The sequence below is a fragment of the Nuphar pumila genome, chromosome 3 (genome assembly GCF_984573655.1).
Source record: "Nuphar pumila chromosome 3, dmNupPumi1.hap1.1, whole genome shotgun sequence".
NCBI classification, from domain to species: Eukaryota; Viridiplantae; Streptophyta; class Magnoliopsida; order Nymphaeales; family Nymphaeaceae; genus Nuphar; species Nuphar pumila.
The window spans coordinates 8,645,521-8,717,609 of NC_143251.1; the positions used below are offsets into that span (position 1 = coordinate 8,645,521).

Genomic DNA, 72,089 nt, shown 5'->3' on the forward strand with positions numbered 1-72,089 from the left:
AGAATGCAACCACCAAATCGCGCAGAATGAAGAAGAAGACCCGAGTCGTATCATATTTCGACTCGGTTTCTAATTTTGGGGTGGGCGACCGCCCACCCATGCCCACCCCTGGCTCCGCCACTGATGCTGAGTTTGACTCATGATTTTTACCAAGTACCCGACTCGGCTCGTTTTTTTTGTCAGCCAATCAGACCCGAGTATTTTATACATGTTTTTGATAAAAAAAACATTGAAATTATGCAAGTCTGAGTTTGAGATTCCATTTTAGTGACCTGACAAAAACCCGAACCCAATCATTGATTATGTGGGTGGGTTCGAGTTGATCCTGACCCAACCTTGACCTGAGTCAACGGGTTGGGTTTGGTTCATACCTAAGTGAGATCAAACCCATATTTGATTTAAGATGATGGTATCGGGTCTGGACTCGGGTTCAATCAGACCTACCATAAAAGAAATCATACCCGGGTCCTATTTGGATTGCATGAACGAAACCTGGACCATACCTGATAAAATAATAAATTTTAATTTTTATTGTAAAGTTGTGGATCTTAGTGAGAACACGAGTCAAGCCCAGGTCTGGTATGAAATTTCATAAACCATATCCGTCTCCCTATATTAATCAGATCATTTGAATCTGACCCGGATTCTAATCGGACCTCCAGGTTTATTACTGGCCCTATAGGGTTTAGTACGGGTCGGGTTCGGTTCAAACCTGGCCCATTGATACCCCTAATTGCCTATAAGGGCTAAGCCCACCGTCGGATGTGTTCTACTTTGTGATGCGAGGGTCCCCTCATCCGGTTTTGGTCGAGTAGTGAGAATGCAGCCTCCCTATGAAGAATGCCGGGAAGACAAGCCTCACTTCTTCAAGATTATGATTGGGAGGAGGTTTTCTGCACGACTTGTAAGATGCTCTCTCTCTCAGTGTTGGCTTGCAATTTGTGCTATACTCATTTGCAGTTTCCGACGATACTGAGGCTTCAAGATGCTCTCTCTCTCTCTCATAGTGTTTCTTGCAAAATTGTGATATACCCACTTGCAGTTTCCAACGGTACTTAGGTTTTAAGATTCCTTCTCTCGCGCCTCTATTTTCCTTGCTTTAGAGTTTTATGCTTACCCATGCTGCATTTTTATTTGGATTTGTTGGGGTGAACTGATTAAGGGAGATTCTAATGGGCCTAGACATGATGTGTTTTTTGGTTTGTTATATGTAATCTTTAAATACATCTTTATATGGTCTTCCTGTTCCTCTTGGACTCGCATCTTCTGGTTGCTTTAAAATGAGCTACTCCAGTTGCTTTCCTGTACAATGGAAGACCCTTTTGGGACCAGAGTATCTCGTGTATTGAAGCTATTTATATTTTTGGTCACTAAATTGTGAGTTTTTTTATCTACTTGTTTTTTCATTCAGTGGTGCTGAAAATCCGGTTCCTGTGGTTGTTTTTGGTGCAATATGTATCTAAGCCCTTCAGATCTTTTAAGTCATCCTCTACTGTGAGACGATAAGTTATAGTTCTATTATGGATGTGGTAACCATGAGAATTGTCCTTAGTGCTGGCGTTGGCACAGAGGACAGTGACTTTTGTAAGAGCATGTGTGCCTATGCTATTAAAACTGGATTTGATTCAGAGATAAAGCCGTGGTCGCAGAACTTAAAGGTTGCAGATAAACTTGAAGAGCAATAGAAACTCTTTTTCTGATTCCTTTTTGAAATTATGACTTAACTTGTGACGTATGCCTATCACACCATCCAAACGATGTATAGGTCATACAGCTGGAATAAGTTATGACTGCATATCTTAAAACCAGAGTAAATTACTGTATAATAACTTATTTGGATATAACTTCTGACACCTTATCATGCTATCCAAACAGCCCCTAAGGGACTTGCAATCTATTTCATGATAGGCAATTGTGGGATACCCCTGGAAATCTTCTCCTATAATCCCGTCTAGAAATGTACTTGGTTGGTGTTGCTGTTTCTGATCTTAAAGCACTGGATTTGTCCATGGAAATGTGTCATATCCATTGCCAACAACAAGAAAATTAAAGTAGTTTCTGTAGGTACTGAATCCTAAACATTTTATACACACACATATGTTTATACATGCATGTATGTATGTGTATATATCTGTGTGTGCACGCGTGCTTTATTTAGAAAATTTTTATGGGCCCATGGAAGAAAAGTCTCACTCTAATTCAAAAATTTGGAATTTTCTTGGATGTGTGCGATGTTGAATTAATACTATTCTGATTTTCTGTCTGTTTCCCTCAATACAACCATGAAAGTTATTTTCAAAGTTCAGGCAAGCAATTGTTTTGAATAGTTGATCAGCTTATGGTATGTAAGAAAATCTTTTTGACCAAGTCACTGGCATACATTGTATTTGTCGATGTGAATGACTTCTGAATATTAAATTCTTGCTGTTAATATATTGGTGATTTGGATATTTTGCAGAGGATACCGCCTGCTTTTTTAAAACATATTGAAGACTCTTCTAGATATGCCATATTGAAGGGGCCCAGTAATAATATTTGGCGTGTAAAAGTAAAAAAAAAAAATCATGGCATGACATTTGGGAAGGGCTGGAAATGGTTTTGTATTGATCATTGTTTAGAACTTGGTGATTTTCTAGTTTTCAGATATGATGGTGACATGCAGTTTAGTGTTCGGGTATTTGATAGAACTGCATGCGAGAGAGAAGATGCCTTTCATGTTAAGATTCACAAAAGAAATGTTTCATGGGAAAAATGTCGGATTAAAGTTGAAAGTCAGGACAATATTCAAGCAGCATCTAAGGGCTTAACAAAACCTTGTAATGATGCCTTAAAACATAAGAAAAGGATATGTAGTCAATTCACTCAACAACAAACAGCTAAAGGTAAAATCACTTCTTTATGCTAGTTACTTTATTTTTTGTGAGGTGCTCTTATCAATAAAGTTACGCCAGTCGATCACTATTCTTTTTGTCATTAGTGTTTCTATTTTCAGTTAAAAGCTATTCTAAGAATGCATTTCATTGACAAACACATTTTCTCCTGTAGGTCCAAATGGTTATGTTGTGAAAGAAAGTGTTGTGCCACTTCAATGTCGACGTAATGTCGTATCACACAGAAGAGCTATCACAATTGAAGAAAGACGGAGGGCAATTGAAGCAGCAATGTCCTTTCGGTCCAAAAGGCCTTATTGTACTATAGTTATGAGGCCATCTTATGTGTATTTTACTTTTTACCTGGTAACATTTTTATTTAAAGTTTTATGTTTATTGCCACTGAAAGATCTTCTTTTGCACATGTTTTTTTAGGAACGAACTTTTATTGGCTGTTGTATTATATAATTTGAGATTCCATAATTTCAGATGCTTGGTTTGAGCTTGTGCTTTGAATGTTATAATATGTACATTTCCCTTAAATTGCTAAATTTTGCCACTACTAGTACTACAGGATAAGATAAATGTAACCTTTTTATGTATTATTATTATATATATATATGTATGTATGTGTATATATGTATATATATAATTACATATATAATATATTTATATATATTATATATATTTTAGTCAACTTAGGTTGACTTTATCTAGCCGTTGGTGGCTAGTCCAACAACTAGAAGGGATCTCCCCTATGTCACATGGGTGCGGGTGCGGGGGTGCGGCAGGGGCAAAAATGTAATATATATATATATATATATATATATATATATATATATATATATATATATATATATATATATATATATATATATATATATATATATATATATATATATAAGGGGGTCCGGGGTTCCCCCGACGCGGGTTTTTTCAAATTTCATTTTATATACAGCTGCACGATAGCGCACCCATCTCGTCAGGAGAACAGTGAATACTAATAGCCAGCAAGGCTACCACCATCATTATCATTTATTATGGAGAGAGAAAATCCTTTACGAGAAAGAAGGATCAGGATTGAAAAGGCTGGAGCAGCAGCAACTGTCAGCAGTTGTCAGTAGATTTTTTTTTAAAAAAAAATTCCGCAGCCCATTTCATAGGGCAATTTTTTTTTAAAAAAAAAATCAAAAAAAAAAAATGGACCTAAATGATCCTGGGTGCGGTCAACGCACCCAGGATCGGGTTGATCGCACCCGGTGCCACACCCGCACCCGCGTCTAGTCGCGTCGACGCGGGTGCGGCACCCTGCTAGCCGAATCCCTGTGATATAGGATCTCCCTTTATTCCCTCTTCTCTCCTTTTTTCTCTATAAATGTGTGGGTGTCTGCATGTGTGAGGGTTGAGAGAGTGATGGGTAGTTTTAGTGTTTTGTGTGATTTGAGTATATTGTAGTGAGGATTAAATGTAATTTTCTTTTGTATTTTTAATGCTCTTTATTAATGAAGTTATTCATTCACATTCCATATGTTTCATTTTAGTCCTTATGTTTTTGTCCAAATGTATTAAGTTCTTGGAGTTCATTATGGAGTGCACTGGGATCTGTGTCATTTCGTGACATGGTATCAGAGCAAGGCATCATGTCTTGGAAAAGATTCATATTAATAAATGCTATGTATTCAAGGATTTTGCATTCCGGTATGTATCTTTGTTTTTCTATTTTTATATGTATGGTAGGTGTTTTTAAAAGGGTTATATTAAATGTTTTCTTTTGAAATTAGAATATGTAGAAATTTTTGTCTTTTGATATATGAAATATATGTTTTGGTTTATGGATATGTATGTTGAAAACTTATATTTTGCGAAAATATGTGGTTTCTTAAAATCTTATGTGTTTCATGTTTTACAAAATATTAAATTTTATGCTATATCTTTTTTTTGTGTCTCTTAATGTATGTATATACATAGATTATGTTTGGCACTTTTAATATATTGTGATGTTTTCTTGGTGATTTAAATTTTGTAACCATGCATGATTTTACTCTTGATACCTTTCTGATTATTATTGAATGCCATAAACATGGTTTGTCATCATGTACTCGAATGCATATTTTAATAATATTAAATGTGTTTCTCTATTATGTGTTATATTTTTTCCTAGTGGATTCTTGTGTTTATGGTTATTCTTGAGCATTTTTAAATCTTGTATTTTTAAGATTCTTATATGCTTGTCGCTTAGCCCTTAGTGGATTTATGTGCTTTTGCCCATTAGTGGGTTGTTGATTTGTGTACTTGTACACTCATGTAACCCTTAGTAGTTTACTTCTTTTGCATTGATATTCTGTAACATGCTTCTTAGAGATTTTATATTTGTTGGAATTTCTTGTATAACATATGTGGGTTCATGATTGAAGATAGTTATGTATGTTATTGAATTTTTATATAGCTCCTTGTTAATCTCAACATGTTTGTCTTCGATTGTCTCATATTTGACTTATGATTTAGATTTAACTTCTTAGAAGTTATTCTTTAATAAAATCATATATTCTTGTCTCTTTATTGAGATTTATTAGATCTTTTGTATGCCTTAGTGCACTTGTTCCTTGATTGGTGGATTTATGATTTCTTTATCTTTTGAAGAATACTCAAATTTCATGATTCCATCTCTATGTAAATTGCTTATATTGGGCATGATTCTTGGCAGTTATTTGCTTGTTTGTAAAAATTGTCATGAGACATCTTGTGTTGAATATGATTACATTGCATATGATTTCATCAATTGACATATTGTTGTGCATATGATTGCACTATATTCATTCTAAGTTTTCATCCATCTTTATTGGATTTGATTTGAAACTTTGTTTTTTCAAATCGGTTCTTTTATATGAACTCACTTATTTTAAAATTGTTTTCCGTGAGTATTTATTGCCTTTTTATGGCTTTAACTCAGTTCATCACAGAATTTTATATGATGCATAATTTCTCTTGACCTTGTTATTGTTCGGACAGAGTTAGCCGTTGAGGTGATTTATGTGTGCACCTCGAGTCATCTTATCAATTTGTAATTATCAAAGTTTATGAGTGTCGTGTTGACACATGTCTTAGATCTAATTGATAGTTGATTGGTCTTTTGGACCGATGTTGCTTTTGTTGAACCAAAGATATTTGATGGGGGCGAGCTGTGTGCACCTCAGTTTTTTGTCAGTTTATATTGTCGGCTTACAGTTTGGCTCTAACTGACGGTTGTTTGATTTCTGGTTCTGTGAGTGTGTTGTATAACTCATTTGTGTATTTGGCTTATTTTGATGGATGCTGATAATTATGTTTATCCGTGATGACTATCTTTTTTGAAACCATGGTGTTTCGAAAGTTTGTAAAATTTAATATCTTTGTCTTAACAATATTAGTTTGATTTCATTACAAGCTCTCTTACCTCGTGTGTTTCCTCTTATTATGCCTCTTATTTAAGTGTCATTTTATGTAGACAAGAGATGTTATTTTTGTTGTGAGTTATGTGCACACTTTGGTTATTCACACTTTTTGTGTGTTTGTATTATGCTCTTGTTCTAGTAATTGATGTACTTGAATATTGAGTTTTGTCTTTTATTTAAGTGTCATTTTATATAGACAAGAGTTGTTGTTTTGTTAATGTGGTGAGTTATGTGCACCCATTGGATATTCACACTTTATGTGTTTTTTAGCCCATAAGTGGCATTATGACTGTGCTCTTGTTCTAGTAGCCCATACACTTGAATTTTGAGGTCTAGTGAGGTGATTGCTTGTGGTGGTCAAACTATTGTTGAGATTTGCAAATATCATTCATTGTGTTATGTGAGATTTTTAAATCTCTCCACAATTTTTAAATTTTTACTTCACATTTGTCTGTGTATGAGAAATGGTTATTGAAATATTTTCATGCATTTTGCATTGAATATGCTTTAATTGCATGATTAAGGATACTTTAAATTTGTTTTGTCATTGACTGCCTTGTGTGTTTTGCATATATATATATATATATATTGATATTTGCAAAATATCATTTCTTGATATTTGTGGGATTTTAAATCTCTTCATATTTCTTATAAGTTTTTCATTATTATCTCTTAAAGTTGGTCCATAAGTGACTTTTTCATTGATTCTAAACTATTGCATGGTTCATTCATATATGCATTAGTTGTCTGGTTGATATTGCTTCTAAAATTAATTGATCCATGTTTATTTGTATCTTCTTAAATCCTTATTGAATGACTTGAATCATTTCTTATATCTTCCGCTATGTAAAAATGATTTGTTCTTGAAAGAAAATCTATCTGTGAGTAATTTACTCTCCTTTGAGAAATTTTGTGATTTAAACTCTTTTGTGAGTTATAGTGATTAATGATTTTATCTTTACAATATTTTATTTATGCATCTATCTTTTCAATAATATGCAATTATGTTATCTTGAAAATTAAGAACTATGGTTATCTATTGAGGTAAGTCTCTCAATGACTTGTGTTTGAAAAATTAATAATAAATTCTTCTTACTTTAAATGATTTTGAAAAATATTAAAGTGTCTTATTAGATATTATATATATATATAGTTATTTCTAATTGGATTGCTCTTTTGCTCTATTTACAGGTTCTCAAAGTATTGACGTTATTGATGATTCTAGAGACCTTTGAAGCATATCCAGGAAGATCTAGAAGTCTCTTCAAGAATTTGTATTTTGGAAGAATATGATGATATCTTGTGTAATGGGATTCTTTTTGTATTTTCAAACTTACATTGAGTCATTGTAAGTTTGAAGGGGGATGTTAAGTTAAATATAACCTTTTTATGTATTATTATATATATACCTATGTGTATATATACGGATATATATTGTTACATATATAATATATATAAATATATATATATATATATATATATATATATCTTAGTCAACTAAGTTGACTTTATCTAGCCGTTGGACCCTCTTCAATGTCTAGAAGGGATCTCCCTTTATTCCCTCTTCTCTCCTCTTTTCTCTATAAATGTGTGGGTGTGTGCATGTGTGAGGGTTGAGAGAGTAATGGGTAGTTTTAATGTTTTGTGCGATTTGAGTATATTGTAGTGAGGATTAAATGTAATTTTTTTTGTATTTTTAATATTCTTTATTAATAAAGTTATTCATTGACATTCCATGTGTTTCATTTTAGTTCTTATGTTTTTGTCCAAATGTATTATGTTCTTGGAGTTCATTATGAAGTGCATTGGGATCTGTGCTATTTCGTGACACTACATTGTTGTTGCTCGTTTAGATTCAGATTACCATATGAGGTATATGATAACTGTAGATGCTCATCATCAATATAATAGATTCTAGTGCAATACTTGTATGTTAAAGATTGATCTTTACTTTGTATTCCATGAAATAAAACTTTGTCTGGATAGAGGGATGACCATGTAAAATTTGAACTTCACATTGTAGGGAAAAAGTGATTTACATGAATCCATTGTAAAACTAAAAAGGTAGTGGGTCTAGTAATGAGTTATTGAGATGGCAAAACTATTTCTTATAGTAGAGGTGTATTTTAGTAATGGAATTATAAAGAAAATGATGGAAATTGAGTTCTAATGAAAGGACTCGCCAAACAAGGAAAGATAAAAAGCGATGTGGCTCAATGAGAATTCTCAGCGTGGTACACAAACATTTAACACTACATAAATGCAATTCTTGATTTAAATAAATGATGAAATTGCTCTTATATTATGAACAAAAGGAAAAGAAACAAGTTGTAGATATAATATTGTGAAACCACACGAGGTTGAGAACATACCGAAGGGACCAGATACTTATGAAATATTAGCAAATTAACTGTACTTATGATTCAGTCCCTACTAGAAAAATGCAAACTCAAGAGGAAGTCCAAACACCTTTCACACATAGTGTCCATTTTTGTCCACCCCTCCATGTCCTACTATAGTTATTCTCAATGTAGAACTCATGAAAACAATGATATCTCATCTTCTCTGGTATCCTTGTGAGACACCAGGCTACAAGAACATTAGGTGTCAACATGTGACATTCAACAGAAAAGAAAAGGCTAATATAGAGGTCTATTTTTCTGAAAATCAGAAAGCACAATGAGTTTCAGATGTGAAAACTTATCAGGCAACAATTAAAAACTTCTGGGTGAAAGGAAAGTCATGTTCTATGAACACATCGCTTCTCTAAAATGTCTATCTCCTGTCTGCAGTTTCAACAAGTACAACCAAAAGGGTGGATGATGTGAACTTTATGATTCTATTGGACAAATTAAACAGGCTTGCTGAGACATCGATTCTTGATCTGTTGTACAGTTGTGGGCTGTGCTTGGCAGGCATTGTCAAGGAAATCAAGGTTGAGAGAATCTGCCAGGGAAACTTTTAAGCTTAATGCACTAAAAATGCATTCTCCATGTTTTTAAGTCTCTTTAGGCTCTAATTTGCCTTATTTTTTTATATATAGAGTGGTACCTTCACATAAATCAGCTAAGGGCCTCCACTTGTTTGAATTCTTTTAATGTTTCACTCATGAAGGATTGATATATACCAGGAATTTAATATGACAATTCTTGACATGATTCAAGATGTTTAATTAACTGATTATCCAAGTTGGAGATGTTTAATGTAGCAGCTTTTGATTATTGAGTGCTCTTTCAAGTTGTTACTCAAAATACTTTAACCCTTGTCGTTATCACCCACTGGATCTTGAATCATGGATTGGAACCAACAATGCTGTAATCCTGGATACATACTCTGATATGGTTGTCTTTTCCTCTCCGCACTTCCATAGCTCCATTGAGTTGTCAGTGGGTCCTCCAAAGGTCACTCTTAACATGACCTTACAAACTATGTCACATAGGTGCAGGTGCGGATGCAGGTATTGTTAATATATATATATATATATATATATATATATATATATATATATATATATATATATATATATATATTTGTGCATTTATACCAAAATACCCGATAGGGGTATTTTGGTCCTTTAACTATGTATTTTTTTAAATCTTTTAGGTTTTTCCATTTTCTTATTTTTGTTTTTTATTTTTTATTTTATTTTTTGTTTTTTATTCATGTAAGGGACCATTGGGGGCCCCACTCAAATAGACGTTGGGGCTCCCCAACTACTATTGTGGGAGCCCCAATGGCCCCCTCTTTAGTGTGTTCTCTTTGTGTATATAAAGGGGTCTCCCCCCTCTAGATTTGTATGAGTTCTTTCACATTCTCTCCTTGATAATATTCATTTTTTTGCCTTTTGGCATTCACCCCGTAGTGAGTTTGTGTATTTTGCACAGTAAGTGCTTGTGTTATTCGGTTCATTATTAAACTTTTTGTATTTTCGCATCTCTTTACATGGTATCAGAGCTCGAGCTCGGTTTGGTTCTTTGTATTCTTGAAAGTTTTTTAAGATCTTTGTAAGTTCTTTCTCATCCCTATTTTCTTCATCATCATGGAGCATGACTAAGGGTAGAGCTATCCTTCAAACTCAACGGTTCAAATTATTTGATGTGGGCGTCGACTATGGAGAATCATCTTCGTGGAAAGAAACTATGGGGCTTCGTGATGGGGACCACTCTTGAACCAACATTGAAGTTCACCAAGATCGAAGGTGGCCTTGAAAAGGCTCTTGATAGTAGGGGTGGCAATCGGGTCGGGTTGGCAGGTTGGCGTGTCGGGTCGACGGGTTGTCGGGTCAACATACCTCAACACGAACACGACCCGTTTAATAAACGGGTCGGATGTGGCAAACACGAACACGACCCATTTATTAAATGAGTAACCCGACATGCCACGGTTAACCCGTTTAATAAACGGGTCTGGTCGACACGACCCGATTACACCCCCATCTGTATTATGTTCTATCTTCTTTCAAGAAATGGTGCCTGTTAAAATGCTTTGGTAATGATGAAACATTGTAGGTCTTTTTCGTCACTGCAAAAGTTAGTAGCATTCAGATAAAAAAATAAAATAAATAGTGACCAAGATAGGTTGATGATGCAAGAGATGGTCACCATAAATGCTCAAAGCCGCTTGAGTTTATTATTTCTGCCAGAGACTGAAGGACAAGAAAGAATCAAAGATTCAGGCAATGCTGACATTGCAGTCAACCTCAATGACAAGAACAACCTCGTGCTTCAGTCTTTTGCCTCCAACTTTCCAATCTAAAAAGCCTATGTCTTCCTTGCATCAAACAATGGTATTACTATCACCAACAAAATTTAAATCCCAAACTATTCATCATCCATCCCCTGTCAAACGTTCTTTCAGTCAAAAGATGTTGATCCTAGGTGCCAAACTCAGAAGTCCGAACCTTCAAGACTCACTAAATTACACAAGTACCCTTAATGCAGAGAAAAAGAAAGAAAATGTGAAAACCCATTCAATGCACAAAATATCATAAGTTATGTCATTAAAAGCTGAGAGCCAAGAACTTATCCATTAAATAGACAAGACTAGATGGTGAGTTGCTCTGCTGCACCTTTAGAAGCAAAAACATTCTTTTCGGAAACCGCATCTGGGTAATCTTCCTTGCAACGTATATATAAACGGGTTGCGGGTTGACAGGTTGACCCGCCCGCCTAACCCGTTTATTAAACGGGTCAGCCGGGTTGGCGGGTTGGCATACCCCTAACACAAACCCGACCCGTTTAATAAATGGGTTAGGCGAGTCGACCCGTTTATGACACGAACCCGCCTAAGAAGCGGGTTCCGGGTCGGGTTGGCGGGTCGTGTCAAATTTTGCCACCCCTACTTGATAGTAATGATCATATTAAAGCTATTAATGAGCATCAAACAAAAGTAGAGGATTGGAAAAGTAACCACGCCAAAATTTTGGCGTGGTTCATGAACAATGTTGACATAAAGATTTGTGCCAACATTGCTAAGTTTAGAAGAGCCAATGAAGTTTGGTTCTTTCTTAAGGGTATGTATACCCCAAATGATCTAGCTGGACAATTTTTTTATCAAGAAAAGATTAGATCCACTAAACAAGGGGACACGAGTTTCCAGGATTATTTTAGTGCATTGTTTCTCCTTTGAGATGAACTTGCTCTTCTTGAGCCCAAGTGGGTGGCTCCGAAAGACATTGAAATGAGAAGATAACAAATTGAAAAAGAACATTTCTTTCAATTTCTTCGTGGTCTTAGACCGGAGTTTGAACAAGGGCATCCCTTCTTCGTAGAAGCAATGCCTTACCTATTGAAGATGCCCTTGCCGAATTATGCCAAGAGGAAACTCGTCTTGGTATGACTCATAAAAGTGATGAGATCTTGGCCGTTACTAGGCCGGGATCCAACGTTAAGCCTTATAGGCCTCCCAACTTTGCCAAAAATAATGGTTTTAGAAATGGTGTTACTTGTAATTATTGTAATGAATCGGGACATATTAAACCGGTTTGTCCTAAGCTTAAAGGAAAGGTGGTCGCGGTTGGTGAAAACGTTCCAAATAAAGAAGTGAACAACAATGGAGGAGACATTAAAGATACTCTAAATCAAATCTCGGAGGCACTTCAACATCTTCCTAAGTTTTCCTCTACTTTAGGTGCTGCCATCGCAACCTCCTCATCTCCTCCAGGTATGTGGATTTTGGACTCCGGTGCTTTCTTTCATATGACACCACATAAAAACATCTTTTCTAATGTCTACTCCACCCCTACAACATCTTACGTTTCAACAGCCGATGAAACTTCTTTAAAAATTAAAAACATTGGAACACATGATTTAAAACATTCTCAAGAATTTTTTGTTCCAAAAATCAATTTGAACTTATTTTCAGTTTCTCAAATTACCGATCATGGTTACAAAGTCTCTTTCTCACATGAAGATTGCACCATGCAAGATCTCCGGTTAGAGAAGCTGATTGGGCAAGGTCATAGGAAGGGCGATCTATATTTTATGGATTTTTGACTCTACCATCCAAGTTATTTTGTAATTTTGTAAATGTCAAAAGTATAGAAGTTTGGCACAAGAGACTTGGCCATCCGAATTTTTCAACGATGTCTCTTTTCTCCATTTTTGGGAAACTCTTGTAATGAAAAAGTTAGGACTTGCAAAGATTGCATCTTTGGTAAATTAAAAGCTATTCCATTTCCTCAACGAAGTTTTGTTTCTACAAGACCGTTTGAATTAGTTCATTCCGATGTTTGAGGACTCTCTCCTTGTAATGAAAAAGGGCGGAAGCACCAATAAAGCAAACCACTCTTGAAGAGCGATCTCAAGAGCCAAGAACACAAACACTAAAAGTGTATACAAAAACCCACTAAAGGGAAAAATGACTAAAAGTCATAAGTTGGATATTATTGAAGAAAGAAAGAAGAGGGTAAAAAACCCTTATCAATACAAGAGAAAGCCTCCTCTATTTATAGAGGAGGAAACCAAAGAGGAGGGACCACAAGGGGGCTCCCATCTAGTCGTTGGGAGCCCCAACGGTCATAAATATGATCGTTGGGGCCCCAACGACAAGATGAGTGGGGCCCCTTGTAGTCTTACAATATGCAAAACAAAAAAGAAAAAAAGAAAAAGAAAAAGTAAAAAAGGAGAGAAAAGAAAAAGGGGAAGGATTACACGGGGATTTACCAAAATACCCCTATTGGGTATTTGGAGAATAAGAAAACAAAAAAAAAGAAATATGTATATATATACTTATATATATAAGTATATGTATATATATATATATTTATATATACATAATTTAACACGCCCCCTCAAACTTTACGGGGAGAAGACCGAAAGTTTGCTAAGAAGAAACATAAATCGTGGAGTTGGGAGCGCTTTGGTGAAGAAGTCAGCCAATTGATATTCTGAAGTAACGAATGATATTGTGATAGTTCCTCTGAGATATTCGTCTCGAACATAATGGCAATCCATTTCGATATGCTTTGTCCGCTCGTGAAAAGTATGATTGCTTGCAATGTAGATCACATTTTTGTTATCACGGCAGAGCTTGGTGTGAGAGGAAATGAGGACGCCCATGTCACCAAGGAGACTTCTAAGCCATACGATTTCCATAGTTGTCATTGCCATGACCCAATATTCAGCTTCAGTGGATGATAGTGAGACCTTTTGCTGCTTCTTGCATCTCCACGAAATGAGAGATTCACCTAAAAAAATGCAAAGACCAGTAGTTAAGATACGATCATTAGGATTTTCTCTCCAGTCAGCATCAGTAAAAGCAGTTAATTCAAGAGATGAGGAAGAGGATAAGAAGTGCCCTTTGGAGATGATATTTTTGATGTATCGCACAATTCGCATCACGATCGCCATATGAACTAAAGTAGGTGCATGCTGAAACTGGCTTGCAACATGAACCACATGAGCTATATCTGGACGGGTGATGGATAAATAGGTGAGAGATCAAATTAATTGACGATAGGGGGTTGGATCCTCAAGTAGAACACCATCCTCAAGTCTCAGTTTTGCATTGATAACTTCAGGAGTCTCAACTTTCTTTTCATCAGATACTCCTGACTTGGTACAAATGTCTGCTGCTAATTTCATTTGAGATAGAATGTATCTTCGGGAGGAGTAAGCCGCTTCAATTCCTAAAAAATATCTCAAGAATCCAAGGTCAGACATATCAAAAGTTTCCTTTAACATAGACTTCACATCATTTACCCCCTTTTTGTCACTCCTAGTGATGATCATATCATCAAAATACAACAGTAGAATAACAATGAAATCACCTGTTTTCTTAACAAAAAGAGCAGTGTCAGTGTAACAAGAAGTAAATCCCAAATTGATTAATACATTACTAAACTTGTCATACCAAGCTTTAGGAGCTTGCTTAAGTCCATATAAGGCCTTTTTTAATTTTAAAATTTTACCATTTAAATTCATACCCGGAGGTGGTTCCATATAAACTTCTTCACTCAAACTTTCATTTAAAAAGACATTTTTAACATCAAGTTGAAAAATTGGCCATTTTTTAATAGCGACTATTGCAATAAGAGTTCGAACACTAGTCATTCGAGCAACTGGGGCAAAAGCTTCATCATAATCCACCCCATATTCTTGAGCATACCCTTTAGCTACTAATCTAGCCTTATATCTTTCTAAAGAGCCATCACTCTTAGTTTTTACTTTAAAAACCCATCTAGATCCAATGAGTTTCTTGCCATTGGGTGGATCAATGATTTCTCAAGTTTGTGCCCTTTTAAGTGCATTAAGTTCCAATTCCATTGCTTCATTCCAATGAGCATATTGTTTAGCATCATTATAATGAGACAATTTATGAAATGAGTGAAGGGCTAGCAGACATGCTCGAAAATTTGGAGAAAAAGAATCATAAGATACAATCTATTTGGTATTTTAGAAATACGATTTGATCTTCTTTGAGAGGATTCTTCAATCGACTCATTTTGAGAGAATTTTTCAAGGGCACAAGGAGGATTACTTTCATTCCTTCTAGAGTAGACTTGTGTTTGCATTAGTATATTTTCTTCTAAATTTTGGTCATCATTTGGAGGTTCAAAATGATCCTCTACGAGAGTTTCACTAGATTCAACATGATCATCTATGACCTTTTCTTGAGGTAACAAGTCAAATAAAAAGGAGTAATCAATATTTTCATTTGGTTTATGCGAAAAACCATTTTCTTCTTCTAAAAATGTGACATCTTTTGAGATATAAAGTTTGTTTTTTAATATGTCAAAACATCGATAGCCTTTTTGTTTTTCGCCATATCCTAAGAAAATACATTCAATTGCCTTGAAGAAAGTTTATCATTTTTGTGAGTTAGAACAAAGCATTTACATCCGAAAATTCTTAGTCTTTTATAATCAGGAGACATATTGTAAAGTTTTTCAAATGGAGAAAGATTTTTCAAAGAAGATGAAAGGGGTTCTATTGATAAGATATGTTGAGGTTAGAACCGCTTCGACCCAAAAGGATTTTGGAATGTTTTTTGAAATTAATAAAGTTCTTGTGGTTTTTATTATGTGTCTATGCTTTCTTTCTGCAAGACCATTTTGTTGCGGAGTGTTTGAACAAGAACGTTTGTGGCAAATACTATTTTCTTTCAAATAGATTTGAAATTCATTGGACATATATTCGCCTCTCGAATCGGATCTAATAATGGATAGATTTCCTAAAAATTGATTTTTAACCATTACATGGAATTCTTTAAAGAAGGAGAAAACTTCGGATTTGCGACTTAAGAAGTAAATCCATGTAAATCGAGTAAAGTCATCAATAAAGACCACATAGTACAAAAATCCTCCTTTGGATAAAATAAGAGAAGGTCCCCATACATCGGAATGAACAAGTTCAAAAGGCCGAGTGGTGACATAATTTCTTTGAGGAAATGGAATAGCTTTAGATTTTCCAAAAATGCAATCTTTACAAGTCATGTGTTTGTCTTTACAAGTATTGTTTAGAAAAGGAAAAAGATACATCTTTATAAAATTTGGATGACCAAGTCTCTCATGCCAAATTCCAATACTTTTGTCCTTTATAAGATTGCAAAATGACTTTGATGGAAGAGTCAAAAAGTCTATAAAATAAAGATCACCCCTTCTATGGCCTTGCTCAATCAGCTTCCCTGACTGGCTATGTCACAGGGATTCAGCTAGCAGGGTGCCGCACCCGCGTCGACGCGACTTGACGCGGGTGCAGCACCGGGTGCGGTCAACCCGATTCTGGGTGCGTTGACCGCACCCAGGATCATTTAGGTCCATTTTTTTTTTTGGATTTTTTTTTTAAAAAAAAATTTGCCCTATGAAATGGGCTGCGGAATTTTTTTTAAAAAAATTCTGCTGATAGCTGCTGCTGCTCCTGCCTTTTCAATCCTGATCCTTCTTTTTCGTAAAGGATTTTCTCTCTCCATAATAAATGATAATGATGGTGGTAGCCTTGCTGATCCTTCTTTTTCGTAAAGGATTTTCTCTCTCCATAATAAATGATAATGATGGTGGTAGCCTTGCTGATCCTTCTTTTTCGTAAAGGATTTTCTCTCTCCATAATAAATGATAATGATGGTGGTAGCCTTGCTGGCTATTAGTATTCACTGTTCTCCTGACGAGATGGATGCGCTATCGTGCAGTTGTATATAAAATGAAATTTGAAAAAACCCGCGTCGGGGGAACCCCCGGACCCCCTTATATATATTACATTTTTGCCCCTGCCACAACCCCGCACTCGGGTTTTTTGGAAGTGCCGAATCCCCGCACCCGCGCCTGCACCCGCACCCGCACCCGCACCCGCACCCGCACCCGCACCCGCACCCGCACCCGCACCCGCACCCATGTGACATAGCTGACTGGAGATCCTGCACGGTGCAATCTTTAGGTGAGAAAGAGACTTGGCATCCATAATCGGTGATTTGGCAAACGAAAAAAAAATTTAGATTAATTTTTGGAACGACTCTTACTTTAGGAACGAAAAAGTTTTGAGAAGTTTTAAAATCAAGTGTTCCAATACTTTCAATTTTTAAAGATGTCCCATCGATCGTTGAAACATAAGAAGATATGGGTTCGGAAGAAACATTAGAAAGAGAGTTTTTATAAGATGTCATATGAAAAGAAGCACCGGAGTCTAGTATCCACATACCTGGAGGTGATGAAGAATAGGCGATGGCGGCTCCTGTTGTTGAAGATGAAGAAATCTTGAGAAGATGTTGGAGAACTTCGGAGATATGATTAAGAGTTTCTTTGATATCTCCTTCTTTGACACTTTCTTCTTCCTTCTTTGGAGAATTTTCTCCAACCACGACCACTTTTCCCTTAAGCTTTGGGCAAACTGGCTTGATATGTCCTGGTTCATTACAATAGTGACGAATCACTCTCTTTCTATATCCATTATTTTTGTTAAAGTGAGGAGGTCTATATGCTTTTACATTTGATCCGGGCCTACTAACGGCCAAAACTTCATCACTCTTAATACTTATGCCAAGACGAGTTTCTTCTTGGCATACTTCGGCAAGAGCGTCTTCAATGGGTAAGGCTGATGCTCTAACTTGTTCAAATTCCGGCCGAAGACCATGGAGGAATTTGAAAAAATGGTCATTTTCAATTTGTTCTCTTCTCAACTCAATATCTTCCGGAGCCACCCATTTGGGCTCAAGAAAAACAAGCTCATCCAAAGAGGGGTTAAAGAACTAAAGTAATCACGGGCACTCGTATCCGCTTGTCTAGTAGAACAAATTTTTCTTGATAAAAAAATTGTCTAGCTAGATCTTTTTGGGTATACATACCCTTAAAAAAGAACCATGCCTCATTGGCTCTTCTAAATTTCGCAATGTTGGCACAATTTTTGAGGTCCACATTGTTCATAAACCATGCCAAAATTTTGGCATGGTTACTTTCCCAATTCTCAACTTTGGATTGATGGTCATTGATAGCTTTGATGCGCTCATCGCCATCTAAAGCTTTTTCAATCCTACTTTCAATTTTAGTGAGAATAAGAGAGGGTTCGGGAGTAGTTCCCATAACAAAACCCCAAAGTTTCTTACCTCTTATATGATTTTCCATAGCGGAGGCCCACATATGGTAATTGGATCCATTGAGCTTAAAAGAGAGCTCTACTTTAGATTCGCGCTCCATAGGTACCGAATAGTCTTCCTTTCTTCAAAAGCTTGAGAGGCACACGTCCCAAGACACCAAAAAGAAGAGAAGCTCGATCACCAACCTTGCTCTGATACCATGTAATGAAAAAGGGCGGAAGCACCAATAAAGCAAACCACTCTTGAAAAGTGATTTCAAGAGCCAAGAACACAAACACTAAAAGTGTATACAAAAACCCACTAAAGGGAAAAATGACTAAAAGTCATAAGTTGGATATTATTGAAGAAAGAAAGAAGAGGGTAAAAAACTCTTACCAATACAAGAGAAAGCCTCCTCTATTTATAGAGGAGAAAACAAAAAAGGAGGGACCACAAGGGGGCTCCCATCTAGTCGTTGGGAGCCCCAACGACAAGATGAGTGGGCCCCCTTGTAGTCTTACAATATGCAAAACAAAAAAGAAAAAAAGAAAAAGAAAAAGTAAAAAAGGAGAGAAAAGAAAAAGGGGAAGGATTACATGGGAATTTATCAAAATACCCCTATCAGGTATTTAGAGAATAAGAAAACAAAAAAAGGAAATATGTATATATATACTTATATATATACGTATGTATATATATAAGTATATGTATATATATATTTATATATACATAATTTAATACTCCTTTCATATCTAAGGAAGGTTTTTCATATTATGTAATTTTTGTGGATGATTACACTAGATATACATGGATCTACTTTCTAAACCGAAAATCCGAAGTGTTTTCCGTCTTTAAATAATTTCATGCAATAGTTAAGAATCAATCTTTAAGTAATCTATCTATTCTAAGATTTGATTCGGGAGGAGAATATATGTCAAATGAATTTCAAACTTATTTACGACAAAATGAGATTTGTCATCAAAGATCTTGTCCTAACACACCGTAACAAAATGGTCTTGCAAAAAAAAAAGATAGGCATATAATAGAAACAACTAAAACTCTTTTAATTTCTAAAAGCATTCCAAAATCATTTTGGGCCGAAGCCGCTTTAACCTCAACATATTTAATAAATAAAACTCCTTTGTCTTCTTTAAAAAATGTTTCTCCTTTTAAAAGACTTTATAATATGTCTTCGTATTTCAAAATGCTAATAATTTTTTGTTGCAAATATTATGTTCTTACTCACAAAAAATGATAAGCTTTCTCCAAAGGCTATTGAGTGTGTTTTCTTAGGATATGGTGAAAAACAAAAAGGATACCAATGTTTTGACTTATCAAATAATAAACTTTATATCTCAAAAGATGTTACTTTTCTTTAAGAAGAAAACGGTTTTGCAAATGATGAACCAAAAGAAAACATTGATTATTCTTTCTTATTTGATTTACTACCCCGAAAAGATGAATCAAATCCTATTGAGATTCTTGAGTCTCTTAATGAGGATCAAAATGAACAAGCTTTTAACAATGAAAGAAATGACTCTCATGAAAGTGTAGATGAACATGAAACAAATAATACTTAAGTTTATACTAGAAGAAGTGAAAATCCTCATCCATGTGCTTTTGACAAATTTTCTCAAAATATGTCTTTGGAAGAATCTTCTCAAAGAAGGTCAAGTCGTATCTCTAAAGCACCAAATAGATCTGTGTCTTATGAATTTTTTTCACCAGATTTTAGAGCTTGTTTATTAGCTCTCCACTTCTTTTATGAACCATCTCATTATAATGATGCCAAACAATATGCACATTAGAATGAAGCTATGGAAGATGAACTTAATACACTTAAAAAAGCTCAAACTTAGAAAATTATTAATCCTCCTCAAGGAAAGAAACCCATCGGATATAGATGGGTTTTTAAGATAAAAACAAAAAGTGATGGTTCCTTAGAAAAATATAAGACTAGATTGGTAGCCAAAGGATATGCTCAAGAATATGGGGTAGATTATGATGAGACGTTTGTCCCGATAGCTCGAATAACAAGTGTTCTAGCCCTTATTGCAATTGTTTTTATTAAAAAATGATATTTATCAACTTGATGTTAAAAATGCTTTTTTAAATGGAGATCTTAGTGAAGAGGTTTATATAGATCCTCCTCCTGACATGAATTTAAATGAAAAAGTTTTGAAACTAAAGAAAGCATTATATGGCCTTAAACAAACTCCCAAAGCTTGGTATGATAAATTTAGTAATGTATTAATTAATTTGGGTTTTGTCTCTTGTTATACTGACACTGCTCACTTTGTTAAGAAAAAAATGTGATTTTATTATAATTGTTCTTTATGTTGATGATATGATTATCACAGGAAGTGACAAAGATGGAGTAATTGACATTAAGTCTATGCTAAAGAAAACTTTTGATATGTCTGACTTGGGTTTTCTGAGGTATTTTTTAGGTATTGAGGTGACTTATTCACAAAGAGGATATATTCTATCCCAAATGAAGCTGACTGCGGACATTTGTGCTAAGTTGGGGATTTCAGATGATAAGAAAGTAGAAACTCCTAAAGTTATAAATGCAAAATTTAAGACTTGAAGATGGTGTTCTACTTGATGATCCTACTCCTTATCGTCAATTAATTAGATTTCTTACTTATTTGTCTATTATTCGACCGGATATCGCTCATGCTGTTCATGCAGTAAGCCAGTTTCAGCATGCCCCTACGACATTTCATATGGCAACTGTCATGAGAATTGTGTGATACATCAAGAACACTATTTCAAAAGGGCTTTTCTTATCCTCTTCGTCATCTTATAATTTAACTGCTTATACTGATGCAGATTGGGGAAGTAATCCCAATGATCGAATCTCAACTACTAGTTTTTATATTTTCTTAAGGGATTCACTTATTTCTTGAAGGTGCAAGAAGAAGCAAAAAATATCCTTGTCATCAACAAAAGCTGAATATCGTGTCATGGCAACTACAATCATGGAGATTGTATGACTTAGAAGTCTTCTTTGTGACATGAGGATCATCATCTCAACTCCTTCAAAGATGTGCTATGACAACAAAAGTAAGATCTACATTGCAAGCAATCGTACCTTTTCATGAGCGCACCAAGCATATTGAAATGGACTGTCATTATATTCGAGATGAATACCTCAGAGGCACTATTACATTGCCTTATGTTACATCAGAATATCAGTTGGCTGACTTCTTCATCAAAGCGCTTCCAACTCCTTGTTTTTTGTTTCTTCTTAGCAAACTTTCGGTTTTCTCGTAAAGTTTGAGGGGTATATATATATATATTTTGTGTATTTATACCAAAATACCCGATAGGGGTAATTTTGTTCTTTTACTATATATTTTTTAAATCTTTTAGGTTTTTCTATTTTTTTATTTTTGTTTTTTATTTATGCAAGGGACCATTGGGGCCCCCACTCAAATAGATGTTGGGGTCCCCAACAGTCATATTAATGACCGTTGGGGCTCCCCAATGTCTATTGTGGGAGCCCCAATGGCCCCTTTTTAGTGTGCTCTCTTTGTGTACATAAAGGGGTCTCCCCCCTCTAGATTTGTATGAGTTCTCTCACATTCTCTCCTTAATAATATTCATTTTTTTGCCTTTTGGCATTCACCCCATAGTGGGTTTGTGTCTTTTGCACATTAAGTGCTTGTGTTATTCGGTTTATTATTGAACCTTTTTGTATTTTCGCATATCTCATTACAGGTACGGGTGCGGATGCAGCACTTTAAAAAAACTTGGGTGCAGGGGTGCGGGGAGTATATATATATATATATATATATATATATAATTTTTAACAATTTTAAGTTAACACTATGTGTATTTGTGTGCATTTATGTATTTATATATATAATATAGATAAAAATGGACTTGATTAGGGTTAACTGAATCTACTTTTGGATAGAAATGGACTTCAGTGTGGTTGACTTCACCTAACACAAAGGAAGCTGTGTCCAAGTGTCGCACCCGCCTGGGTGCGGGCGTGGTGCCCTGTTAGAAGAGTCCGTGTAACATAGCTTACAAATGTATTCTGACTTGGATTAAGGTTCAGGTGAGGTTGGTCATTGGATCCTTGACCACATCTAAATATGATTACTTATTCTGAAACTTAAATTGAATACTGTAACTTATATGATTTTCTTCTTTTCACAAGAGTTACAATAGTGTCCTTGATTGTTACTTTTTTTAGTCACACAGATTCCTACTATTGAATCCCAGGTATAGCACAATGTCCTCTGTGCCAGCCTGCCAGGTATTCAATGCTAATTACTTGATTCAAACCACATTTCGTTATTGGCAGCTGAGCTAGACACAGCCCTTCGTGTATTCCAGTTTTGCATTTTGAAATTGCATTGAATTTTGCTTGGTTTTGCTCTGTGACTCCCTTACCACTACCAGTTGTTTTATATAGGAAAAGAACTTGTGCTTGATATTTGTGGTCTTTATCTCTTAAATAAGATAATCATGATGAGAACCTCTGTTAGAGTGGAATTGATCCACTATTGTTGCTGATAACGAGTAGCCTATTCTTATGTATGATTTTCGTCTTCTACAATCAGTTCTGGTGGCGTAATAATCCTATTATTGCTAGTTAATGAACAAAGGACTCTATGAGATCTACTTATATAAGGCAATTATTTAAGTTTTGTCACGGTTCATCTTGGAGAACATATTGGGATAAGAAGTGGAATGAGAATGTGAACAAAGTTTTCCTTCAATATATAGTTCTTAAATTTTCACATGCAAAATTCTCTAATTATAGCACTTTTTTGTAATTTATAAAATTTTAGAGACCTGTGACACTAGTCTCCTTATATTTTCTTCGCTTGTGCTGAATGGAGCTCTACTTCTTCTCTGAGGTTTTGGAATATCAATCAGTTATGCTATTTAAAAATAAGTTTCATTTGTAACTTTATTAGATAAGAAGGAAGTTCTGGAAATGTGAGAAATATTAAAATTCCAGCATCTCAAAGAATGTGCTTTGTCCAGAGTGGAAAATAGATCTTCATTGAACTCATGCATATTAAATGGAGTGGAAAGCATCAAATATGTTGGTTATTGAGAAAATATTAATCCGAAGAATTTATTTTTGAAATATTTGGCCATCAAGATTATGAGATTTTGATAGCATGTTCATGAAAACAAATGCTTGTAGTAATGCAGTTGTTTAGTTTGGATAATAAACTTGATGCATATTAAGCACACCAATCAGATGGTAGGAACACTTTTGGAAAAGAAAAGGGAAGTGAAGTTATCTACTGCTGCTTGTTTGTACCAACTTGATTTCATGATTTCACGAAAGGAATTGAAATGCACTCTGATGCCATGACTGATATATTAAAAGGTGGGGCTTGATGTATTTCATATTATAATATGGTTGTCATTTTAACATTCATTGTTGGGAATGAGTTGGATTGGAAATGAAGGACGTGTTCATCTCCATATATGGCAGCTGTTGCTTATGAGTAATTATTTTGGGTTTTGTCAAGAAAAGTGGTTATCACCAAGGGGCAAAAGATGTTTGTAAGCAACCTTCAAGAGATGCACGTGTACAAGTATTAGCCACTAGTTCACACATTGCATCTGTTGCTTATTTAGGACCCTTTGATAGGACAGACTCGGTCCTTCACTGTGCAGCCCTCCACGTTTGTTTGAAGGGCTTCAATTATATATGTTATTCCCTAAATAAAGTCACTCCATTCTTTTTGTTCTGTCAAAAAACAGGATAAGAAATAAAGAATTTTATTATCTTGGGTATGACAGAGATATGTATTAGCATATACTTAAACAAGAGCTAATATGCTTCATTTGGTTTCAATCATTCTTGAGGATGATTGAAAAATAGGAACCTGCAAGTAATTCATGATTATTTTGGTTTTATCTGCTCCTTTCTAGAGTTTCATTATCTTCTCTTTCTCTGCTTTCTACATTCTTGAGTTGGCCATTTCTCTTTGTGAAAATGATGTGCCATTTGTTTCATTATTTTCTCTTTGTTCTACCCATAAATCTTAATCATGTAGCTTTGCTTGTATACAGTTGATGCATCTACATCTTAGAGTCTCTCTTGGAGGCTTCACGGAAAACTATCCTGAAACATGTCCAGTTGCTTTCTTTGATGGAAAGTGTTCTAATGTTTCCTATATGACTATGCATGTGCATGTGCCTGCATACATGTGTGTGTGTGCGCACTACATGACATTCCATATCACCATGTCCAACATGTTTATGATGGTTTATGTAATCTTTGTGATTGCAGCATCTTCCTACTAGTTTTAGGCGTGAGCATCTTCCTTGCAGTACGCTTGAATTGACTCTTTGCGACCCATCTGGAGAATCATGGCCTGTGCGCTATGTATGGTGCAGTAACCGTACTGCAGGACTTAGTGGAGGTTGGTCCGCATTTGCAGTTGGCAATAACCTTGAAGAGGGAGATGTATGTGTTTTTGAGCTTTACAAGCAAAATGAGATGCATGTACATATTTTCCGGGTGGTGAAATAAATCGTTCCCCTAATCAGGAGATGCATGATTGCTTATTGAAGCAGACGGCCGTGTGCTATGCTTACAAAGGATGATTATCATTGTTGTTTTTCTCTTCTCTTGATATGAATCTAGCTGATAAATGCATCTTCGATTAGGGTTTATCTTGTATTAGTTACTATCCTTCTTTTCGTGCCAATCTTTTGTTGTGTCTAAGGATTTGATTATTTTACGGGTGTCAATGGGTCGACCCAGACCAAACCCTATAGGATCTGGGTATGGTGACAAATAAGAAGACCTGATTAAGATCCGGGTCGGGACCTCTGAAGGTCCGATTAATACATGTATCCGGGTATAGTTTGTGAATTTTTATACCAAGCCTGGACCCCACTCGAGTTCCGATTAAGACCCTCGATTTTTTCATGTAAAATTGATAAAAAATGTTATTTTACCAGGTATGATTTCTCTTATAGTAGACTCGATTAGACCTGCGTCTGGACCTGACACCATACCCAAAAATCTGGTCCAAGTCTGGTTCCACCTGGGTCCAAACCAAACCCGACCCGTTGGCACCCCTAGATTATTTTGTTGTATTAAAGGATTTGTGATACCATTTTTTAGTAAGAGAATATATTATGTTCAATTTTATTTTAGTGCTTTTCTAGTTATATGCATTGCAAAAACCTTTCAACCAAAGAAGCTGCATGCATTTGACAACACAAAACATGCTCACGTGCATGCAACGTGCACATGCAAAGTCTTGGTGATGTTTCTCTTGGTTGAGCCAAGCATAATAGAGTATCTACCTAGGCGTGCAACAATGACGATGTCTTAAAAGTGAAAGTTGATTGGAATATAACCAAGCCTACACCTCATCATACAATACCAGCCACTTTTAGTGCTAAAAAGACTGACCGCCACAACACGATCACTTGCAACAGTTTCAAGAAAATCAACGGAGAGAGAGAGAGAGAGAGAGAGAGAGAGAGAGAGAGAGAGAGAGAGAGAGAGAGAGAGAGAGAGAGAGAGGTTAGGCTCGTTGATGGAATGGCCTAAGGTGGCTGGAGTTTATATAGACCCCAACAAAATGATCAGGTGGCTGGAGTTTATATAGACCCCAACAAAATGATCTAGAGGACTCTTTGCATGAGCCCATAAAGGCTAAATGGCTGGCATGTGTTCATTTAAGGCTTCAAACAGTCACCCATATGGATTTCATGCACCCACTCGCCTTCTCAATGTGCTAAAAACGTTGAATCTAAGATTGATAAAAAGATTAGTTAAAGTCAAACCAAGACCGAACCAAACTGAACTGAAACAAACCAGCCAGACCAAATCTGAGTTCAAGTGCAAATCCAAGTCTAAGTCAAAAGTTCAAAGTTCAATTGACAAGCCCCCCGAGGGCCTTGGCCTCTAAGTCAACTTTACACATTTTAAACCTAATGTGTTTCTAAAAATATTTAATATAGAAATAAACATATTTCATAAATTTAATTTTTTCTCAAAAACTCATTTCTCAAAAAACTTAGGCAAAGAAAGTGATATTTGGTCAAAGAGCTTGGTTCAAAAAGTTATAAAATTTGAGCCATACAACAACAATCCCTCATGAAGGTCAAAATTATAACAAGAAAAATATGAAGTTGTTCGTGAAAGTCATATGCATAAATAAAAGTACCTTTTGGGTTTGAACCTCCATTTAATGTGAAAAAAGGTTTAGATAGTCGTAGAAATTAATAGCTAGGCTTTAAACTTAGTCTTTATTGTGGACTTCTTAGGCCCATTCACACACACATTTATTTCATGTAACCATATGTAATGCCTCATAATTGTTAACTTGTAAAATTTAGAAAAATTTTAAAAAATTTGTAGTTAATCATTTTCAAAGTTAAAACGATAGTATATCAGAATATTTGTTTGAAAAGATCAAGTTATCGAACCTTGGACAGGTTACAGGCGAAATATCCAGCAATTAGATTGGGTCCCCAAATGTTTCGGATTTGGGTCCGCATTTTCACACAATCATTCAAACTCATAATGATTCAAACCAAAGATTTAGATAGAAATAGTTTTATATAAAAAGTTCATATACAAAATGCCAAAATATGTTCAGGAATGAACAAACAGAGAGAATGAATTCTTGATATCGTTGTATAATCACCTATAGCAACTGTCTACTCATCATCTGGATCCCATAAAAAATGCCTAACTCGTGAAAGCCTGATAGGTACAATGATGTCACGTAGTTGTATAAAACTAATATATGTATTTATCATACTTCAATAGCATTGTAACACATGCAACTGAATGATCTGCAAATTTATATAAGTGAGATATCATTTCGATTAGCAGTGTAAATATCATGTTTTTATTTCAATATTAACCTACCTGTGGATACTCACATGACAAACCGTGGAGATAAACTGAGACTATTTGAGGGTTTATTATTTAATGTAAATTGATACTTCAAATGACTAGTTGAATCTTCTCCAAGGAAAACAATATAGCTACTGAGAGAGAATTCTTCAAAAGCCGAAAAAAATGAGGATGCATCCTAACTCTACAAAAGTTGTGAGATTTTTCACTTAGGATAATAATTGGTAGCATTATCTCCTAACTTATATGACTGGGGACGCCGAGTCATTGCTACTCGTAGAAACCCCGCCTCCATCCCCATTTCATGTCCTCCATCCCCGGTCCATACGGGGGCGAGGCAGAGTGGGGTCCTGTTTCCCCTTAGTCTATAGTCACCCCTTAAAGGATTGGGGGCGAGGCTAGGCGGGGATTGGGACGGGGATGGGGCGGGGCAGGGAAAAGCATATGTCCATCCCCACAAGGGGATAGATTTTAACCTTCATCCCTGCCTCCATCCCCGGTCCAAATGGGGCGAGGCGGGGCAGAGCCCCGTTATCCCCCGGTCCACTGCCATCCCTAATGTGAAGCCCGGAGAGAGGGCCGATATATAAGGTTTGAGGACCATAACCTAATGTGTTTAGGAGTCCGTCTTCAACTCAATCCATTATAGAGTTGTAGACAGAGCAAGTCTCTCCACGTAGTATACCATAGCATATGAGATATCACAGAGCCCATCTGGATTAGATCACATGAACCAGGCCTAGACATAGGACAACCTTATAATGTGTGGTTCAACATATGTAGGCACACACGATTTTCTAACAATCTCCCACTTGGGCCACATATGTAACCTTATAATCACACACTGTAACCTTATGAGCTCAAAAATATATCTCTACCAATCCGGTCTATTGATTATGTCAACATAGGACCAAAGCGGTCTTCGTTACAAATAACGTAATTGGACCCATCAATGATCACGTATTTCAATATAACCAAATGACATGGATCAAGTATGGATGTGAAGCATAAAAATTACATGTAATGTGATCAAACATGCCTATTTCCAACTGATCCTTTCTGAAAACTTTAGTGAGATCACAACATAATGAGTATATAATAAAACTTTAGTGGTCTTTAAACATTATCCAAAATCCGTAGCTTTGTCACAAAATTACGTAGCCATATCCCATGGTTAGATGTCTCATAACAAGCCACGAATTTTGCTGTCATGGTGGACGAAGCAATGAGTGTATGCTTAGCACTCCTCCAGGAAATAGCTTTTCCGACCAACAAAAAAATATAGCCTGATGCGGATCTGCGGCTGTCTTGGTATCTCGCAAAGTCAAAATTAGAATACGCAATGATCTCCAACTGATCTGATTTCCTGTATGTAAGCATATAATTTTTTGTTCTTTACAAATACCGCATAACCCATTTGGCTGCTTTCCAATTATCCATACCTGGGTTACTAAGATATCTGCCTAACATTCTAACAATGTACGCTAAGTCCGAACGCGTACATACCTGAGCATACATAAGACTTTCCACAACAGATACACAGAGAATTTGTTCCATAACCTTCATTTTAGATTGATGTTTGGGGCACTGAGCGAGACTAAACTTATCTCCTTTAGCAATGAGAGTATCCCCTGGTTTACAATCTTTCATGCCATACCTTTCCAGAATCCTTTCGATATAACTCTTTTGTGATAACTCAAGAATACCTCAAGAACGGTCTCGATGTATCTAGATCCCTAATACAAAAATGGCATCTCCAAGATCTTTCATTTCAAATTTCTTTGTCATAAATTCATATCAAAGTAATGCAGTATGCCTATATCATTACTGACAAGCAATATGTCATCTACATATAAAACAAAAAAAATAAATTTACTTTCACTGAACTTACGGTATATGCATTCATCAACCATATTCATCTCAAAACCAAATGAGAGGATAACTTGATGAAATTTATGATACCACTGACGAGAAGCATGCTTAAGTCCATAGATGGATTTCTTTAGTTTGCAAACCATCTTCTTGGCATCGTCTGAAACAAAATATTCTAGTTGGACTATGTATATTGTCTCATCAATGTCCCCATTAAGGAATGCAATCTTAACATCTCTAATGTAGCTGTAAGTCATAATGAGCCACAAGTGCCATCATAATCCTGAAAGAGTCTTTTATAGAAACCAGAGAGAAAGTCTATGTGTAGTCAATGCCTTCCCTTTGAGTAAACCCTTTTGCAATAAGATAAGTCTTATATCTTTTCATATTACCCGTTGAATCTCTTTTAGTTTTAAATATTCATTTGCAACCAATGGGTTTCACACTTTCAGGTAATGGGACAAGATCCCACACATCATTGTCACTCATGGATTTAATCTCCTCATGCATTGCTTCAATCCACTTTTGAGAGTTAGAACTTTGTGTGGCTTGATGGAGGTTGATTAGATCATCTTTTATTAGGCCAGTATCACCCTCACGTTCTTGTAGAAAGACAATATAATCATCTAAAATTGTCTTTCTTCTCTCTCTAGTGGATTTCCTTAATGACACTGGTTCTTGAGTTGTTTCTTGAGGTTATTGAATTTGAACTTCACGTGTAAAAGCTTGATTTTGGATAGGAAGATCTAAAGCATTACTTTGATATGAATTTATGGGAACAATGTTAGGAATGAAAATCTGATCATTGTCATGCACAACTATAGGAAGAGAAAGAAACTCTTCTTCAAAAGCAATGTCTTTTACTTTATCACTCTCCCTAAACTCAGCCCCCTCAAAGAAACAAGCGTTTTTCGTTTCGAAAAATGACTTAATCGCAGAATCATAAAACTTATAGCCCCTGGACTTTTCAGAATACCCAACAAAATTTTTACTAACCGTTCTGGAATCCAGTTTCTTTTCATATGGCTGATACGGCCTAGCCTCAGCTAGACATCCCTAAATATGAAAATGTTTCAGACTAAGCTTTCGGTTTGTCCACAATTCATATGGGGTCTTAGTTACTGCTTTAGAGGGTACCCTGTTTAAAACATAGGTTGCAGACTTTAATGCTTCTCCCCAGAGAGACTTTGGTAAGGTAGAATGAGAAATCATACTCTTTACCATATCCTTTAAGATCTTGTTTCGTCTCTTAGCAACACCATTCATGCTATAAGTGCCTGACATGGTGTACTGGGGGATGATAACACATTTCTCTAAGAATTTAGCAAATGACCCTAAACGTTGTTTACCTGATCTATTACATCTATCATAGTATTCACCACCACGGTCAGATCTGACAACTTTAATCATTTTGTCAAGTTGAGTTTTAACTTCAGCCTTAAATGATTTGAACACATCTAGTGATTAAGACTTTTCATGAATCAAATATAGGTACCTATAGCGAGAATAGTCGTCTATGAACATAATAAAATATTGTTAACCATTCCAAGAAGCCGTAGAAAAGGGTTCACAAATATCTGTATGGATTAGTTTTAAGACGTCTGTTATCCTTTCGGCACCTAATTTCCTTATGTTTATGCATTTTTCTTTTATAGAATCAACACAAACCTGAAAGTCAGTGAAATCAAGAGAATCAAGAATCTTATTTGACACAAGCCTTTCAATTCTTTATTTAAAAATATGACATAAGCGCTTATGCCATAACAAAGCAGAATTCTCATTTGTTAATTTTCATTTTGTACCACGAGAACTTAATTACAAGGATTTATGAAATGAGGCAACAATATCAAGCAAATAAAGGTTATCAATTGTAGATAAAGAACTAGTCCCAATAAGATTTGAATCAAAAAACAATTTAAATTTATTATTTCTAAATAAACAAGAATAAGCGTATTTGTCCAAAATAAAAATAAAAACCAAATTATGCCTAAAAGACAACACAATAAATGTTTCTTTTAAATCTAAATAATATTTAGTCTTTAATAACAACCTAAATGTCTCTATTGCCTTAACTTCAACTGTTTTGCCATTGCCCACATAGATGAATCTTTCAGCATCAATTGGCGGTCAGCAACTTAAGCAACCCTGCATAGACACACTTACGTGAGTGGTAGCACCAGAATCCATCCACCAAGTTTTTCAAGAACAAAAGTCAAATTAACTTCAGAACAAACCAAAGTAAGAAGCATACCTTTCTTCTCACGCTAGGCATGATACTTGATACAGTCCTTCTTCATGTGACCCTCTCTTTTGTAAAAGAAACAACTAGACTTTGGGTCTTGATGTCTTTTCTGTTTCATCTGCGATTTAGAGTCAACTGCAACTTCCTTAGTTCTTTTATTTTTCTTAAACCTGTCCTTATAGGTTACTGTCAAATGAGCACTTTTAGTCTTCTCTTGCTTCATCTTATCATCTTTTTGCACACATTGTGAAATGATCTCATTAAGAGTCTATTTTTTCTTCTGGCAGTTATAACTGATCTTAAACTGGCTGTATTGTGCAGGAAGGGATATCAAAACCAAGTGCACGAGTAAGTCCTCAGACAACTCTAACCTTAGTGCCTTGAGTTTTGAAGCAAGATGAGACGTCTCCATGATGTACTCCCGAATATTTCCTTTACCCTTATACCTCATTGAGACAAGACTCAAAAGAAGAGTACTAGTCTCAACCTTTTCATTTTTTGGAAAACATTGTTCAATTTCTTTAAGAAAACGTTTGACATTTGCCTTTTCAGACATGGTGCCCCTGAAGGATTCAAGAATTGTACGTTTCATGATCATGAGACTCATGCGATTAGATCGATCCCACCGTTCGGAGTTCTTTTTATCCTCAGTAGAACTCCTATTCGTAAGAACAAGTGATTGATTTTATCGCAGTGCAAGATCCAGATCCATACATCAAAGTACAATTATAACATTTTCTTTTCAATTCTTAAAATTGAAACCGCTCAAAACAGGAATATAATTAATGTTTACATATATCATAGAAGCAGAGATATTAACTGAATAAAGAACAAACAAACTCACGATTAACATTCATATTCACATGCAACAACATAAAATAACATATTCAAACAATGGTGAACCCTATTACAAGATACCCAACACAACATTGACACTTAGTCTTTGGACAAAAGCGTTAGCTTGTAAGTGGTACTACTCACAATACAGTAATCAAAACATGGACAATTAGTCCTGTCAAACAATGAGCCTTTCTTTGGACCGACTCGTCATTCACATGGAAAACTGAATAATTGTCCCATATTTATTACTAAAAATATATATTTGGGTTTGGCCAAATAGTAATCTTCCTTTGGGCCGATCACATTTCGCATAAACCACACACATATAAACATTATAATATTTTAAAATGAACTAACCTACACAATAGAGGCCACTTTGGCAACATATTGATTTAATTAATTTAATTTAAAATATTGAACCTAGAATTAGAAATAATACCAACATTCAAATATGTCAATAGATGCGCATGAACAATGAGACAAACATAATAACATACATGGGATGAAAAGTAGCTGAATATCAACCCACCAAAGTGAGCCATAATGCATGCCAACTAGCCCTATAAAATCCTCAATATATATATATATATATATATATATATATATATATATATATATATATATATATATATATATATATATATATATATATATATATATTATGGCTTGTGCATGGTTCAAAAACTTGTCTGATCCGATACGGGTCAAACCGAACTTGTTATACCCGGGTTCAACCAATGCCTCATCGGGTTGAGTCTTAACAGGCCCGAACCACATAACCACATCATACGACACAGTTTAGTCCGCTCAGCCAGATAGGGACTAAACTGGGTCAGATGCTCACGGATGAAAGAAAACTTGCCCGGGCCCCAAATAAAGTTTGATCGGTTAAAGATCAAACTGGGACGAGATAGAATGCAGAAACTGACTAAAATAGGTTATCGAACCACCTGTTTCGGCTGGAATGACTTAATGGGCACTTAAGTAGTCGCCAACTTGGTCGACTGGGAACTGAGCCGGTCCCATCTTAATGCTCAAGACATCCTGTATCAAATTGTCGAACCAAGCCAGGATCAACACCCAAACAACCCTGTACCAATAACCGAACCGACTCAACAAACTATCCCCGTTGAAGACTGTCAAACCGTTTTATGCCAAATGGTTGAACCGACCTAGGACAAGCAGCCTAACCAGTTTGCATGACAAAATCGTTCAAAGGTGTACTAAACCGATTGAGAAGCGTGATTCTCCCAGATCACTATAATCGTTGAAGATTGAACCAGTCAGCTCACCCGACCAAACCACACGAGGTCCAGAACGGACCTCGATACACACCAGTGGATGACTGAACATAGTGTCGTAAACTACCACCGACGGGGGAACCGAACCCAAAAATTGACTGCCGCCGACAGGGGACGAAGGTAGAACCCGATGGCATCCAAAAAGGTTTGAATGGCCGGCGAGTCAAGCGCATCTGGTGATGGTCAAAAATGACCCCAAATGCTGATGAACTCAAGCTTGGGCGAACGTTCGAGCATATGCCGTCCGGCGCGCTGAGGGACAAGTGTCCGTTCGACGATTTGAACCAGAAGTACCCCACCCGACAACCATGAAGGGGAAAAACCCCTGTCCGGCCGACGAAATCTTGATGAGGGCAAGTCCCTTGCCAACAATGGTGGGAAGGGGGCGAGCAGGGAACCAAAACCCCATGGTCAGCGCAAAACTCTCTCAACCAGGGATCGATTTAGATCCCAATGTCCGGTAGGCAGACAGTCGATCCAGGCCAAAACCATCTTCGCTCGAGAGGCTGACCGACAACAAGATCGAACCTGATCATCCGGTCGCCAGAGCCATCCAGGGATGAAAGCAGGCAGACACCTATTCGGCGATCAAACTGGGTGTCTGTCCGTTCGGTAGTCTGAATAGGGGTAAACCATGTATTACTCGACGCCAGACCAACGATCGGCGAATTGAAGAAGGGCCCAGATGCCCTTTTCGTCCGATCTGCAAATAGAGGAAAGGCCCAATGGCCTTCCTGTCCGAAAGTCTAAATGGGGGTAACCCCCTTGCCACACGGCGGTGATTCGAAGATCGTGATGGACCGTTGTCGAAAACAAAAATATGTATATAAAAAAATCGTATTTTCAACGATTCAACGAAAACATGCGCTTTGATACCAATTGTTGGATTATAAATTCATCAAAAACTTAAAGCGAAAGCGATACCTGAATCCATAGCACTCCGGTTGATCGTTGACGGGTATGATCTTCCATAACCTGTATATTTATCCTTTTTCTAAACCTAATGAGAGAGACTAAATCTCTTTTTGACTTATGAGGAGCTTGGAGAAAGTGCCAATATATAAGGTTTGGGGACCATAACCTAATATGTTTAGGAGTCTGTCTTCAACTCAGCTCATTACAAAATTATAAACCGGGCAAGTCTCTCCACATAGTGTACCATAGATACCACAGAGCCCATCTAGATTAGATCACATGAACCAGACTTAAACCTAGGACAGCCTTACAACGTGTGGTTCAATGTTTCTATCAGTGTATTATTGTTTGTCTATATTTCTTTCTTTTGGTTTGGACAAACATGATTATAGTGAATTAGTACGTTTTGTCTCTGTTCAATTCATAATACTGTTGAACTGGGCGGGCTTGAATGTCTGGAATAACAGTTCCTCTGCCTTCATTAGCAGAATCCTTTTGTTGGCTATTGCAATAACACCTTTTCTTGTCACATAAGAGCTCTGCTTATCTAGTAGGCAACTTGTGAACGTGACCAAATTGACGGGACACCATGAGTTCAAAACCCTTGGAGGGTGTCCTTTGCTGCAAGGTTAAAGCTGGGTGTACTCCCTTGTGGACAGGATAGATCTCGAGCCTTTTACCAACCAGAGGTTTGCTAATGTGCACTTGGTGATTGCAGGTTTTCCCTTGGCCTAGCAAAAAAGAAAAATTACATATTTTCTTGATGTAAAGTTATTGAAAGTAAACACGGTGGGTCTGATCTAGGAACCGGTTTGAATTTTGTAGCTTATTCAGATGCCTTGTTTTGCCCACCTGAAGAGTGGAGAGGACATGTTTGTTTTTGGTAAGTCTCAAAGGAGCAGCAGCTCGTGGCTCAACTTATGTTCAGCTCGGAAAGAGCTTGCTTGAACTCGTGAAATAGGCTCGTCAAGCACGAGCATGAACAACCAATGTTGGGTTCAGCTCGACTCATATAAGCTCGTTAATTAATAATAAATATGTTTTACATATATTTTCTGTCACAGAGGGAAGATGGTTGAAGTGTCCGGATTGCATGACCTAAGTGTAGAATTCAAATCTTATTGCTTACAAGTTTGAAATATTTGTTTTGTAATGAGTTAAGAGTGAGCTTGGTTTAATATGTTTAGGGCTCAAATTCTATTATTTTCAACTTTAAAAAAATATATGTTTTTTGTAAATGAGCTAACTCGGCTCGGCTTGACACAAGAAATGAGCGGGGCTTGAACACCCTCTGTTCGGTTGGTTCGGCTCGTTTAGCAACCCTACTATTGAGTATGGAGTGCAAGAGACATAGACCCAAACTTGACATATCGAGGCTCACCTGAACCACACACAGTCCCGAACTCAATATGGTTGTATTGACCTAACACGTTTCTTCTGTTCAGACCCAAAATTCGAATCACACCAGTTTGAGTTTGACTCCAAAAATTAAACAAGATGTTAAATTAACCGGATCCAAACTCAAACTCGAGAAAAATATGAGCCACCCTAATCGGTTATGGCTACACTTAGCCGGATCCAGAATTAGGTCCAAAGGTTTCTCTGAAAGGTTTCCACGAGAGAACATATAACGTATCAAATGAAATACGGTTTCGGCAAAATAATATTTGATATCACGACAAGATCGTGAAATTTAAAATATCGTATCCAATTAGCATTCTCGATTAGATGACGAGAGGATCCGATCCAAAATCCGACCCGTTCAAATTCCCGCTGGGCGGCGCTTCCTTCCCCGCTCGCCCTCTGCGTCAGAGAGGAAACGACGCTCCGCTTCAGAGAGAGAGAGAGAGAGACATGATGATGAGGGTTTCTAGGGTTTCCATCGTGATGAGGGTTTCTAGGGTTTCCATCCCCACCCGTCTTCCCAAACCTTCCTTCTTCTCCTCCCTCTCTCTGCCGTCCATCTCCGGGGCGTCCTCCGATCCCACCGTCCGCATAAGCCCTAGCAAAACCCTAATTCTCACCCGAGAAATCCCAGCCGTCCATCTAGGATTTCTCTCCCGATCGCTCCATGTAGTCCCTGAGCGGCTGGCCGACCGGCCGGAGGAGGCTTCCCTCTCCGACGAGGCCAACGCCGTCTGCAGGCTGCTCGCGGACCAGACGGACTGCGCCGCGGTGGCCGCCGTGCTCGACCAGTCGGGCGTCGCCGTCCGCGCCGAGCTCGTCGAGGAGGTGCTGAAGAGGCTCGGCAACGCCGGGATGCTCGCGCTGGGGTTCTTCCGGTGGGCGGAGAGGCAGGCCGGCTTCCGCCACACCGCCGGATCCTTCCACGCCTTGATCGATGCCCTCGGTAAGATCAAGCAGTTCCGGTTGATCTGGTCCCTCGTCGACTCTATGCACAAGCAGGGGCTTCTGAGCAGGGAGACCTTCGGGTTGATCGTTCGGCGGTACGCTCGGGCGAGGAAGGCCGACGATGCCGTCCGGGCGTTCGAACGGATGCGGGAATTCGGGCTGGAGCCCAGCATCCCGGACTACAATCGGCTCATCGATACGATCGGGAAGTCACGGAACGCCGCGAGGGCGCAGAGGGTCTTCGAGGAGGCGAGAGGGAAGGGGTTCGAGCCCGATCTGAAGACGTTCACCATCCTGATGGAAGCTTGGGGAAGCCAGAACGATCTGCAGAAGGTGAGGGAGCTCTACCGGGAGATGAAGGCATCCGGGTTCGAGCCCGACGTTGTGACCTACGGCATCCTGATCGGCGCTCTCTGCAAGGCGAGGATGTATGATGCCGCCGTGAGGGAATTCCGGGAGATGCAGGCGAAGAACCGCGAGCCGAGCCCGCACATCTACTGCACGCTGATCAGCGGGCTCGGGTCGGGGAAGCGGCTCGACGAGGCGATCGGATTCTTTGAAGAATCGAAGGCGAAAGGGTTCGTTCCGGAGCTCCCCACTTACAATGCGCTCATAGGGGCTTACTGCTGGGCGATGCGGTTCGAGGACGCCTTTAGAGTAATGGCCGAGATGCAGAATTGCGGGGTCGGGCCGAGCTCCCGCACTTACAGCATCGTTCTACGCCACCTGATCAAATCGGGACGATCGGAGGAGGCGTATGAATTGTTCAAGAAGATGGTGGAGGATGGCAGGTGCGAACCAGATTTGGATACATACACCATGCTGGTGACCATGTTCTGTGGAGCTCAGCAGGTGGATATGGCCATGAGGGTGTGGCAGCAGATGACTGCAAGGGGGGTAATGCCATGCATGCACATGTTTTCGGCATTGATCGGTGGGCTCTGCGACGAGAACCGGATGGAGGAAGCCTGCAACTACTTCCAGGAGATGCTGAGCAAGGGAATTCGGCCACCGGGACCGATGTTTAGCAAGCTGAAGCAGTGCCTGGTGGAAGGTGGGGAGAAGGATTTGGCTTCCAATCTAGCCATGAAGTTGGAAAGGCTGAGGAAGGTCCCCCTTGGTGGGTAATTGTTGCCGATGCTTCGATATAAGAGCTTTTGTTGTCAAAATGCTGATCTTCAGGGTGACTTTTCAGGCATCCATTGACAACCAAAACGTCCTCTTGCTGGTTGATAGTGGGTGAGTTGCTATGGGTAAACCAGTCGTTGCCTTGCATCTTCCAAGTGCAACCGCAGGGAATTCTCATTTTAGGCCGGCCTTAAGGGGCGCTGTTTCGATGAACCAGTTTATCCAGAAAATCAGGATAAGTTGGGATTTTGCGTTGTGTAGCGGTAACGTCTTGGGTACTCCTGGATCATATATGGGAAAATCAGAAAGGATTCTGAGTTTTTTATTGGGTGTGAGATGTGTACTAAATTTGATTGATTCCATCACACTTTTCAGTCTCTGCGGCAACGTCAGTTGGGCGCTGCTGTGATTCTTCAGCCCGTGAAAGCTGGTCACAGGTTCACACCCGTGACCAACTTTCATAGTTTTAGATGTATAGAATCAAAGTTGACAATCGCAATCACAGATTCTAATTTGACGTGTTTGTGTTGCCTTGTGAAAGTTTGTAATTTGTAATCACAAGAACTTGGGAAATCTCACTTTCACAGGGCTTTGCAACCGTGCCATCAATATCTTGTTTGAACATTCTTCTAGACATTCATGATATTAATGAAAAGGGAAATTTTGTGACTGCCTGGTTGTGGTTTAAAAACAAACCTTCTTGATGCGTTTGTCTTCAACACGAGGCCATTTCACAGTTTGACTTGTGGAAGGTGTTAACTTTCATTATATAGGATATTGGTAGCTCAGCAAGATAGTCCAATAATGATTTGAACGGGTCAAATCCCCTTCTAGGAAACCAAAATCAACTTGGACGGTTATAGGAAAACATTGTTAAAAGTAATAAAGCGAAGGTGCTAAATGTTCAGATTTCTCGTTGTCGGTGGCTGGCTGTAAATGTTATCATGCGACCCTGATATTCATGCTCTGTGTTTGTGTCAGGGAGTGTCTAGGAATTGCTACAAAGAAAGATAAGGGTTGACCATAGAGCTTTTCACAATGAAGACTGAATTATCAAAGTAATCAGTTTTTATTTAATTTCAACCAGACAGGTTCAGGAACCTTTCTTAAAACTCTGCATGCTATTTGAATGGGAGGAAAACGCCAGGCATTAAGTTGAGTTTTATTGTCATTTAAGTTGGGATGAAAAACAAACAAGACTTGCTGGATTCCAATGCATGGGGAAGATTTTAGACACCTGATTTCCAATTTCCCTAGATAAATTAAGGTGAGAAAATTAGCCTCTACGAGATTCAGTGCATGGAATGGAAAGAACACCAGATTTGCAGGTTCTTTTAGAAAGAGGTATCCATTAAGGTGACTTCTTCATAGTCTGATGGACGAGCATTCTCTGTAAACGACCAAATTGAGAAGAGGGAGGTACGATCAAGGAAGAGAGTGAAAAGCTTCAGCACAATACGAGCAATCTCTGTAAACAACCAAATTGAGAAGAGGGAGGTACCAGCAAGAAAGAGACTGAAAAGCTTCAGCACAAGAGTTGCTACCTGCCACACACCACATATGTAAATATATTTGCTGTAAATTGTTAGGAATTAGAGGATATGAATGGATGGTGGATTTTTTTCTTTAATTTACAGATTAAATAATGATGGCATTGTAGATCTACACACTGACTGTTACATATGTGATTTCTATCACTCTGTTCTTCTCTGATGCCTAGAAATGTTTTCTTCATGCCCATAATGCAAAAATTGAACGAGAAGTTGGCAATTGGCTGTGTTATTCTGTATATAGAATTAACCCTTTGGTTGTGGGAACCTTTGGGTTTTAGTGCTGTCACCTATCTGTTTTTTACCATTTACTCTGGCTGGTTTTTCAATCTGTAAATCTATTTAGCATAGGCCTTTCTGTTTCTCTTTCATGAAGTGCATGCACTATTCTGAAGTGATAAATTATGATTTATGGTAATGCTGGCCATATTACTTGGAAAAGAAAAAACAGTTTTGAAAAGAAAAATGGTTTAGGAAACTGTAGTTGTGTAAACTTTTTTTTAGAATTATAATAATTTATCTTATGTTGATAGTCGAATCTTTGAAGATTTCTTCAGGTTGTGGTTTATATTCCTTCTGTCATCTGTGGGGTTCAACAGAAGATGGAGGGCAGATCAGGTATAAAGGAACACTAAAGTGTGGAATGTGATTGCACCTGGTCTGCCGTTCAAGCTGGTGATGTCCATAAACTATGAGTGTCGAGTATGTTTTTGTAGCCCTAAAAGTGGGGGGAAGTGTAATTGTCGGTTGAGAGTCAACCAACTCAAAATACCACAAAATTTAAATTTTAACTCCTTAATAAAGAGGAGGTATTTACCACATGGCGCAACCTGACCTGAACTGACCCACTAATAGACTGAGCCAACCGGGCCATGAACCAGCCAGCCGGTCAAAGCCATGCCTGTAAATTGATGGGCTGGGCCAAAACAGTGTCTGGTTTGGGCCAACTCGTTGGGAAACCCTTGGCCCACGACCCACCCGTTATGCACGTTCTCCAAGCTTATATATATATATATGAGTTGAGCCGAGCTGAAGCCAAGCCCATTTTGGTCTGGTTCAGGCCAAGCTTTGGCTTAATTTATAGGCCCAAGCCTGGTCCATGGTGGGGTTGGGAGAGACCAGCCTGCGGACTGCCAGACTCATTGCCCAACTCTACTTACAACTACCCTCACCTACAACCAAACATGGTGAGGAATCAAGAAAAGACGAAAGCCTGAATCCTTGAAAGAGTTACCTATACTCCCAAACAATAGAAATAATTCACAACTCCTTTAAAATCCATTTCCTTTGAAATCAAGTTTTATATTTCCCCCTACTTCTTGCAAATTCCTCCAACACCGATTCTCAAAAAGAGCCATACCCCATAAAAACGGGAGTGGCCCAAAAAGAAGCCTCGTAAAATCGCGGTGCCCATAACTGTGAAGTTATGTCCATCTATCGCACAATGGACACGTCTCATCGTAGGAATGTGTCCTTGACATCCTTTAGAGTGGGTAGAATTATTATCCGACCCAACTCTCAATGAGTTCGATCTTGATCCAATACAGCATGCCTAAAAATTCCGTTCAAATACAGTCGAATTAAAGCAAAGAGTAAAATGTGCATCGTCAATTTCTAATCAGAATTTAACAAGCCCAAACAATATCTGTCTATAGGTCAGACCTAATCCAGATTCAAAGCCAACCCAAATCCAAGATCCAGATGCTTGTACCAGGTCAATTTATTTTCAGATCTTAATCAGAACATTGAATCAGACAGATATCCGCTAAACTTGGTAGGCACTGTTGGTTTGGCATCAGGTCTGGTCAGGTAAGATCCGCTAGCATCTGCAGTGAACAGGAGCAGGCAGCAGAGGCGCACACAGCACATGCGTGCACACACACACACACACAATTCCAACATCATCTCAGCAACACAAACTGCCCTAAGTTTGCAACATGGGAGTTTACTTTTATACGCCAAAACCATGGTCCTCATCAGTCTGTTACAATATCATGTCAAATTAACTACAGAGGGCAAACTTCTCCAGACCTGGCTCCCATCAAGACTGCTGCCTTCTGGAGAGATGGAGTATGACAGGGTAATGCACACCATCCGAATCAAAAGGGTGCAAAGAGTACTTTCACAAATTGACAGTCTCAAGGAAAGCAAAACAGCACTCATTAACAGCAGCAAGCGCGATAACATGATGATGATGATGACAGTAATGAGTTTTGTGGTTAGATACACCAAATGCAAAGTGCCTGCACAAGTAACAAGGATAAGTATTTTCTAAAAGAGAAAACAGACAAGGCAAAACTAACCTCTTGGACCCATGAGTTTAGCTGTGATTTGAATTAATAAGCGGAAAATTGTAGGTAACATGGTTCAACAAAACTGGGCAATTTTGACAAAGGAAACGATTATTTCATTGGAAGGACTTTAGAGCAATAAGAAGCATTTGATCATTTTCAATAATCAGAGGAAAGATGAATAAATTCAAATGCAGATCAACATTCACTAGGAAGTTCAACAATACAGGGAACAGGGGAACTGAAGAGTCAATTGGGTCAGATCTACATCCAAGATAGAATGCTATTTGGGGTATCATAATGGAGAAAAAAAGGAAACGTACTAATCTTGGTTTCTTGGCAACGAAAAGCTACACACTCCAAGAAGGGCTTCAGCCTCCTTTTCTTCCCAACCAATGAAAACCAATTTCAGAAACTTTCTGAATATGTGAACTCTCATACCATCATACAATAATATCTACGCAAACAGAAACACACCTACTCTAAGAAAAAACAAACCCAATAATGCATAAAAGAGTTTATCTTTTAATTTTTATGTTCAATTTACTAACATCCAACCCTTTCCACAGAACCTTTAAAATCTCTCACTAGTGACAGAGTAAAGGGGGCCTTGAAAACAAACAGAAACATGTCATGTTAAACCCAACATCTTGCAATTGAGAAAATGGTGTCAACAGTTACACTTTGCCAACCAGTATTATGTAAAATATTATGCTTGTACAATATGTCAATTATCTTCTCACATCTTTATTTCTGCAAGTTTCACAAATTTTAGTTATTTTTCCTTTTGTTTCAACATTTTGTATTTCAAGAGAAAATTGTCTAAACACCTGACACAGGGCATGGCCTTGATGTCCACATCTCATATCCTTTCCATCTTAGTTTTGCACAGAAAATGATACCCCAAGTAACATTCTAAATGCTCGAGTTAAAAAGATATAGTAATTCCTTTTTCCATTATTGGAAGATTTAAGTAGATAGTGAACAATAGAGGCGGCATGAATAAACATACAAACTACCAAGTTATAAAGAGAGAGTCTGCATCTAGGAGAGCAAGGAGGTGAGACTTACTAATGATAAAAACTACTGCAAGTGTTTTATTCAGGTCTGCACCGATCAATATAGACATTAAAGCTTGACCATCCAGCATTGAATTCAAAGGTGCACATATCTCCAGGTTTTAGTCTGCTTCTTTTGCAAAATTTGGTCCAACCAGTAGTGATCATATAATAATTGGTCGTGTCATTGGGCATCACACGAATAAGTCGAACCTCGCATGCTTTGACACTTGGATCACTTAGATTATAAAGGGTCAATTTCGCTGACGCATGTACAGTTCTTTTGTTCGAAGGTTTGAATTCAAGTTCTCCAACCATGTATCGCCTTGCAAATTTAATTGGCACATGCTGTAGAAGATATGAGAAAACTTAAAATAGAACAGTTTTGCCACATTATGAATGGAAGGTACAACATTGACAGAATGCATCTTCGTTGCAGTTCTTCCATTTTAGTATGCAGTTGTTGAGAACCAGTTCATTTCATAACATGTTCCAAGCAGCATATGCCTAATATTCTACAAAATAGTCACATAAATAGGATATGGAAAACAGCAAAATTTTCACACGAAATACTGGAAATCTCCAAAATATTCAAATAAACGAAAATGGGCCCATCAAGTTCTCAGAGATTGAAAGAAAAGAAAAACAAGGGATACAAATAGTCCATAGGCTTCCAAAGAACCTGAACCCAAGAAGAAATCCATAAATAAGAAAATCATCAAACAATGACATATAAACAATGGCCTCTATCTACAATATGAAAGAACTAAATATTATGAGATCCAAAACCAAACATGTGTGACCAAAAACAGATGTAAACGCAGACATATATATTATTGCAACAACAGAAAGATTTAGAACTTCAAGCTAGTTACATGTAACTATCCCTTGCTACCAATGGGGCTCTGCTTGTCTGGCAGGAGCAGTTAGTGCACATCACCTTGTGTTGGGACGTTGCAAGTTCAAATCCCAATGGTATACGGTTGTATAACTGGTAGGGGTCTGCCTAACCCCAGTTTTCTCTGTCGAAAAAAACTATCCCTTGCTGACAAAGCTTTGTTGTACACAGCCCTTCTATTGCCATTATTCTTTTGTAATCCTTTGCATGATTCACACCCACACACACACACACAGAAAGATCCAATTCACCATCATGGACAAAAACTTAAGCAATCGATAACCAACCCAAGCACATAACCCCATATTCAAATTTATCGTCCAGCAGACGAACTGTGAAACAGAATCCAAAGGAGTATTCAACGAAAATCAGTATGACATACAAACAAGGGTCACTAAGGCACTCTGTCCACAGTATGAAAAGAACTAAATGTCACACGCTATGTCACATAGGTGCGGGTCAAAGTAAGCATAGGGTGTGGCACTTAAATTTCTAAAAGTATGGTACCGGGTTACAGTTATTATATAAATGCATGTATTATGCTTTAAGAAAAAGATTGTGAATAGGCAGACATGTATGTACAAGCATATGTATGTATGTATACATGTATCTGTGCGTGTGTGTGTGTGTGTGTGATGGTGATGACTGGTGAGGGTATAAAAACTATAAAATATGAAAATATGCAAAATGGATATGAAGTGGGCATTGTTGGCACTTTTTTCGCAAGTTCTGGTTTGTTTGCTAGGAAAAGACACCTGGATGTATTTTTTCAACAAAAAATCTGATTTTTTTAAGACTTGAAAATTTACAAAAGATTTGGGTTCTTGATTTTCAAACCCTATAAAAACATACATGTCGTAATTGGACAATCCAAAAGTGTATACCTATGAAATCAAGCATGTAGAACACATCTAGATAGTCATATTTCAAGAAAAAAAAATCTATTGGGTCAGATCCCAAACTGGCATGACCCACAAACAATGAAGTACCAATGCTAGTATAAATGTCAACACGGTTATGACACCCTTCTGGAAGTACCCATGTTACGTAGAAGAAATACAAAGTATAATTATCCCGATAAACTAATCATATCTCTATATATTTTCTCTTTCCTGTTCAAAGCCTTGTGTATAAGAAATAGATATTGCATTAAGAATCAAAACTATAGGTCAATTTGAGCCTGCAACCCCTTCAGCAACATTAACATATGTTACAAAAGCACAAAAACACAATATGCAATAATAGAACAATTCATGAGCAATGATAAAGACGTACCAGATATGGTTGAATATATTTTCCATGTAGTTTCAGAACAACTTTAAAAGAAGGCTTGCTTGACAAAGGGTCTTTAGATTTAATAGAAGCCTCAGAATGTGCCTTCTTCACAAATTTCCCAGGTTCATGCAAAATGCCCCTACCACAGAATGGGCTGAGTAGCTCTGCAATAAATCACTAATCCTCAATCAACATCAAAGCAGGAAAAGAAACACAAGAAGAATAGGTGTTAGCATCAGTTTCTTTTCTACGATTTAAAAAGTTTCTAATAAAACAGATCCTAAGAACGAGTAAAAGTGACAGAAGGCAAAAGAAAATAAACCATACCAGCACAACCATCTTCATTGTCTTCTAAATCATAATGATGATATTGACCTGCCAGACGAACTGGCCTCCCTAAATGGCTCATAGCTTGCTCATCAATGAGAACATAACTGTCCTCACAACAGCTTTTACCAAATACACAAACAGTAAAGTGCATGTTTCCATTATACCTAAATATCAAAAAGTCACCAATCTCCAAACTATGATGTTCAAAGAACTCTCTCCAGCCATTCTGAAATACCAACCCATCTCTATCAGCAGTTAACTCCACTGGCCAACTTTTAACAGCAAGACTCTCTAATGTGGCGTGTGATGTCTCTTTCTCTATAAGATGGATAAATGCTGGGGGAATTCTCTGCAAGATAAACATTAGTTTACAGTTCAGTGGAAGCTGTATAAACAAGATACAAAATGTTCTCAGAGAATCCCACGAAAACAACCGCAGTATATGTTACAGAACTTTTTCTTTTAGCAATTTATACAGGAACTAAATAAATGTCAGAATATATATATATATATATATATAAAGACTTTTAATTTTGTACAAAATGCTAAAAAACAAATAATATCATCTATGACAAAATTCCAGAATATGTAACCCAAGAGAACACAGGTAAATAAGTAGGTAAAGAATTAGGAGTTGCTGTAACTCGGAATTCTTCGGCCATCATGTTCAGAATAAAGAGAAAGATGTCCTGCGAAATCACATAAACTTCCCAAGATACGAGCAGCACCATCACTGTAGCAGGAGCTAGTGGAACTTCTCTATATCATTAGAAAAAAAACGAAGCAGAGGAGATGCAAGAAATCCTGATATGGGTTTTCGAAAATGCTTCTTCTTCCGGATTTAGACACTCGCATAGCGAGAAAAGGGAACATCGAGAGAGAGAGAGAGAGAGAGAGAGAGAGAGAGAGAGAGAGAGAGAGAGAGAGAGAGAGAGAGAGAACGTACCAGTTGATTCCGAGACGTCTCCAAGAGGACTTTGAAGAAGTGAGGCCTCTTCCTTACAGAGCTGTTACAGTCACACGCTTCCCCCATTCTCCGAAGGTACCCGATTACTAAAACCCTCGAAGAGGACCCCAGTGAACAAGGACGTAAGGAAAAAAGAAAAATGTCACAAATAAACCCTAAACCCTAGCCCTTAGGAAGACGACGCCCCCATCCACAGAGAGAGAGAGAGAGAGACCACTTTCCTTTAAAAAAAAATGGTGGAATTTGAACAGTTGTTAAACGGCCTAATTCTAATGGCTAAATTTTCTGGGTTTTGAGTAGGGATGACAGTGGACCGGGGGAAACCACTTCGCCCCATTTGGATCAGGGGATGAAGGTTAAAAGCAAAACCCGTGCAAGAATGGACTTACCTTTTCTCCAGCCTCATCCCCAATGCCCCATCCTCACCCCGCCCTATACCCAATCATTCTTTAAGGATGGCAATGGATCGAAGAGAAACGGGCCCGGCCCCGGCCCCGCCCTGCCTCATCTTGTTTGGATTGAGGATAGAGGCAAGGATGAAGGTTAAAATCCAAACCCATGTAAGAATAGAAGTCCAGATTTTGGGATTGAGCGAAGTTGGAGACCATGTTCCTGGCCTCCGCCCCGCTTCACTGTCATCCCTAGTTTTGAGCGTCCACGAAGATGCTGCTCAGTTTACTTTTTGGAGTTTGAACCTGCAACTCCCACCACAAAGAGACGTGCACCGACAGATCCTACCAGCCACGCGGAGGTGTACTTGGTTTACTTTTATTTTAACGATCTGTGAATTTTATGCTTCTTTGTTGGCACTAGGGTGACACCTGCAACTGTAAGTCACTACTTTAACATGCCAATAAATTGAATATTTCTCTCAAACAAAACAAAAAAAAACAAGCCTCGCCGATTCGTCTGCTCTATCTTCATCTTTATCAACAGTGAGAGGAAAGAGACCAGAGGGTGACTTAGGGCGAGTTGGGAAGAACGGGTGACGGCCTTGTTCTCTTATTCTGCCTCACCGAGAATGCAGAGGGGAGAATACAGGGGCTAGCCACCGGTAATGGCGTAACAGGGGAAGGATGCTTTGTTGTGGAGGGAAAGGAAAGAAAATAAGGTCATACCAGACAACGAAAATTTCACAAAAAAATTTAGAAGCCCGCCTTTTTGTGTGACTTTACTATACCATGACTTCTATTGATCGTCGGATTTGAATGAGATCAACGGACACAATAGCATAACATCCAATTTCTCTCTCTCTCTCTCTCTATATATATATATATATATATATAGAGAGAGAGAGAGAGAGAGAGAGAGAGAGAGATGTAATGACCCAAGTCATTTTGAGTTAATCTAACGTCAAAGATGCGACCCTTGAATCTAGGGCTCAACGGGGTCAGCCCATCGAATAACCTGCTAGTGTAAGCAAAATGCATGTGCACAAGTACACAAAAATTAAAAAGCTGAGAGAGAGATGGTTTTCATTATTAATATATTAGTTGAAAAACCCACCTAACTAAATGGTTATTATTTTGGCGGGTCCAATATATATGGCATCAGTTTTTATTGAATTGATAAATAGTATTTTTAATCTTAAATTTGGTTAACTGCTTTAAAAAGTTAGATGTTTAACTAAAAATGTAACATAAAATAATTATTTTGTACAAAAAAATGTTGTATTTTTCTAAAAACCTTATAATTTGCCTAAATCCATTTTGTAAATGTTGGGCATTAAAATGACCATTTTAAGTGTCATATGTTTGGACCTCATGAAGATAGGTGGACTTTCTCTATGTGAGACTTTACTATCGATCTTTGATTTAGAAATTAAAAGATAAAAAGTCTACATATATTTTATGAGGATGAGAAAGTTTACATATAGAATTTTCTTTTTTTCATAAAATATATGTAGATTTTCACATGCTTACCTATATTTTATGTAGACTTTCTATTCCTCATAAAATGCATGCGGACTTTATTTTTCTCATAAAATTTATGTGATTGCTGCATAAAATATAAGCAAAAAATAACCAATATTTATGACGATGAGAAAGTTCTCATAAAATATAGGCGAAGATGAGAAAGTTCACATATATTTTACGAAGATAAAAAAGTTTGTAATATTTTATGTCAAAGACTTTAAGAAGTTCGCATAAAATATAGGCAAAAATGAAAAAGTTTACATATATTTTATGAGAAAAACCTCACGAAGTTTGCATAAAATATAGGTGATGATGAGAAAGTTTGCATATATTTTATGAGAAAGAGGAAATCCTTATGTCTTTAGGAGGTCCACACATACGAAGGTTAAAATGGTTATTTTAATGCTCAATATTTATGATTTTGGACAATCGGTAATTTTTGGCAAATTGTAGACTTTTTTTGAAAACACATTATTTTTGTTGTACATTACCATCATTTTTTGAATAATTAATTTATCTATGTAAAATTATGTTAATAACTTTTAGTTTCTTTAAGAAGGTACTTTGTATGCCCAATCAATGAGTAGTTTTTTATGATATAAGTTGGGAAATTGGTCTATAAAATGTTTCATTAAAATTGTATTTTTAACTAAAATTATATACAAAATACTCAAATCTCAAGTAAGATATGCAACAAAAACATACCTCATATTACTTTGTTTGGGTTCAGGTCGATCTATATGCATTACCATTCAACATGTTTCTATTCATTTCTAATAAGTGAGATTTGTCAATGGTTCAAATCTGACTTGATTTAACCCAAGCGGTTTGGCATAGTGGGATGGGGCCGAGACCGTTTGACGGGCAGTCTAGATTCAAATACCATGGGTATCACCCCATTGTGTAAACCGAAGCTTAGTGACTCCCTAGGGTCGATGGGTAAGCCCTCGGAGTTTTACGCCGACATGGACAGAGATAGTAAGTACGACAGACTGATCCAACGCAGCTAGGTCTCTGTGCCTGGAGCGGTTTCACCGAGTAAATAAATAAAAAAATCTTACTTGTTTTAATCTACTTTCATATTGTATTGGACTCTAAATAAACCAAGTCATAATTCCACAAAATATAGGCCCGTTTATGATGAGAGATATCTATCGAACTCTATAATATGTTCATGTTCATGTTCATGTTCATGTTCATGTTCATGTTCATGTTCATGTTCATGTTCATGTGAGTTTTATTTGAGAATATCAGTTTTGGATTTCCATTACTTAATTTATATTAGGAACAAACATGTTCAAAATGGATTAGACATGGGCCTAAATTTGTTTTGCCTTTGTCACATGAAAAACAATATATTTGACTTTTTTTCCAGCCTATCCAGCACCTAAAGCCTTCATATATATATATATATATATATATATATATATATATATATATATATATATATATATATATATATATATATATATGAAACTCTACATTGCACTTCGAGCCAGATCTAGATCTAGAACCATACCCCCTTTTTGAAATTCAAATATAGCTAGGTAAATCTTGAATTGACCTTGTGCATCTTTCGTGTGGAAATCAGAACTCAGAAAGCCATTGGCCAGACTTGACCGTTTTGTCTCATGAATAACAACATAATCACTTTCTAAAAAAAAAAATCACAAATAGTTAAGTGCCTTCTCTACTAAATCGATCATACCAAGCTTTTGGAGCTTGTTTAAGACCATATAAAGTCTTTATAAGTTTAAGAACTTTACCCCTTTCAATATCAAACCTAAGAGGAGGATCCATGTAAACTTCTTTACAAAGATCACCATTAAGAAACACATTTTTTACATCTAACCGATAAATATGCCACTTTTGATGGATGCTACGACAATATAAGTCCTAACACTAGTCATCCTAGCAACAAGGGTAAAGGTTTCTTCATAATCAATGTCATACTTATGTGAGTACAACTAAACTAGCTTTATATTTTTCTAAAGAACCATCATTTTTGGATTATACTTTAAAGGCCTATCGACAGCTAATAGTCCTTTTCTTAATGAGTAAGTTTACTACTTTCCATGTGTTGGCTTTGTTAAGATCTTCTAATTTTAATGTCATGGCATTTGCCCAATGTGAATGTTCCTTGGCTTCATGAAAAATTGATGGTTAATGATAGACATGAATCATCATCAAACAAGTGCTATATCTCAGTGAAAAAGACTCATAGGAAACAAATCTTTGAGGCCTAGACATCCTAAGAATTTTTTTAGGCGATGGTTCAACAAGATTTTCTTCTAAAGGCATATTTTGGGAATAGGTTTCAAAAACATTTTGATGACTACTTTCACCATCCCGCCGGGTATACACACAAACTTAATTGAAGTTTTCATTGAGAGTATTATCCCTATCAAGGGAATTATCCTTATCAATATCAAAAGAAACACTCTCATCAAAACATTCATATTATTGAAATTAATAGAAACATCAGAATTGTTCCTAGGTAATAACTCAAAGAGAAAAGAGTAGTCGATCCTCCTTAGGTTCATTATGTTCATCCCCATTTTGATCTTTCAAAAAAGTCACATTTCTTGAAATATATAGTTTGTCATTTTTACAATCATAACATCTATATCCCTTTTGATTTTCTCTATAACCTATGAAAGCATATTCAAGAGCTTTATGAGAAAGTTTATCCTTTTCTTGGAAGAGAACAAAACATTTACACTCAAAGACCCTTAATCTTTTAAAATCTGAAGATATTTTGAATAATTTTTCAAAAGGTGAAATATTTTTTAAATAAGAAGGCATTCTATTAATAAAATATATAGATGTAAGAGTGGCTTCGGCGCAAAAAATTTTAAGAACATTTTTTAAAATAAGAAGAGTCCTAGTTGTTTCAATAATATGACTATGTTTTTCTGCAAGTCGATTTTGTTTGAGAGTTTTTGGGCAAGATCTTTATTGAATAATTTCATTTTGTATAAAATAATATTGAAATCCATTTGCATATATTCACCACCCGAATTAGATCTAAAAATAGATAAGTTGGTTTGAAATTGGTTTTTGATAAGGTTATGAAATTCTTTAAATATGGAAAAGATATCAGATTTGAACCTAAAGAAGTACAATCAAATATACCTAGTATAATCATTAATAAAAATGACATCATAAGAAAAACTTCCTTTAGACATGACTAGAGCCGGTTCCCATACATCTGAATGCATCAACTCAAAGGGTCTTTTAGAAACAAAGTTATTGTTAGGAAAAGAAGAAAAATGCATTTTTCCATGAATACAATCATTGCAAGAAAGTTCTTTTTCATTACAAAATTTAAAAAAAGTAGAAGAAAAGAGATACAATTTAGAGGCACTTGGATGACCAAGTCTTTTGTGCCAAGTGATAACATCCTTAGATTGGGCATGATTACAAAACAAATTAGAATGTAAAGACAAAAAATCCTTATAGTAGAGATTTCCTCTCTTATGGCCTTGCCCAATCAGCTTCCTGAACTGAAGATTCTGCACAGAGCAATCCATAAGTGAAAAAAAGACTCTACAACCATGATCGAATATTTGAGAAACCGAAAAAAAATTAAATTTAGCTTTGAAATGATTCTAAATTTTAGAACAAAGATTTTTTTGATTTATTTAAAACTTTTTAAGATTTCTAATACCTTTAACATTTAAGGATGTACCATAGGCGGTAGAAACAAAAGATTTAAAAAAGTTGATGTTTTGTTCGGATAGAAGAAAGGCATTCAGAGTCATATGAAAAGAAGCTCTCGAGTCAATTATCCAAGAAGACATACCAAGAGGTGATGAGACCGGGGCTCCGGAAGTGGATAGAGTAGAAGAGCGACTTTTCGCATATTGTGGAAGAGTTTATGTAAGTTGAGCAATGGAGTCTTTGATGTATCCATCCCTCTTTGATTATTCATTTGCTTTGAATGACTTCCCTCTAATAGAAGCCACTTTCCTTTTAAGTTTATAATAATCGAGCTTGATATGTTTCAGTTCATTACAAAAGTGGTATATAATCTTTCTCCTTCCACTATAGTTATTTCTCCCAAAATGAGGAGGCTTATATGCTTTCATGTTGTTTTTCATTCTAGACACGTCATGTACTTTATCAACTTCCTTGTTCATGGATAGACAAGTCTCCTCTTGGCACAACTCGGCAAGTGCTTTATTAAGAAGATGAGAGGAAGTTCTATGGAGTAAGGATCCTCTCAGTTGTTTAAACTCCGAACAGAGGCCATGTAGAAAGCTAAAAAAGTTTTCTCTCGATTCAGCATTGTCTCATTTCAATGGCTTCTCCTTCCCATTAGGGTTCAAGAAGAGCAAGTTCATCCCACAACGAGAATAAGGTACTATAATAATCTCATATACACATATCATCTTGCCTCATAGATCTAATTTTTTCTTGTAAAAAAAAAGCCTAACAAGGTCCTTTTGTGTAAAAATACCTTTCATGAATATCCATGCTTCGTTGACCCCTCTAAACTTTGCAAGATTAGCACATATCTCTAGGTCAACATTACTCATAAACCGTGATAGTATTTTATTATGCTCACTTTCCCAATCCACCATTTTGGATTGATAATCTTGTATTGCTTTTTCTTTCTCCTCTTCTTTTACAACCTTTTCTAGTCTTCCTTCCTTCTTAGTGAGTTTTAATTGTGGTTCGGGAATCAACCCACTAATCTATCCCCAAAGTTTCTTTCCTTGAGGTTATTATTCTCCATAGTGCCTGCCTACATTGTGCAGTTGGTTCCATTAAAATTGAAGGAGAGATCTATCTTAGCATCTTTGTCGGCCATAACGAAAGAGGACATAGAGAAAAAGAAGAAAAAAATGTGTTTTTGAAAATCACACCCTTCACAAACACTTACAAACAATAAGGCCCAAGGGTGAAGACACTTAGGGCTCTGATACCATGTAATGAAAATACAAGTGCACAAGAACAATGCCACTAAGGGCTACAATGTGTTTACAACTTTACACACACGAAAGCCTCTAACAAGCAAAATATAATAAACCACAAAGGGCTAATACATCACACTCAAAAGGAGCATGATAGCACAATAAAAATAAATATAATTTGCATTCAAAATGCTTAAGAAAAACATTAACAAGAGAGGGGCTGAAACCCTCTTTAAATAGGCCACAAGGCAGCTCAATGGAGCTGTTGGGGAGCCCCAACAACTCTATTGATTGTTTACAAAAATGCCCTTTCACATTAGTAAAAGGGACACCAAACAGAAAAATAAAGAAAATAAAGAAAGACTACAATGCTGCCCCTAATGGGCAGCTCCTATTACATAGGGAGAAAATAAAGAAAATGCCCCTGGTGGGCATTACTAATCTATAATCATAGGAACATAATATATCTACATATAAAAGTATATATATATATATATATATATATATATATATATATATATATATATATATATATATATATATATATATATTTTTAACAGATACTTCATGGGCACAATCAAACCAGTTTCACGCACAGTCAACATTCAACCATTAACTTTATCTAATTCCTTTTAGGATTTATTTTGCTCATTCACTTGAATTCTTTTTCGTCTAGATTAATTTCAACCTAATTTCATTATTTGATGTTCCAATTATAGTGAGTTAGAATTGTTGTTTCACACACACACACACACACACACACACACATCTAAGTGTGTGTATGGCCATGTCCCCATGTCCTAATTTTTGAAAATTATCGTATCATATAAAGCAAATCTGCATCATCTCATGTGCTCGCATCCACATCCATGTGACATAGTTTGTAATCTGAAAAACGTTTATATCTATTTGTTTTAAAGCATTCATTAACTAACAAACAATCAGAAAATTTTCTTTGTGATAGAAAAATTATGAGTTTAATTTTTAAGGAAGAAAAGACATCAAATTGCACATTTTTAATTCAATATTATAAGAACTATCAGGTATAGCATGTTTAATAGATCAACTTTGCAATTAAAGGAAAAAAGAAAATATATCTTCTAAAATTTGGAACCCAAAACTTTAAACATACAATATTACAAACATACTTACGAATACAAATTTTTAACTCAGAAATATAAGGTTGAAGACACAGACAAACAACAAACTTTGCATAAATGGATGTCAAACTAGATCAGCTGGTAGGAAAATATTTAAACGAAATTGAGCTACTGTTCTCGGATTCATTGAAAATCAGCCTGGTTCATTCTAGTCGTCTGGTCCTTTTATGTTCAAATTACTAAATTAGGCCAATCTGATTCAGACTTTACAACAGCATTACATTGAGGATTTAAATTTGGATACTTTTTCACTATAAAATAAAGCTGCAAACGTGTATGTATTTTCAGAAAAGACAGGAAAAAAGAACTGTGAACATAGGAAATGAAAGCTAAAACAAAAGGCATAAGCCCAACTGACATGGAGTGTGGCATGCCACCATTAGGTGTAAAACTTGTGGCTCAGTTTAATGATCAAAATAGTGAAGTATGGTTGTCAGAATGCTTCTTAAAATGCATCTGTAGGATGCAAGATACTGTCATCTCATTTGAAGCCATAGATGGTTGAGGAAATTCTTTTCTAACCAATGTTTTGAATCCAATGGCGAAAAAATTCTGAAGCTTTGCTTGAGATCATATAGGATGTTTGAAATTGTTGGGGCAAGCAAAAACATAATTTCAATGAGAAGAAATACAAAGTATAGTTACCCCTATAAAGTAATAATGTCTCTATATCTTTTTTCTATTTTCTGCTCAAAGCCTTGTGCAACAGAAATAGCTATTCCATTAATAATAAAAAATATAGGTCAATTTGAGCTTGCAATCCTTCCCCAACATTAAGATATGATATAATATCCATATGTACAATAATAGATCAATTTGTGAGCAAAGACAAAAATGTACGACATATCTTTGAACACGTCCATGCACTTTCACATCAGCATTAAAATAAGGATTGCCAGACAAAATGTGGTTAGATTCGACAAAAGCCTTCGCATGTGACTTCTTCACAGTTTTTCCACATGAATGAAAAATGTCATTGCCACATAATGGGCTCAGTACCTCTGCAAGATAATAACTAATCCTCAATCAACATCAAAGCAGGAAAATGGAAAACAAGAAAAATTAGGGGTCAGCATAAATTCTTTTCTACGATTCAGAACAAAAGTTTTTAATAAGAAGGATCCTAAGAATATGTAGACTTAACAGAAGGCAAAACAAAATAAACCATACCAACACAACCATCATCACCACTGTCTTCTAAATCATAATGATGATATTGACCTGGCAGACGAACTGGCCTCCCTAAATGGTTCGTAGCTTCTATATGCTCATCAATGAGAACATAACTGTCCTCACAACAGCTTCTACCAAATATACGAACAGTAAATTGCATATTTCCATTATACATAAACATCAAGAAGTCTCCCATCTCCAAACTATGATGTTCAAAGAAGTCGCTCCAGCCACTCCGAAATACCAACCCATCTCTATCAGCAATTAACTCAACTGGCCAACGTTTAACAGTGAGGCTCTCTGATGTTGCATGTGATGACAGCTTTCCGATATGATGGATAAATGCTGGGGGAATCCTCTGCAAGATAAACATTAGTTGTAGCTTCAGCATAAGCTGTATAAACAAGAAAGAATTTTTTTCTCAGAGAAACCCATGAAAACAGCAGCAGCATGTGTAACAAAACTTTTCTTTTTTACTAACTTATACAGGAATTAAATAAATGCGAGAACTAGCATCACATGTGAAGAGTATAAAAATATATGGGGAGTTTTTTAAATATGGATTTTGTTCCGAATGAGCAAAATAACCGACATCATCTATGACAAAATTCTTGAAAATATAATCCAAGAGCAAACAGGTAAATAAGCTGATTGAACTCGGCCAGAAATTCATGCCACCGAGTCGCGTTATGAGGGTAATGAATAGGAAGAGCTAGAAATTTCTCCAATTTGAGTAACAGCAAGCAATTTGAGGATCTTCCACATCAAGCCTGCAAACAAACAAGGCTTGGAAATTCGCATTTGAGGCAGATAGACTGCTAGTATGAAGATTGTGCGGATCAAATTACATAAACACCCTGTTTTTTTGAAAAAAAACATGGCAATCAACTAAGACCAACAGTCTCTTCCTGCTCAAATTCGTAGTCCCCGTCAAATTTTTATGGACATTCATTTTAACAAAGGCAAGCTGTTGCATCGCTGTAACTAATTTCACTCCAAGATTCAAGAATCAAAACGCTGTAATTGACTTTTATTGCTCAATGCTTAAGAAAAAAATATCTAAAAAACTATTATCCATGGGAAAAAAACATCATGATCTTCATCGCCGCATCATAACTTCTGTTTCCTAAAACAGGGAACCCAAGGAAAAGGAATCGGAGACAGCAGGGCTGTCGTTACACCATTCATGCAGGTTGCGACTTACGCAAACAACGAATTCCACTGATTCCGCATGGGAGAGGAAGGGTAGCGCGGACGGCCTAGTTGTGATTTTGTACCGATTTTGACGCATGCTTTTACATACATCAAGCTGCTAGGGAGGCCTCGGCAGTACGATCAAAAAACAATCCATGACAGAGAAAAAAAATACACACCTTTATGAAAGACAGCATGAATTAACCTGTAAGTCACTGGACCACCATGTTCACAATTAAAGAGGAGGAGGTCTTACGAAAGCACAGAAACTTCTAAGATATTCGGAAGAAGAGCACCTCATTTTATATCACAAAGAAGAAGAAGAAGGGATGTGAGAGATCCTGATATGGGGTTTTCATAAATGTTGCTTCTTGGCGTTTGGACAAGTTTCCCGAGACACATAGCGAGAAAAGGAAACTTCGAGAGAGAAAGAGAAAACAGAGGGAACGCACCAGTTGATCCCGGGACGTCTCCAAGAGGACTTTGAAGAAGTGAGGCCTCTCCCGAAGGCAGCTGTTACGGTCACGCGCTTTCCCCATTCTCCAAATCCAGCCGATAGCCAAAACCACTCGAAGCACCACCCCCCGTGAACAAGAACGGAAAAAGTAAGGCTCGCGTGATCGCAGAGGAGGCTGAGTAAAAGAAATCAACACAAACCCTAATCCCTATCCCTATCCCTATTCCCTCGAGAGGACGCCACCGAGAGAGAGAGAGAGAGAGGCGCGAATTCGCTTCCAGAATTCGAAAAACCGGTTTCTGCGGAACGAGTTGGTGGTTGTAGACAACGCTAACGACTGAGTACCTTTCTCCCGACTCCCGAGTCCTGACTTCTCGTAATCCCGTCTACCAAGCCTCCAAATCATAGTTATCAGAAACCTAAACGGATACGACAAGCTATGTCACAATGACACGATATTTAGGGGCGTGTCATGGTGATACCCACCGACACGCTTATAACACTTATGAACATTAATTTAATATTTTAAAGTAATACTTCAGTAAAAATCTATATATATATATATATTTTATTTATATTAAAACCTCAAAAAAATAGTTTTTGACTAAAATATTCAAAAAATAAATCTGTTTGGACATATCTTGTTGAATTTTTTTTCGAACTCCAGTGATGTATCAGGTTGTACCCATATTTTTGCAACATAGAAAGGAAACGATGTGTGAAGCAATAGCAGGGCGAACGTTTTTCTTTAACAGGGATATGGTTGCAAGCGTGCTAAAAATGAAAAGAAAACACATAGAAAGCAACATGAAACGTGGACAAGCTGATAAAGAAATAACATAAACACAAGGATAAAATGATATAAAACTAACTTTCAAGCTTGTCATAAAAAGTTATTATTTTTTATTATGAAAAACATAGAAAGTGGGAGGGAAACTGATGTAAAGCAATAACAAGCGAGAGGGAAATGTTGCAAGTTCGAATCCCAATGGTATTAGTTGTATAACTGGTAGGGGTCTACCTAACCCCGGCTTTATATGTAAAAAAAAGAAGCCTGAGGGGAACTTTGAGAAGATGGAAGAGAATCAATTTGAGAAATAACAAAGAAGCGGGCTTCCCACTAAACCGAATCGAGTTTCCTAAAACTTCCTCTCTTTTTAGGGAAGCGAACAGTTTCTTGCCTTCAAAACATGTTTTCCCATATGTAATAAGAAACTTCTGATAACTATGTTCAAAATGACCGAACTTGTGTCCAGCCAAAACAACAACCCCATCTAGAGGTGGCAGACGAGCCTGAACCGGCACAGCCCGGGCATGGGGCCCGCCGGTTCAAGCCCATTAACGGACTGTTTCATGAACCGGACCAGTTGAATCGGCACGGTGGAGCCAGGCTTAAGCAGGCCGGTTCACTGGTTGAACTGGCCAAACCGCACAGGCCCAGTGGAATCAGCACGGTTGAGCTGGGCTTAGGCACTGGCCGAACAGGCAGAATTGAAAAAAATTCAGAAAATTTGAAAAAAAAATGAACACCATGATTTTACGTGAAAAACCCTGAAAGAAAAAACTATGGGACCAAAGTCCAAAATTTCACTATGAAAAACAAAATTACAAATAGATTACAAATTAAAATTAGAAAGAAAAAAATCTAAAACTATAAATATTACAACTAAAAATAAAATTAAGACTACTTGTCTTATTCTTCAGATGGATACTGTTCACTGGATGGGTTGTTAGACGGCGGATTGGTCCGGTCCGATTCACAGGTTAAACGAATCCAGGTTGTAACGGGTTTTTGAGCCGAGGGGGTGAAACCGGCAAGGTTCATGGGTTGGACCCGAACCATTACTTAGCTCTTGGGCCGTGCCCATCCGGGTTCCAACAGGCTGGTTCTGGTCTGGTTAACGGGTCAAACCGGCCCATTAGCCACCTCTAAACCCATCTTAAATAAAGCAAAATCAATTTGTCTGTTGTTTTGATGACATTCAGCTCTATGCCTCCTCTACATCCATTGGTCGATGAGATGGCTCATGCATGCGTGCGTCAATAGTAGGGAGATCCGGATCGGGCAAGTCGATTTTGGATATCCAACCCATGTGACAGCCCTAACCCTTGAGTGTCAGAGGTTGGATGTTGCCCGTTTGGACCAGAGCAATGACTACATGAATCCTGCCTTCACATGTAGTGTATGAGTCGAGTCAATCGTACTGACGAGATATAGATGGCAAGGTGAACATCACATGGCCCAGGAACGGGTCCCACAGGACGCTTTAGATCTGAACCGTCAGATTAAGAGTACATGAGGCCCATGATAGGAGTTGGCTGCTGATGCACTCATCGATTCATTTACCAGGAAAAGTGTGGCCAGTTTTATTGGCCACAGAACTTGCTTATAAAACAAAAGGATCAGAGGCCTTGTTGTGTCCACCATCCATCTACTCCTCACCTTATCCGCAGACTCTCCATCCTTCTCAAACCAAATACCCTTTACTATTTTCGGTTGGCAAATTCACAAGGAGGTATCCAAGGCAAGCAAGAACCCATCAAACCTCACCAGGTAGTCTCACTTCCCCTCTCTGGATGTGTTTGTTTTTTCTTTCCTTTTTCATTTGATCCAATTGGACTGTTCTCCCCATGTCGGTTTGTTTTAGTTTAAAGAGAAAAATGTTTGGATTCCCCTGCATCCTTCATTGTGTTTGTGCATCTTTGTTGTGCTGAATTGGCTCTCAGGGATGGCGACTGCGACTCAGGCAGTGTTCACATGCAGCACGGTTTGCGGCAGCTCTGCTAAGAGGAAGAGCACCAGAGTGGACTATATTGGTGGTATAATTTCTTTTGGAGGACTAAAATCCCAGAACCAGATCAGCTGCCTGGGCCTTCCCATGTGCACTCAGCAAGCTTTTGCTATGGTGCTGAACTCCACCAAGGCCAGCTCCCGGGTCAAAGGAAGAGGTGGTGGGGCACTTTCATCAACATGCAATGCTGCCAGTGAGATCTTCAGGATTGCTGCCATCATGAATGGCCTTGTTCTGATCGGCGTGGCAGTCGGTTTCATTCTTCTTCGAGTAGAAGCTTCACTGGAAGAAGAATAGTGGAAACAAAATGCAAAGATACTGTTATTTTCAAGAATTTTCTCTGTTCATCCATTGTCAATTTGTTTTTTGACCATAAAAAACAGTTAATTTGTTGTTTTATGCTTCGTCTTTAAAGAATTGCAGTTCATCCAAAGTATGTATCCACAAGAATTGATTGATACCCATCAAAGCCCATCTTCAGTCATCATAGAAGCTTCCAAGAAGATTTATAGGCTATAAATTGGTCCAATCTCTACCAGTTACATGCATAATGGGTGGCAATATAGGGCTGAAGAAGCACCATACCGAAGTGATCTAAACTCAGGAAGTGCCAATATGAAAAACCATGTAAAGTCAGTAGTGTCATAGTTCTCTAGATATGGCTCAGAAAACGTTATGGGCATGAGCTTCAGCCAATAACTGTGGTAGGATGAAAAAAAAACGTTTACCACAATCAAACTAATCGCATAGAGAGAAGCATCTTAAACCACTGCTATTTTCTCTGATCAAACAACTTCATCTCCAGCATAGCCACCGCTTTTCACTCAGAATTTCTTCCTTCTCCAGAAGTGTAAGAATTACAACAGCAGTGTGTCAAAAGATCATCAGTGCTTCAATTTCAGTAAAAATCTCGACATGAGCCAGATGCTTAAAGGATGGTTTGATCATTGATAGAATCTAAATTCAACACCTTGCTTCCAGGAATGAACATGAATCCCTTTTGTTTATCATGCACTACACGAACAAGAGTGGAAGTAAGCCCAGTTCTGTATCGTTTTATAAATCAAAAGTACAATAGACACCAACTATCAAGTGAAAAAAAAAACATCAAAGAGCCATCAACCAAATAGGGACAGTTTGCTCATAGAAAATGTGTAGTTCCTAACATCTGCATCTTGCCAGTGCCACAATGGCAGCATAATGTGAATAGGTGTAAAATGCAGAGACAGATAATTGGAAGTAACTGACCGTCCAGACATAAGAATGAGAATGGCAAGGTCCAATCCAGGGAACAGGCATCCACCATAGGTCCTGTCATCATACTGATGGTCTCTTGCATGCACTGAATAACTGCCAACCAATGAATGCCATCACAAGGGATGAAAGCAGTTCAAGCCCCAGTACCTTAGGAGAGTGCCACCCAAGATTTCCAGTCCTTGCCTCAAATGGCTGCAAAATATATGCAACATTTGTTCCTCAGAAAGCAAAAGCAAGAACACCTGAATACAAAAAATCAATTGAATAAAAGAAACTATCATATATCCTCATTATTCATGTATCCTTACTATTACTAAATTGCATTTGTAAAAATGTGAGTAGCCCTTGTTCTTGTCATTAGTTAAACAGCAACGGACTGAGTCTAGAAGTAAAGTCTAGATAAATTTTCAGAAAGTTAAAGAGCACACATTCCCTACATTTAGGAGATTTAGAAGATATATTGAAACAGGAAAGTCCATTCTTTGCCAAAATTTTATCTTACGAAGCGATAAGAGTGGCAAATACACATAAGGCATTTTCACTCAGTACATACACGATAGCAGCATATTGCATGAGATGATTCTTATCCAAGAATAACACACATACACGACCTCATACTTTCAATTTTCTACAAATCACAGCAGCATAAAACTAATGCCAATGTAACTAAAGATAGATCACGTTAAGTGTCTAGTCTGTTTATTTCATTGGTACTGCTTAATTAAGTGCAAACAGCAACTGTGCTAGAGTTCAGCTAATGCTCAGAAGCATGTTCAAGCTGAGTCATTCAGTTAATGTGAGCTATTCAGAACTGGAAGAAAATACTGTTATTCTTTTTAATTGTATGTAACAGGTCAGTGCAAAGGGAAGGCAAGGAGGTTGGACCCCTAAAATTCAATGGCATAAAAGCATCTTATCCACTAACAAAAGTGTTATAAAGTGTCTGAAAGTGCAAGTGTGTGTGCATGCTTTCAAAGGCCATTTTTTCTTGAGAAAGTTTTTAATGCCAAGAATAAAAACTATGCTATCTGAAGACTCCTACTGCTTTTACTTTCATGTTCAATGCATAGTCCATGACATAGAAACTCCATAGCATATCCAAATCACTGCTTGATTAACATTTGATTGCAAACCAATTCACAGTATAGCCCTAAAAATTTGGGAACTAACAGCTCCAAAACCATTTTTTGAATTACAGAGTAACATGAAGCCAAGTACATCTAACCAATCCTAAAAACTTGGAAATAAAGAACAGGGAAATTTTAAGGATGGAAGGGTGGCTAAAAAATACATGCTTGTGAATATGGACAAGGGGCCTGTACAACCCAGCAATCGTTAGGGCCCAACAGGCCTGGCCCCAACCACAACCTGCCGAAAACCCAACCTAACCTTTTTTGGGTTCAGGTTTGTTCCAAGTCTTATTTGGCTTGGGTGTGGCCCAAGTCTTATTGGGCTTGGGTCTGACCAGGCTTGGTCAGGCCCTTTTAAACCCAACTATTATTGGGTTGGATGGGCCAGCTCAATTGGCATGTTTTTCCCTCAAACCTGAACCTGGCCCATTACTTTTCAGGCCAGGTTAGGCCCAGGTCTTGGCAAGATTGGGGCTGTGGAAGCAGCCCCAACTCTGCCATCTCAGGTCAGGTCAGGAACCTGACATGATGTCCACCCCTACTTGCCGATCATTTTCAATGTGTTTCATACCCTAAAATAGACCCTTATTATTTCCTTACAGAAAATGCAGCCAGCAGATAGTTTACTAATCTTGATCAACATTTTTCCAATATAAACAAGGGAAACTTTTGCCAAAGATCCGACGGTGAACATCATTGCATTAGCAAAATTAAAGCTTACTGAAAGTTCCATCCAAATTAAGCAACTGACTGAGAAAAAAACAACTAAATTGATTGATATTGTTCTCCAGAGGCAAAAAATGGATGCATGTTATCACTAATGAGCATATGATAAATAGAGGTAACAAAAATGAAGGGGGGGAATATAAGAATTCAAACAACACCAATAGGGGTACATATCCTTCCAAAATTCAATCTGGATGAAAAACTATTTTTGAAGAAACAGTAGGAATATGGTGGCATGATGCTGCAAAGTTCTGGCAACAGTAGGAAAGAAAGGTATTTAGGGACTGATTATATGGAAAACTATATGATGACAATTGACAAAGGGGTTAAAGAAAATATCGGCATAGCTTGAGTAAAGAACATTCACAAATTCAACACAAAAACAACAGCAAGTCTATTAGGAAAGTCTCAAGAAAAAAGGGAACTCGAGCTGCATCAAGAAGATACCTGAAGAATAAAGTGCATAGAAAAAAAGCAAGTTTGACGCACACAAGGAGGAGAATAGTAACCTTTCAGATGTCAAGGTTGTATTGCTGTATTCTTGTATTTGTTGTGTATCTACTTTTAGGATTACTGATGTCAGTCAGAGGCAATGTAAAAAAGTTTTGCATACATAAGCACTTACAATACACTATATCAATTTAATGAAAATTGTATCATCATTTTATATATACATTGTCATACATGTCATTTCTGTTCTCTAGTCCCCATCACTTCTTTGTGGTATCTCAAATGTACATGGTATGAAAGTGATCAAGCTAGTTGGCTAGTCCATTGGATAACTTGCTCCGCTTTTCCTTTATTTTTCAACCTAACTAACCAAACTTCTCCTTCAACTTTTCCTTTCTGCTTTCCTTTCTTGTACATTCTCCATAGATAAATGACATGAACATCTGACAGCGAAAATGTGGAAGCTGCTTATGCATTTGAAGAAAATCCCATAGGCTTGTTCTATGTCACTTTGTCACAAGATGTCCTGGCCCAAGTCATAGAAGCTTCAACTTCAAGTGTACAAAGATTTTGGTACATGCTCCTGATCTTTGTGTCTGGGAAACAGTGACAGAGGAAATGCAATAATTATTAAAGGTGCATATTCCAGACGGCAGCCTGAAGTTATGTAAGCGAATGAACTGCTGCATGAAAATGATGAACCAGAAATCCATCTGAAATGCAATAAAATACATCGGTAGAATCATGGTTATCAGAATCACTTACGCCTAGCTGGAGATTGTGATTCTCAGCAGAATTTGAATCAATAAGGAAACACAATTATTAGATGATGAAAATTGTGATTCCCATGACACAGGAACCTCAATTCCTAGACATGGGAACTTCAACTCGTATGACTGGGAATCTTTGTCACATAGGTGCAGGTGCGGGTGCGGCACTTTAAAAAAACATGGGTGTGAGGGTGCAGGGAGTGTGTGTGTGTGTGTGTGTGTGTGTCTCTCTCTCTCTCTCTCTCTCTCTCTCTCTCTCTCTCTCTATATATATATATATATATATATATATATATATATATATATATATATATATATTAGCAGTTTTAAGTTAACACTACGTGTATGTGGGTGCATTTATGTATTCATATATATAATATAGATAAAAATGGACTTGATTAGGGTTAATTGAATCTACTTTTGGATAGAAATGGACCTCAGTGTGGTTGACTTCACCTAACACAAAGACAAAGGAAGTTGTGTCCAAGTGTCGCACCTGCCTGGGTGCGGGTGCGACGCAGGTGCGGTGCCCTGTTAGAAGAGTCCATGTGACATAGCTGGGAATCCTAATTTCTTTGCATGGGAATCAGGAATCCCAGCTCCCCTCACAGAATCCTAATTCCTATGTCCAGAAATCATGACTCCCTCGGGAATGCTGGTCCTTATGCTCATACATTCTTACATATTGCTTCATAAACGATTCTTCATACTATTTACTTCCTGCTTCTATTATCATCTAAAAATTTGAAATGAATGCTTCCCAACTCCAATTCCGGCTCTAGCAACTACGCATAGAATAGAGCAACAAGCAAGGAACAAGAGATATAGCACATGTGAGATTGAAATTCACTTTACATCCTAGCAAATAATGGCAGTTTTACAGGTGAAAGCTCAAACTTATTTGAGTGCAAAGTTTTACATGTGCAACCTCGTACTTTTCTGGGTGCCAACAAGCAAAGCAACAGAAAGCATTTTGGTGGCAATGAGAGCTTAAACAGAATTGATATTTAAAAAAGAGAAAAAGGGTTACTCAAGAGTATCCTGTCCGAAGCAAACGACTCTGCAAAATATGGTGAAACCAGTAGAACTTACAAGATTAAAAGCACAATGGGTGGTCAAAATGTACAATGAGAAATATGGATTGCGCAGAAGATTCAGCCTAACCGTGCACCTCATAAACTGTACAGAACCATCACGAAAAGTGCATAGATTCACGAAGAAAAATATGAAAAAGGTACAGAAAAAGACAATCATAATAGGAATCATCTAAACCAAATGGTCGAACCCACATTCCTTACACGCCATAAGTTCCGCAAAAAATCACATACTAACAAGCAGCTGTAAGCATAGCATCATCAACATATAAAGATAGGCTAATGCAGAGCATACGTTTACAAAATTAAAGATCAATGCACACAATCGATACTAACAACAAATTAAGAAATCATTTTTCATTCTCCTAGCTCGCAAACATGCACGCAAACTAATCAACAACCACCAATTTTCAGATACGCAGTAATAATCTGCACGGCTATGCGGCCGTAACAAACAACAGTGCTCGATGCCGAGATACTAACCAAATCTCCTTCTTCCCATTATACATTACGCCATCCCACTATGTACTGAAACTGCATTATTGCATCAAAACTATGCGCCGAATACCCATAACAACATCTCAATCAGACGCCAGAAGAAAAACGCAATCGGCCCAGAAAACAGAAAATCGAACTCGGAAAACGTTCAGGAAAGCTCTAAGGAATGGATCAGAGGCCTGACGAGACGTGATGTCTCCGAACAACTATGAATAAGAAAAACCCTAGCGAGCGACGAACCGAATGAAGGGGTGCCGAGAGACTAGAAATTGAGAGCCGAACGCGAGGATAGCGCAATCAAGGGAGCAAAGCATCGCCATCTTCTTCCTCCCTCGGTCAGAAAATCACCGGTATCTCTGAGCGGCGATCGTCCGGATTCCAGGAGCGCGAATTCCCCCCCGTGGCGGTTGGTTTTAATTAAGAGGGGTTGGCGGCATAGAGCACAGTATTATTGTTGTGCTGGATCGTCTATTTCCTTCCAGAAGGGAGGACACGCGGTTAGGCACTTACTGCCGTCCATCTCTAAGATAAGACTCCAGAGTAGGGGTGGCAAAACCTGACACGACCCGCCAACCCGCCTCTTAGGCGGGTTCGGGTTGGGCTTAAGCCAACCCGTTTAATAAACGGGTCGACCCGCATAACCCGTTTATTAAACAGGTCGGGTTCGGGTTGGGGGTATGCCAACCCGCCAACCCGCCAACCCGACCCGTCAACCCGACCTGACAACCCGTCAACCCGACCCGCCAACCTGACCCGCGAACCTGAGAACCCGTTTACCCGACCCAACCCATTTATTAAATGGGTTGGCGGGTCGTGTTGAGTTACCCATTTATTAAACGGGTCGGGTTCGTGTTTGCCACAGCCGACCCGTTTAATAAACGGGTCGGGTTCGGATTGAGGTATGCTGACCCGCCAACCCGTCGGGTCGACACGATTGCCACCCCTACTCCAGAGTAGGGATGGCGGTGGATCGGAGGGAAGCTGGGATCCATCCGTACCCGTTTCGTTTGGAGAAGGAATTAAGGTGAAAATAAACACACGTGTGGAGATGGAGGCGAGGATGGATTTTACACTTCTCCTTTATCAATCTCCCATTCCTGTTAATAAAATGATTAAAATACATTTAGTTATTTAATAAAATTATATATAACTCTTACATATATATATTCTTATTACTAAATTTCTAACTCTAAAATCTGAAACCATCTTTTCAGCTTATTTAAGTCGCGCTTTTAGCTTCTTCTTAAGGCGGAGAACAATAAATCTGTTGAGATGCAAGAACTGAGACAGAGGCAGCAGCAGCAGATGAAGACATGAGGATTATATTGCTAAATTTTAGGTGTGTTTTTGAAAAGTTTTCCCAGAAAAAAAAAATTGTTTTGAGGGTAACTTGGTAACTTTATCCTACTAACTCTTAAAAAAACAAACTTTATCCTAATAACTCAACTTGGGTTAAAATTAACTCAAGTTAAATTGATGGGAATGCATTTTTTATTAACCGGATCAAACCAACTGCTAGATGTCATCGTTCATTAGCTTACAGCCATGCCAATGTTGAAATTCTATTGGGAATAATTACTTGGCCAAAAGCAAAAGAAAAATAAATAAGACTTCACATTATACGCAGCGTCGCCTATTTGACAGCCGTTCATCTCGGCATTTCTGCAGATGGCTTGGTGCTTGTCTCGAGAAATGTTAAGATAGATGATGGTTAGCAGAAATGGAGTTTGATCATGCCAATGTATGAAGCGGCGCTGCATAAAAAAACAGCATCGGAAAAGAAACTAACAAAGACTGTCACTAGAGATGGCTTATGGGTGCATTTTGATAATAATGCTCTCTATGAGTTGATGGTTTGTTTTTTAAAGGCGGAGACCCCCGTCGGTTATTATTCAAAGTACCACGGGTTTTGAACCTGCAACATCCCACCACAGGGAGACTGCACTGACAGCTCCTACCAAGCAGGCCGAGTCCCGTCGGTAGTATGAGTTGATGGTTGCTGCTGGTAAAATGGAGTGTTTTCTAGATGTAAAGCCCTCAATCTAGACCTTTGTTTCTAGCATAAATAAAAGTGTCTTCAGGAAAATCATAGATTGCATTTTGTGACCGTAGTGGAGTACATGATCAAATGACCATTTTCACGCTGATAGTTAAAATGTCAAGGTTATGCAATTAAAATTGTGGACAGAGGAGGTATAGGAATTGTCACAAATTGACGTGGCAATAGGTGATTATAGGGCTTGTTATAAAGCACAACAAGGCTAATCATCTTCCATCTTTTTCTTTTTTCTTTTTTCTTTTTTTTGTGATAGGCAAGCTGGGGTGAGGTTAGGCAGACCCTACCAGATATCTCTTAAGCCCCATGTGGCAGAGGGATTTGAACCTCAGCCTTCAGCTTCGTACAGACCACATGGGATACCACCTCGGTGGTAACCCATCTTCAATATTAAAATCATTTACTTAGATAGTATTTGAGGTGAAGTTTTTTTTTTTTTTTTTGAGCTACATGGAGAAACCTAGAGCCTGGTAGGAGGTATATCATAGATTGACCCACCAAGGAGGAAAGCTCCATGACCGGACCCTCACTTTCAGGGCCTATGATAGGTGTCGACTTGTGCATCTGGGTGATGACCATAAAAGTTGAACCTTGACCACCGATCTGATAGCCAAGGCCTAGCCCCACTACGCTAACCCCCCTTTAGGGCTGTATGAGGTGAAGGAATTGTTAGAAAAGTTTTAAAATTAAAATCTTGGAGATTTTGTTTACTACCAGTGCCTTTAAAAAGTTAAGTCCCATATCTAAGAGAGAAAAGTTTTTTAATAGGTTTAAATAGAGAGTTTGTTATCTATTCTTTACTTTGGTATGCCTTGAGTCTTTAGGTGGTTTGCGGATGTTGTTGTGCATTGTGCAGCAACGGATGCGCCGTTCGCGTGCATGCATGCGCGTGTGTGCGCAAAGGCGCTTGAGGCGCAATGTGGTGTTTTGATGGCGCACTTTGCACTTCGCTTGCAGCGGTGCGAGGTGACGAGGTGCATATGAGGCACAAATATCCGTTTTGACTTTTCAATTTTGAGATATTTATCCGTTTGAAAGGTTTTAATAGCATTTATATTGAGTTTATGGTGCTTTGTGGCTGTTGGACGGTTTTGAAGGCCTTTGATTGACAGTCAAAGGTGGGTGACCGTTCAAGGACCTTTTCATCATAATTTCAAACCGTCAAGATTATGGCCATTAATCTCATTTATCTCAAAACGTTTTGGCCTGGCTAGTCTGTAAATTTCTTCCTTTTCCGTCTTTTGGATCATCAGATTTTCTGACTCTCCAGTTTTCTCCTTTCTTTCTCCTCGGTTTGGCTTGCAGAGTTCATGTGTGGGAGAGGTCATCTGTTCTTGCGAAGCAGTGACTCTCTTGAAGTTCAAGCCTAGTTGTATCCTGGAAACTCAGTCGTAACAAAACCTTTTTCACATCTTCGAAATTCTTGGAGTGGAGCAATTGAAGTTCTAAAGATAGTGATCTTAAGAACGTGCCTCTAGGCTTGAGATCTCTTTTCTTAAATCCATTTTATCACAAGGTTGGAATAACAATTTTAGAACTTCATTATGGCCTCTGGTTCAACATCAAACTTCATCAACCTGCTTAGCCGTGATGTTGAAAAACTAGATCGATTTGATGGGTCAAACTTCAAGCGGTGGCAATCAAAGGTCTCTTTCTTGTTGTCCGAGTTGCATATCGACTATGTCCTCAAAAAGGCCCGTCCCACTGTCGTTGCTGGAGAAGTTGAGACAGAAGAACAGAAGAAAGAGCGAGAGAAGTGGCATACTGACAACTACCAATGCAAATAGCATATCTTGAACACTTTAGTCAATTCTCTCTTTGATTTATATTCTTCATTGGAGTCGGCTAGAGAGTTGTGAAATGCTCTAGAGATCAAGTACAATGCAGAAGATGCTGGTAACAAAAGGTTTATCGTAGATCAGTATGTTAATTTTTCTATTGTTGATGATAAGCCTATACTTGCTCAAATTCATGAGATGCAAAAATTGGCATATAAGATCAAAGGAGAAGGTATGTATTTTGATGATGACTTCCAAGTTGCTGTCATCATTGAAAAACTACCGGATTTCTGGAAAGAATATAGGAATCACCTAAAACATAAAAATGAGAAAATCACTTTAGATTGTCTTCTTAAGGACATCTGAATTAAGGAGGAGACTCTTCTTCGTGACAAAAAGAATTCGAGTCCTAAAGAGGGTTATTCTAAAGTAAATTTTGTTAGTAACAAGGATGGCAAAATCATGAAAACCCAGAAAATCAAAAATAATTTTGTGAAAGGGAAAAAGCCAACTGATAAAAAGAAAATTAGTTGTTATGTTTGTGGCAAGTTTGGCTATTTTGCTAGAGAATGCAGAGAAAGGAAGATGACTGGTTCTAAGCCAAATGAGTTAGAGAAGAGGCTTGTTGTTGTAATCTTTGAAACCTTCATGGTGGCTACAAATAAGAACTGGTACCTGGATACTGGAAGCACTGTTCATGTGGCTAACGACAGGAACTTGTTTAAGTCGTATGAAGTAGTGGGGGAGGGATGCAATCTCTTTATGGAAAACTCTTCCTCAACTAAAGTGCTGGGAAAAGGGAATGTGGAAATTAAGTTTACCTTCGGGAAAGTCTTAACACTTGAGAATGTCCACTATGCTCCAGAAGTTTGAAAAAATTTAATCTCTGCAGATCTACTGTCATGAAATGGTTTTAAAATTATTATTGAGTCTGGGATTGTAACTGTGACCAAAGGAAAAATCTTTGTAGAAAAAGGGATTGCCATTAGTGGTATGTTCAAGATGAGCATAAATGAAGCTACTACTTCTGTTTATATGGTTGACTCCTATTTTCTTTGGCATTCACGATTAGGACATATAAATTCTCGTTGCATTCATAATATGAATAACTTTGGTCTTCTACCTTGTCATGTTAGAATAAAACATAATCATAAGTGTGAGACATGCATTCAAACAAAGCTAACTAAACTCTCATTTCTTAGTATAGAAAAGAATTATAAATTGCTTGAATTAGTGCATTCTGATGTGTGTACGATGGATAATGTTTTGAGTCATGGTGGCAATAAGTACTTTATTACCTTTATAGATGATTACTCGAAATTCTGTTATGTTTATTTGATGAAACTTAAATCTGAAGCATTTTTCAATTTTTTTCTTTATCTTGCTGAAGTACAAAATAGGTTTAAAACAAAGATTGTACATTTAAGAACAGATAGAGGAGGTGAATACTTAGGAGGAGAATTTGATAAATTCTGTGAAGATATTGGTATTATCCATCAAACTTCAGCGCCTACAACTCCTAAACAAAATGAAGTAGTAGAAAGGAAAAACAGAACACTTGTAGAAATGATGAATGTTATGCTTTTTAATACGGGTTTGCATTCCAACTTGTGGGGCGAGGCTATACTTACTGCTTCCTATATTCTTAACCGAGTTCCCTATTCCAAATCTGAAAAATCACCTTATGAATTGTGCTTTGGTAAGAAACCTAATCTTAGTTATTTTCGTGTTTGGGGTTGTTTAACATATGTTAAAATTCTAGAAAATAAAAGAAAGAAGGTTGGACCTAAAGCATTTAAATGTGCATTTGTTGGATATACTGAACATAGTAAAACATATAGATTTCTAGACATTGTTAATGATGTTATTGTTGAATCTAGAGATGCATTTTTCATAGAACATAAAAATGCATTTGATTCTCTTCTTGATGGCAGTCGTATTATAGTAGATGAACATCCTGTTAATAACATGATTGAATATTCTAATGATTGTGCTACTGAACCAGAAACTAAAGTTAGGCACAATAAACGCATTAGAAAACCAACCAATTTTGGTTCTGACTTTTATACATTTCTAATTGAGAATGATCATGTGTCTTTTCAAGAGGCGATGTCTTCTCAAGATGTTGCCTTTTAGAGAGAAGCTATTAATGATGAAATAGAATCAATTATGTCTACTAATGTTTGAAAATTAGTGGATTTACCTGTTGGTTGCAAAACTATTGGTTGCAAATGGATTTTCAAAAAGAAATTAAAAGTTGATGGTACAATCGATAAATTTAAAGCTCGTTTGGTTGCAAAAGGTTTTAAACAAAAAGAATGTATTGATTATTTTGATACTTTGCTCCTATAACCGGAATATCTACTGTTAGAATTTTGATTGCCATGACTATCATATATAAGCTTCAAATCCATCAAATGAACGTGAAAATGACTTTTTTGAATGGTGAATTAGATGAAGAGATATATATGGAGCAACCTGAAGGTTTTGTAGTGCTAGGTTAAGAGCGCAAAGTTTGCAAACT

At 37.5% G+C, this 72,089-nt stretch overlaps 3 protein-coding genes and 2 long non-coding RNA genes across 7 annotated transcripts; 3 read left to right on the top strand and 2 right to left on the bottom strand.

The window, feature by feature from the left end:
- The first annotated feature begins 780 nt into the window (after positions 1–780).
- On the top strand, positions 781–24,981 carry LOC149841856 (B3 domain-containing protein Os01g0723500-like). The gene is made up of 4 exons (XM_090001192.1): positions 781–904; positions 2,459–2,882; positions 3,046–3,236; positions 24,582–24,981. Exons 1-4 carry the CDS (start codon positions 821–823, stop codon positions 24,822–24,824), a joined length of 942 nt encoding a protein of 313 aa, XP_089857318.1. The 5' UTR covers positions 781–820; the 3' UTR covers positions 24,825–24,981.
- Positions 24,982–36,064: 11,083 nt separating this feature from the next.
- LOC149841857 (uncharacterized) lies at positions 36,065–38,488 on the top strand. The gene has a single exon (XM_090001193.1). It carries the CDS (start codon positions 36,075–36,077, stop codon positions 37,824–37,826), a length of 1,752 nt encoding a protein of 583 aa, XP_089857319.1. The 5' UTR covers positions 36,065–36,074; the 3' UTR covers positions 37,827–38,488.
- Positions 38,489–41,301: 2,813 nt separating this feature from the next.
- On the bottom strand, positions 41,302–46,529 carry LOC149841858 (B3 domain-containing protein At4g01580-like). 3 transcript variants are annotated; one of them, XM_090001194.1, is made up of 5 exons: positions 46,175–46,511; positions 45,226–45,577; positions 44,899–45,062; positions 42,739–43,073; positions 41,302–41,619 (listed from the first exon to the last, which is right to left on the bottom strand). In XM_090001194.1, the coding sequence occupies exons 1-4, from the start codon at positions 46,259–46,261 to the stop codon at positions 42,765–42,767; spliced, it is 912 nt and encodes a 303-aa protein (XP_089857320.1). In that variant the 5' UTR covers positions 46,262–46,511; the 3' UTR covers positions 41,302–41,619; positions 42,739–42,764. The 3 variants fall into 3 exon arrangements, with proteins under 3 accessions (XP_089857320.1, XP_089857322.1, XP_089857321.1); XM_090001196.1 differs by lacking the exon at positions 41,302–41,619 and having other exon boundaries at positions 42,892–43,050; positions 46,175–46,529; XM_090001195.1 differs by lacking the exons at positions 41,302–41,619; positions 42,739–43,073 and adding an exon at positions 43,150–43,407 and having other exon boundaries at positions 46,175–46,528.
- An 8,730-nt stretch (positions 46,530–55,259) lies between these two features.
- LOC149841859 (uncharacterized) lies at positions 55,260–57,147 on the bottom strand. Its single transcript, XR_016431015.1, has 2 exons — positions 57,010–57,147; positions 55,260–55,721 (listed from the first exon to the last, which is right to left on the bottom strand). It is a non-coding gene; the product is annotated as an uncharacterized LOC149841859 (long non-coding RNA).
- Positions 57,148–59,439: 2,292 nt separating this feature from the next.
- Positions 59,440–60,239, top strand: LOC149841860 (uncharacterized). Its single transcript, XR_016430736.1, has 2 exons — positions 59,440–59,568; positions 59,742–60,239. It is a non-coding gene; the product is annotated as an uncharacterized LOC149841860 (long non-coding RNA).
- Positions 60,240–72,089: the final 11,850 nt, after the last annotated feature.

What these genes read in the sequence shown, in the direction of transcription:
- LOC149841856 (XM_090001192.1), top strand. Translation starts at nt 821, where the DNA reads ATGCAGCCTCCCTATGAAGAATGCCGGGAAGACAAGCCTCACTTCTTC. An exon ending in GGAGGTTTTCTGCACGACTT is followed by an intron (nt 905 to 2,458) that starts GTAAGATGCTCT and finishes GATATTTTGCAG; the next exon opens with AGGATACCGCCTGCTTTTTT. An exon ending in TGTATTTTACTTTTTACCTG is followed by an intron (nt 3,237 to 24,581) that starts GTAACATTTTTA and finishes TTGTGATTGCAG; the next exon opens with CATCTTCCTACTAGTTTTAG.
- LOC149841858 (XM_090001194.1), bottom strand. Translation starts at nt 46,261, where the DNA reads ATGGGGGAAGCGTGTGACTGTAACAGCTCTGTAAGGAAGAGGCCTCAC. An exon ending in AGACGTCTCGGAATCAACTG is followed by an intron (nt 45,578 to 46,174) that starts GTACGTTCTCTC and finishes TTTATCTTGCAG; the next exon opens with AGAATTCCCCCAGCATTTAT. An exon ending in AATATATTCAACCATATCTG is followed by an intron (nt 43,074 to 44,898) that starts GTACGTCTTTAT and finishes TATCTTCTACAG; the next exon opens with CATGTGCCAATTAAATTTGC.
- LOC149841857 (XM_090001193.1), top strand. Translation starts at nt 36,075, where the DNA reads ATGACGAGAGGATCCGATCCAAAATCCGACCCGTTCAAATTCCCGCTG.